The sequence below is a fragment of the Lepisma saccharinum genome, chromosome 25 (genome assembly GCF_977018435.1).
Source record: "Lepisma saccharinum chromosome 25, izLepSacc3.1, whole genome shotgun sequence".
NCBI classification, from domain to species: domain Eukaryota; kingdom Metazoa; phylum Arthropoda; class Insecta; order Zygentoma; family Lepismatidae; genus Lepisma; species Lepisma saccharinum.
In genome coordinates this window covers 53,287,580-53,359,668 of record NC_139253.1, presented here as the reverse complement: position 1 = coordinate 53,359,668, position 72,089 = coordinate 53,287,580, and the positions used below count along the sequence as shown (strand labels likewise).

At 39.7% G+C, this 72,089-nt stretch overlaps 2 protein-coding genes across 3 annotated transcripts; both read left to right on the top strand.

Annotated features, from left to right (window-relative positions):
* Window positions 1-21,680: 21,680 nt before the first annotated feature.
* Window positions 21,681-23,685, top strand: LOC145978786 (uncharacterized). Its single transcript, XM_083111604.1, has 2 exons — window positions 21,681-21,782; window positions 22,939-23,685. Exons 1-2 carry the CDS (start codon window positions 21,681-21,683, stop codon window positions 23,683-23,685), a joined length of 849 nt encoding a protein of 282 aa, XP_082967730.1.
* Window positions 23,686-30,322: 6,637 nt separating this feature from the next.
* Window positions 30,323-61,455, top strand: LOC145978641 (uncharacterized). Of its 2 annotated transcripts, none has more exons than XM_083111399.1 (5): window positions 30,323-30,414; window positions 36,352-37,400; window positions 38,754-39,410; window positions 46,179-46,239; window positions 60,254-61,455. In XM_083111399.1, the coding sequence occupies exons 2-5, from the start codon at window positions 36,468-36,470 to the stop codon at window positions 61,318-61,320; spliced, it is 2,718 nt and encodes a 905-aa protein (XP_082967525.1). In that variant the 5' UTR covers window positions 30,323-30,414; window positions 36,352-36,467; the 3' UTR covers window positions 61,321-61,455. The 2 variants fall into 2 exon arrangements, with proteins under 2 accessions (XP_082967525.1, XP_082967524.1); XM_083111398.1 differs by having other exon boundaries at window positions 30,337-30,564.
* Window positions 61,456-72,089: the final 10,634 nt, after the last annotated feature.

The window sequence follows — 72,089 nt, the reverse complement described above, 5'->3', positions numbered from 1 at the left end:
CAGCTTGCGCTGAACCTCGCCCGCTCAATAAAGATATATTATTATTATTATTTCTATTATTACTGTACTGTGGTAAGTATTTGAAATTTTCATTTCTTAATTCTTATATATTTATATTGTCGTGTCGTGTAAATAGCATGTAAATAGCCAGTAACATGTAGTTTCGTAAATTTATACAATCATATTTCCAACACCATGTAGCAATATCGTAAACATTGCTCTGTTCTAATTTACTTTGCACGTAATATATGACATTTATATGTTTTGTGTTCTGGGATAGAAAGTACAGTATTTAGAAACATTACGACTTTGCACCACAAAACCACAAATTATTATTATTATTTTGGCAGTTTTTAGTTTACATAGTTCTCGAATTATCACCATTGTACATCCAACATCTCTAGCGTTTGCATGCCCTCGATATCACTTTCCACTCTTTTTATATTAAAAAACAACATCCTGCAGTCGAAGCGTCAGTACCGTGAACGAGGATCACATACGAAAACGGTCGTGAATAGCCGATCAGAAGATAAACTCGTTTTGATGTTCCTAGATCGCGATCAAGTTTTGAACCGTCTTCGTGCAATGGAATTTTCCAGTGATCCTTTCCCGATCCGAGTTTAAAATTTGATCTTCGTGCACACGGCCATGAACCCAGCAATCCCCAGAACACAGGAATTGGACCGACTTGTTATTTCCTCTCAATTTCTCATCGCCTTTCGTTAGCAACCACGAAGTATATAGATATATTAATAAAACACGTAATAGCATTTAAAGTGAGAATCATAGAACTTAAGACCTTCTGTAAACAAAAGCACGTGTACCCTAACAGTGTTGCAAACTTATGAAAGATAAAATAATCCACATAGCCTACAAGGTGTAAAAACATTCCATTTGTCAACAGATGCGGAATAAGCAGTGTATCACTGAGTGATGACCTGTTGAAAGTTATTGAATGTATGTTAAAAAAAAGTTTTAAAAATGTACATCTTGCCTGGTGGTCGATTTTCAGACTCATCACCGAAGTTCCCTGGCTCGAATCCCGGCATGGGTGTTATTTGTGAGTGTCCCTTCATCAATTTCATCTGACGATCACTCAATCTCATCGTCGGGATTAGCCAAAAGTGGAAGAAAAGCAACGCTAAATTACAAAAATCAAATACAAAATGTACATCTTATCCCCCAGAAGTAAGACGGTTCCGTACCAAAGGATTAATTTTATCTCATATTTTACTAAAAAAACATTGCTAGAAGAATGTGACACATGAGATAAATTACGTTTTGAAACCGGGATTTCTTCATTAAATTTATTTGATGTTGGAAAGTGTTATGATTTATTATTATAGATAATGAAACTAAGCTAATACATATGATGTGATTGACTAAATTAATAATTATGCAGCAAAGACACCAAGGGAAACTAAAACGGCAACTTAGAGAACAGGGACGTCGTTAGAGGGGGGCACGCGGGGGCACTGGCCCCGGCAAACGTCTACGTGGCCCCGGGAAAGTGTTCTGTATTTGCTGGAAATTTTACTTTGATGACAAATATTGCAAAATAATTCTTCAGTAAATTTTGCTTGCAGTTTGAAACACTTCTTCAATTTTCAGTAGCACGAACCAAAGCAAGGCATTTCTTTCTTATTTCCCTATTTCTTGCTTCATGAACACGAACATATATATTGAGAGGGGATGCAGTTAATGGTTTTGTGGTCCGCCCCGGTTAGGGAAGTCTGAGACCTGTTGAAAATGCACTTTTCCTCCCTGCTGCACACCAGATCCAGGATCCCCCCCAAAACCCGCACTTAATCTTCATCTGGCCCTGCACTGGCTCCATGTGCGCCGAAAGGACGACACAAATAGGAAGATTTAGCTACGGGTGGCTAGAACTTTCTGCGCTAATTATTTTATGGTTCAGAAAAGATATCCCCATGCGTTTCAAATTCCAAGAACTGAATTCTATTGCTTGTCCCTTTTTCGGCGCGGGAATGAATGACATAGCGGTTCTTCTCACATCACCCTCCTGCTAATGACCTGCCCTGCGAGGAGGAAAGGCCACTTTCTGAAAATTCGGAGAAACATCGAAGCGGTCGGTTCATCTGTTGATTTGGTGGACAATTGATATCTGTCAGAATTTGAAGTAGGATTTGTTGTCCGAGCGGTGGTAAACTTCTATAAACTCAAGAAGATATCATCACGAAGTATTTGTTATCTCGTTTTCCTACATCGCGAGTAAAATGTCGAATGAGAAGCTGCCAGATTGTCTTCCTCTGGAAACAATGGATCAGGATCGACTGATCGACCAAATATCCAATATATTGCCTTTCTAAAAGAGATTCTGACTACCACACAAGATCCTGGGTTCGACTCCCAGAGTGGTTGATCTGATGTATAATGAAGAATGAACCACGTTTCAATTAAGGAAGGAAACTAGGTATGTAATAATTGTTTTTACAGCTCTCTGCATGCTCTATAAGTATTATGTTACAAAATTTGTATATATATTTCGGACTTTCTGTAATTTTTCTTCATTTAGCCTCTACCTGCAAATGTGGAAGCTGCTGCTGCTTAGGTTGCAAGGTTGGCTAGACATACAAATATAATTAAATCCTAGTCAAACAGCGAATAATACTTATAATATAATCATGAGTTATGGAGAAGCAAATAACTTATCAAGCATTTTCTGTTTCTATTTGTTATGCAGTGGTTAACAAAATGTACTACGATGCCAGGTGTCCTGGGTTCGAAACCCGAACTGCGCGTGTGTGTTCTTTATGATGGTCCTCTCATCAATTTCACATCACTCATTGTTATCTTCATCTTCACGATTAGTGAAGTGTCAGAAAATCGAAGTAAAATAAACCAAATCATTCATTTATATATTTCTATATTTCGCCGCTTTTCTACCTCTTGGGTTAAAATCGACGATGAGGATGAATGATGAGCCGAAGCAATGGTGATGGGACAGACATGATACAACCATACCTGTCCAAAGTCCGAACCTTGGACCTCTGGTTTCGTAGCGTGTTATACTCAGTGGAATTCTTAGGAAGAAAAACTGTAAAAGTGAAAAGGGTGAAAAGATGCAAAGTTGTACGATGCATAAAAGCCATGTTTAGTTCTTCTAAAAACCTTCCAATTATCGAGTTCGTGTTTTACGTCCACTGTATTCACAGTAAGGCTAATCGGGGATCCGAACCATTATGTACCTCCACCGGGTATCGAACTCGGGACCCCTTGAATGCAAGGCGGCGACGCTACCACTGCTTCATCGAGGAGGTCGAGAAAAACTTACAATTAGTCAGTAAAATTAATATTGAGAGATAAGGCCTGCGAAGAGTTCTTTCATTCGGTTGCGCGTGGTCATCACATCGAGTCCCATACTTTTGAGAGCAGAATTTGCTTCCATATCGCTTTCAAGTACTTCCCAAATTGTCCTCACGATGTTGGAACAGCACAGAAATTTTGGAACTAATACAAGCAGGCACATTCCCAGGGAAGGGGCTCGGGGGCTGCAGTCCTTTCCTGAAATCCTACAAATATCTGATTTTAATAATGTGTAGTAGTAATTAAATTTACTTTATTAACAGGATTAAACATCTTGTATATGGTAAGTTGCAAAATACCAAGAAATTCATCTTGAGCGCATTTACTCCTCCCCCAACCTTTTCGTCTTTAGATGGCGGCTGCCGATAAGGGATAAGTCCCTTCCGAAATCAAATTCTGGCTACCGGCCTGACCACCAGGGATCGAACCTTGAACCTTTCGATTGATTGATTAATTGAACTGGTGTTTTAAGTCCACTTTATGCACAGTAAGGCTAATCGGGACTGGACCTACAGTTTAAAGTGAGATCCGAACAACTATGTGCCTCCATCGGGAATCGAACATGGGCAGGTTGTTGAACCTGCCGAACCAAAGACGAGAGCGTAATCATTTGAGCGTGTGGGAACTTTGTTTTATCCAGTGCCATCATATATTCAGTTTTCCACACACAAATAAGATTAAATTAAAAAAATAGACGTGTGCATATAATTTATTATCGTCATCATTTCCGAAGTGAATAATCAGATACCATAGAAGACTCGAGCCAGCCCTTGAACTAAGAGATACCGGATTCGATTCCGGTATGAACTGTATGCATGAGATGCCTATCTTGAACTCATTACGCACACATTTCATATTTGCACTGTTGCCAATACTTGTAAACCTGGTTCCAGCACTTTATATCTAAAACCACGGAAAAGGGTTTTATCTACTTCTCAATGTTTTCCAGCAAATTTACAAATCTAAAGACTAATAACATTGTTCTTGGTCTATAAGACATTAAAGCTAATGAGTTCTTCTGCATTTAGTTTCCAGAATAATGGCTGGGTATTTCGCGAGAGTATATCCGTAGACTGTTGGGGGCTACAGAAGAAAATGATGTTCCTTTCCTGTTGATTTATTGAATTGGTGTTTTAAGTCCACTTTATACACAGTAAGGCTAATCGGGACTGGTTCTACAGTGTAAAGTGGGATCCGAACCACTATGAGCATCCACCAGGTATCGAACCCGGAACCCCTTGATTACAAGGCGACGATGCTACCATGCGCCACCGAGGAGGCCCTTGATTCTTTTCTTTCCAAGAATATATATATATATATATATATATATATATATATATACACATACAACCTTGGTGACAATGAAGTTCGACCAGAAAGAATACGTGATTAAATGCACAGAGGCATAGGCGGTGGAATGGGTGACCCGCAGAAGTGACGCATGTGTGTAAGAGGAGGCGTGTGAGCAGGTAAGAATCGTGATCCCAGCATGTTGCACCCAAGGTCACGTAAAGAACGAAAACGGGGAACTATACGCGTGACATTAAACTTCAACCAGGCACCAGACCCATACGGCAAATTCCAGATAGTGGCGCATTCGACGGAAGCATGACGTCACGGACACGATAAGGGAGTCCGCCGTATATAAGCGCGTGCTGTGCACCGAGGAACCGCAGTGCATCATCACCATGGCCAGGGGCAAACCTATTGACAACACCGCGAGGAGAAGAGTGGTGGAGTTGCAACGGGATGGACTCAGTGAACGGGAAATAGGGCGCCAACTGAACTTACCCAAGTCAACCGTCCACTGCATCATCAAACACCACAAAAATACGGGTACTACAGAACCAGGTAAGGCCCCCGGTCGAAAACGCGTGCTGAGCGTGCGTGACCTACGGATATTTAGGCGCTATATCCAGACCAACAATCATGTTTCTGTGGCCGAATTACGACTGTGGACTCGAGAACGCTTTCACATTGAAGTGTCAACCAGAACCATTCGCCGTTACCTACAGTGATGCGGTTACCGAGTGTACAAGGCGAAACGTAAACCCTTCCTTTCCAGGTTGAACAAAGGCAATCGACTACGGTGGGCACGAATGTACCGGGGATGGACATTTCGGCAGTGGAACAGGGTTTTGTGGACGGACGAATCCATTTTCAATGTTGTGTGTGGGAAAATACGGAAAACAGTCATTTGTCGGAAGGAGGAACAGAATGAAGCAAAATGTTATGCACGTCGGGTAACCTGCGTCGGTGATGGCATGGGGATGCATGACGGCATCTGGGGTTGGCCCACTACACGTCCGTGAGGGCATTGTGAATGCACACGCCTATACACGCATACTGGAGCGGCATCTTCCCACAGTGCGAAGGCACCTGTTCCACAGGCGGTGTCTCATCTTTCAACACGACAATGCCAGGCCTCATACAGCGCGGCTGACAAGAGAATGGTTGACTCGCCATCACGTGCGAACTCTGCCATGGCCACCATCGAGTCCCGACCTCTCGCCCATTGAGAATGTGTGGCGTGTTCTTAAGCGACGTGTGCAACAGAGGGGACCCACGACAGTGGCTGCTCTTATCGCCTGCCTGCAGGAGGAATGGCACCGCATCGATGTGGAATACCTTGAACGACTCGTCCGCAGCATGCCCCAACGCATTGCCACAGTTATTCGCCGACGGGGTGGCGTCACACCATGGTAAACAGGATCCCCTCTAACAGTGGTCGAACTTCAATGTCACGTGTAGATGGACGAAAATGTTTTATTTTGTGTGGACACCATACATTGCTGCGTTGCAGCGGAAATTTATATTTTCCTTTGTTCCATGTAGCCTGCTGAATAAAATATGTTCAGCATATGCATGTGTAAAATCCGAATCTGTAATAAAAAATAGGGGTTTCTATTTGAAATTTCAAAGTTGCCCCCCACCCCACCTACAAGAGGGGGAGGGGGTGTTCTTTTGTTGCACCACTAAACTTCCCCCTCCAAACTATCAACTTTTTATTTGAAACATTTTTTGTAGGATGATTTCTTTTCAAGATATTCAAATGATCCAGGTTAAAAAAATCACCCAGTATATATATATATATATACACACACACACACACACATATATATATAATGTATGTATACAGCATAGGCGTATATGGTGTATAAATAGTTTGTTAATTTATAATAGTTTGATAGAAAAAATCTTACGTTTGGGCCCCGCCAAACTGATCAACCTAGCTACGTCCCTGTTAGAGAAGCATACAATTAGGGAAAGAAAACTGTAGAATACAGAAATATTTTGAGGCAGTCACATTTTATTGTACGCTACATATAAAATAAAATGCATATTTGGGGATGAATTTTTAAATATTGTCACATTTTTCTTCTCTCTTGTTCTGAGGTGTTCATTTGAAATCAACCTCCCTCACCCTACGGCCTGCCCTCCTTCACCTGCAAAAGTATTCCGGAGTGTGAGGATGTCACCATCCGGATGGTGTATCATATGCCGACAATCGACATACCACTTCAGTTTCTGTACTTGACTTAGTGAGAAGTATTGTGGTTGGCAACAGCCTAATAACGGATTTCTTCCGCATCATGTAATCCGTTCTATGAAAGTACGCTAATGGAAGAAAAACGTGTAAATTACATTGGATTATACATTTTAAAATATATTTTCATTAAGGGTTTCTGTTTATAATAATAATACGTGATTATTGTATAAATTACAATCGATCACGTGAACAGCACGAAAATAGCGCCAGTTTCGAACATGGCGACTTCCATGCGTGGAGGAAGGTCTCCCGTGTTTTCAGAGTAGTCTTTCGGAAATACAGCCGTTTGAAAAGTGGCAAGAAGCAGGTTGTTCTTAACGTTTATGTGACGTTGTGTCGGTGCTATCCTGAGCAAGCAGTGAAGTTGGTTTCCAAGTGTAATTGTGTGTCTGCGTCTTTGTGTTTTTGGTGTGGTGAAAGAAAGGAAAACGACCGGTCAAGTTGTGAGTTCCGCGAAAAAAAAAGCACGTTGTTGCTCGTATAAACAAGTACACCGATTTTGAGATAAATGCAATACGACGCGAGGTGCTTTCGTATTCTTTCAATCAAAGAGCCGTCCTGTCCACTGTGGGGAAGATGTTGATAGTAGGGATGGCCAAACGAATCCGGATCCGAAAAATCCGGACCCGCTCGGATCCGGATCCGGATCCAAAAGTTACGGATCTGGATCCGGATCCGAAAATTCCGGCTCCGGATCCGGGTTTGAAAGTTTCGGATCTGGATCCGGATCCGAAAGTTCCGGATCTGGATCCGGATCCGAGAGTTCCGGATCCGGATCCGGGTCCGAAAATTCCGGACTTTTTGGATCCGAGAGTTTCGTATCTCAATCCCATTATAATATTAGCACATCTTAAAATGTATTATGATCTTCGATTACAAAGAAATTTTTCATTAGTTAGTCCTACAAGAATCTTTTTCAAGTGTTGTTCCTAAAATACTTCGCTACGCATCGGCTAACACACTCGTGCACAAAAATAATCTTACTTGTTTAACATAAAATGTCAGAGGTGATTTTGTAAATGCCATTGAAACGAATATGTATTCATTCGAATGTATTGGAAATGAAAACATACATAAATGTGAGACATTCAATTCTAGGATGAAACCTTTAACACATATAACAAGATAGAAACGTTATACAAAAATTATACAATTGTTCTACAGTTACAGTTTTACAAATTAAAATAAAACATTATAATATATGCAGTGTTATATAATTACAAAGTGTAAGACTAACAAGGGAGGTTATCTAAGTGTCCCCCTCCGATTTGCATGAAACTTGGCAGGCGAATAGTGGGACCCAAAGGAAGAAATACGTGTTTCTTTGTTTCAGCTAAAAAACGGTTTTAGGGAGCAAAACCCCCCTCAAATGTCAAGATGAGGACAAATTGAAGTGGGGATCTGACCCCTGTGTTCCCTTCCGATTTCCATGAAACGTGGTAGGTGTATAGAGGGGCCCAAAGGAAGAAATACGTGTTTTTTTTTTTTGTTTCAGCTAAAAACTGTTTTAGAGGGCAAAATCCCCTCAAATGAAAAGATTAGGACAAATTGAAGTAAGGATCTGACCCCTGTGTCCCACTTCGATTTTCATGAAACTTTGCAGGTGTATAGAGCGGCCCAAAGGAAGAAATACGTGTTTTTTTTGTTTCGGCTAAAAAACTATTTTAGGGGGCAAAACCCTCCTCAAATATCAAGATGAGTACAAATTGACGTGGGGATCATCTGACCCCTGTGTCCCCCTCCGATTTCCATGGAATTTGACAGGTGTATAGAGGGGCCCTATGCCCCCTGTTTCTTCCTATGCCATATTTACGTGGTTTCGGGGTCAGATCCCCACTTCAATTTCTCCTCATCTTGACATTTGAGGGGGGGGCCTCTATACACCTGGCAAGTTTCATGGGGATCGGAGGGGGAGACTTAGACCTCCCTTGTAAGTGTATTAATTAATTACAAATCGCGCACGCGGGTACACACACTATACAGGGTGATTCTAAAGGTATAGTACAAACGAAAACCACAGATACCTCCCTTGAAATAGAGACGAAAGTTCCCCTTCCACTTTGCCGAGAGATGCCTCCGTGAGGAGCTAGACAACGCCGAAAACGTGTGAAAATGAACTTCACACCTCTGTACAGCCAGTACCAGTGAAGATAGAAAGGCGGAACAAACGAAGTCAAAAGGAACACCAAAGTCGCCCATCCGAAAAACACTAGGCGGCAGCTGCGCAACGCATGCGCATGGGATTCCACAAAGGAAATAGGAGTGTCCCGCAAGACAAGTGAAGGGAAAGGGTAGCGATCGACAACGGTAGGGAGAAAAGAAGCTATGAAGCATGAATTAACAATTGCACAGCGGGAAACAAACACATGCAGCGCGTGGGGAGTCCCCAAACACAGTGGGGAGACACCGCAGCAAGAACAAAGCACGGTTCAACAAAAGAGAAAGAGGACCGGACGGGGAATGGTACCTGTAAAGGAGACAACAAATGCGGGACGAGGGATTCCCCGTAGCAGCACCGAGGGGATGTCACACAGAGGTCGTGCGCCAGCAGGACAAACACAGGAACTACGGGCACAGGAGGTTATTGCTAATGAAAGGTGCACTTACAGATAGGACCACGTACCCCGTACTGACGTTGTAACAAACGTCGTGATGGGTCCCAATCAGCCTCTTAGAAATGAAGCCGGAGCCACATCGCTGGGTGGGAGCGGGCGAAAGGCTGCTGGAGTGTCGTACGGATCCCACCACTCCGTACGGTGGACGACACTAATGGACGAGGTCGGAATATTTCCATCCCGATCACCAGGTCCACCGTTCCCAGACCTGACGCGGCTGCTTGCTTCCGAGCGCAACCCCAGCCGAACAACTCGAGTCCCTCCTCGGCCGCAGCCTTCCGCTCCTAAACCAAGCGTGGCCTCACACCACCGCAGCCGCACACTGCCGCGTGGGTGTGAGACTGGGCCGAGCAAGGCTGGACAGATAAACTGCGTGGGATAATCGTGTAATGAAGCTACGTGGGGGTATGCACGTCTGTTCAACTGCTGGGTTACCCCACATTGGTGTACACAAACACCACACGATCGTACGTAGTGCTCCCCGTCGGCTCGAGCAAGACGGACGAAGTACGTGTTGTGGGTGAATGGGGCAAGAATGAAGGACGCTACATGTGTTCCACGATGACAAGGTCCCAGAGTACAAGGCCCCACCTGACGACAGTGGTCAGGTAGTGAAGAGCACAGGCACGGGTGGCTCAGGAACGTCAGCTGATTGTACCACAGCGCCGTGCGGACGTGTGGGCTGATTGGAAGTGCAGCGTCAGGGAGCGTGTCAGTGAAAGAGCCGGTGCGGTGGTGGTGTGCTTGACGAACGACAATTGAGTACGTTGTTTCGAAGCCGTTGTGACCAGTGTGTGTGTGTGTGCCACCTGTGCACTGCAGTACAGTATTCCATAATTGGCACTATCCTCACCGTACCATGGAACGCTACACATTTGTAGAACTGAGGGACATGCATTTTGTCTACGGCCTTGCAGATGGCAATGGCCGAGCAGCTGCACGCCTTTATCGCGGACGGTATCCGGAGAGGCGACAACCCGACAGCAGGTTGTTTTCGAACGTGCACCGTACCCTTGGTGAATCGGGTGTGTTACGTGCAGGCCATCATGTCGGTCACCCAAGACATGTGCGCACCGCGGCGGTCGAGGAGGGCGTACTTGCTCGCGTGGACGACACACCGTCCACTAGCACCCGTAGCATTGCACGTGCAGTGGGAGTATCACAGTCGAAAGTGTGGCGTGTCCTTCATGATGATCTACTGTATCCCTATCATCCACAGCGAGTCCACGCGTTGCAGGCTGGGTATTACCCACGACGTGTGGAATTCTGTCAAATACTGTTGCAGTTTTGTACCTACGATCCCCGTTTTTTGCGCCATGTGCTTTTTACGGACGAGACAACATTCACCCGTGAGGGCATCTTCAATTGCCGAAACAGCCATGTGTGGGATTATGAAAATCCACATGCAGCAGTCGAGGTGCACCACAGACCCAGTTTGCAGTGAATATCTGGGCAGGTATCATCGATGAACAGATTATCGGTCCATACCTGCTGCCACCACGTTTAAATGGCCGCCTCTATCGCACATTTCTTGCATCAGTCCTTCCAGAGCTGCTAGAAGATGTACCCCTCAACGTGCGACATCGTATGTGATTTCAATTGGATGGAGCGCCTGCACATTTTGATGGCATAGTGCGAACCCTTATGCACCGTACCTACCCACAGCGCTGGATCGGCAGAGAGGGCCCCGTCCCCTGGCCCGCCCGTTCGCCTGACCTCACACCAATGGATTTCTTCTTGTGGGGCCATGTGAAAACACTCGTCTACGAGACCCCGGTGCCTGACAAGGAAACATTGGTAGCGCGGATACTTGCATCATCGGCCGAGGTGTGTACCATGCCAGGGATTTTTGATAGGGTTCGCCAGAATTTCCTGCGACGCTGCAATGCCTGCATTGAATGTGGTGGTCGTCAATTTGAGCAACTTTTGTAACAACGTCAGTCCGGGGTACGACTATGTACTACGTACTATTCCTATCTGTAAGTGCACCTTTGCGTGGCAATAAACCTCCTGTGCCCGTAGTTGCTGTGTTTGTCCTGCTGGCGCACGACCTCTGTGTGACATCCCCTCGGTGCTGCTACGGGGAATCCCTCGTCCCGCATTTGTTGTTTCCTTGACAGGTACCATTCCCCGTCCGGTCCTCTTTCTCTTTTGTTGAACCGTGCTTTGTTCTTGCTGCGGGGTCTCCCCACTGTGTTTGGGGACTCCCCACGCGCTGCATGTGTTTGTTTCCCGCTGTGCAATTGTTACTTCATGCTTCATAGCTTCTCTTCTCCCTACCGTTGTCGATCGCTACCCTTTCCCTTCACTTGTCTTGCGGGACACTCCTATTTCCTTTGTGGAACCCCATGCGCATGCGTTGCGCAGCTGCAGCCTAGTGTTTTTCGGATGGGCGACTTTGGTGTTCCTTTTGACTTCGTTTGTTCCGCCTTTCTATCTTCACTGGTACTGGCTGTACAGAGGTGTGAAGTTCATTTTCACACGTTTTCGGCGTTGTCTAGCTCCTCACGGAGGCATCTCTCGGCAAAGTGGAAAGGGAACTTTCGTCTCTATTTCAAGGGAGGTATCTGTGGTTTTCGTTTGTACTATACCTTTAGAATCACCCTGTATATATATGTGTGTATGTATGTATATTATATATATATGTATATTAGCAGGTAACAATATGTTATAAGCACATTCTTACTTTCCAAAGAAGCGCATGAGCTAGGGATGGCCAGATCCGGATTCTGGCGGATCCGAAATCCGGATCCGGTTGGTTCCGGATCCTAAGGATCCGGATTCTAAAATTTTTCGGATCCGGATCTGCGGATCCGGTACTTTCGGATCCGAAAGTTTTGGATCCGCATCCGAAAATTCTGGATCCGGATCCGAAAGTTCTGGATCCGGATCCAAAAGTACCCGATCCGGATCCGGATCTGAAAATTCCGGATCCGAAAAATTTTAGAATCCGGATCCGGATTTCGGATCCGGATCTGGCCATACCTAGTTGATAGTGATGATTGATGACGATCTCCCCAATTTTAGCAGTCGACGTTAAATCGCCTCTTGTGCCATGTTGAGTTCTTTTTGGGAAGCAAATTTGACAGACCGTACTGTGACAGGATGATGTCTAGCGCCGAAAATGCCTCAAGTTCAAAAAGGAAGTACTGAATCAAGGTAAGAAAATACATTACTTGCATGAGACGTGCGTAAATAATGTGCTTATTATCGTCTTCTTGTTTTCTAGTGCACGAGAAACCGACAGAAAGATAAACAATCTCTTTTTATTCCCCGGCTTATCTTTGTTTAGCTTCTGCTAAAACTGGCGGTATATTTGTTGCACAAAGGAGAAAACAATACTCCACATGTCAACAATGTTGGGCAATAATTTGGTGGAAGTAAAACCAAAAGGCTTGAATTACTGAAACGAATCTCTCTCTCTCTCTCTCTCTCTCTCTCTCTCTCTCTTGTATAACTTTGGCGCTGTCATACTGAGAGAGAAGGGGGGAAGGGGGATTTGTTAACCCAGTGTCATATAAATGGAACGTTTGGCGTAGAAAAATATGTTCATTCTTGAACGAGAACACGTATTTAACCACTTGTAGAAAATTTATTATACTTCAATGTGTATATTATCAGTTAAAATTAGAATATGTTTTTCCATGTTACGTAAAATTAAAGGTTGCGAGTGAGCAGCATATGATGGCCGCACCATTCACGAACAGCTGGCGCGGAGTGATACGTTACTCGAAGTGAGACGGTTGTTTACAGAAGGTCGGGGTCGGAAGGTTCGTGATTCTTACTTTATAGTCATTCGTCTCTATCCAGGGGGTGCTCGTTCGGCGGCGCAGATCGTATGCGCAGTTGTCCGTGGATGCATGACGTCATCGTCGAGAAGCTCGGCACGGAAAAGGCTGGTTCCTTATGCAAATATTGAGATATTTGACAACGAATATCTTCTAAAATATAGTAGCAGGGAAAAGTTACAATTTTTACTGTTAAGATTCATCCTTTCTAATCAATTTATCACAAAGTTGATTTAAATGTGTAAAATGGTTTTCAAGAAATCGTGTTACGAAGGAACCCCTGTTTTGTTCTCTCCAGGCTTCCAATGTAAGGGAGTTTTAACTTAAGCGCCTTGGATTTCTTTTTGCTGTATGTTTTGAAATAAGATTATTTTGTTCTTGTCAACTGAAATCATGCCTAAATGCTATGGAAAGCTGTAAAAACTATTATCAGAAAACTAACGGAAGAAATCTAAAATATCACAGCTTGATTGATATAAAAATGCGGGATTGCCCTTTCTTGTGAAAAGGCATTGTGCGAGATCTAAAAGCAGAACTTTTTAATATTGTATGTAAATGTAAGGGTGTAATAAACGTGACTGCTTCCCAGGCACGTATCCAAGAGGGGGCTTAGGGGGCTCGAGCCCCCCGAAAGTTTTCAGTGTCCAAGGTGGGAATCAGGGGGCTCAAGCCCCCCCTTCAGAAAATGTTCAGTTTACGCTAGATAAAATTAGGTTTTTAGGAAAGGAATAATTATCGAGACAAGACGGAGAATGTTCTATAACCCTATTATTGTTAATGGCACTTATCCAAGGTGGGGATCAGGGGTTCGAGCCCTCCTCCTCCTTTAGGAAATTGTTTTGTGTACACTAGATAGGAAAGGAATTCCTGGATACGTGCCTGCTGCTTCCCGTAAAATATCACTGCACTCTCCATTTTTCTCTTCTGTCTTTTCTTTGGCGACGTCAATAGTTTCAACACGTTGTGTTATATATATATATATATATATATATATATATATATATATATATATATTTGTCACATATTTGTTTTAATTAGTATTCTGCTCGTTCCGCCACCTTAACGCAGCAGCTAGGGCTCAAAGGGCAGTGCAGTTACACCGGAAGAAGGCTCGGAAATGGCAGGCTTCAGAAGTTAACTCATCCAAATTAAATTAAACAGGTATGTGTTCTCTCTAAATTTAAATCATATTTCACAAATAATTTGATTAAAAGTTTTAAAAGTATCTGTTTTATTTAATAGCGTATTAATTGGTGCATTCTTCTCCAGCATAGCTATAGGCAGTGAACACACTACAGAGGGGGGGGGGGAAGGAACGCCCCCTACTCTCGTTCGACAATTTCTCTCTCTCTCTCTTTCTCTCTCTTATCTGCCCCCAGTAAAACGACAAAAATAAATAAATGAATGAATGCTCTTTTAGCCAAAATATGCATTTTTGTGTCGTATGTAACGGAATAATAAACATGATTGCCCCGGGAAAATATGATTTACCCCTCCATCTTTACCATTGCGCCGTCACTAGCTACAACATATTTTGATTTCTATTATTCCCACATATTTATTTTAATTTTAGTATTGTGAATCATATTCCACTGTGTTACCTCACGCAGCCAGCCCCCCCCCCCCCCGCCACACACACACGTACGATTTCAGTTGTAAGTTTTAGACTAAGCTTGTCAAATGTCCACTTATATCTTTGTATTCTTGAGCCATTTAAAAAAAAATCATTTCGCCCCATCTTGTGGACGATGTTTTCCCACTTGAAGCCCTTTGCAGATCTAGATCCGGAGCTATAGGCTTCCCAAGCCACCGTCACCTCCAAATACTCTCTTGGCCTCATGAGAGAAAAATATATGTATTTATACGAAATATTAATTTGACTTGGAAGTTTCTTTTTTCGAACAGGAATAAGTTTTAAATTTTAATAGCTTATAAATTTACACTAGCAATTTTTAGTAAAGGTTTTGCGTAACCCTAAAAGTACATTTAGAGACTGCAAGGTCAACTCCCGATATTTCAGATATATTAATAATTTTCATCACAACGTCTAGTAATAATTATTTGTTACTTCAATAACCTCCTCGCAAATGTTTCTCGCATATTAAAACATAGATGCCATATGATTGCCATTTTCTGTTTATTTCCTGGTAATACTGACCTCTGTGGCGAAGTGGTTAGCACAACGCTTTACGATGCCAAGGGCCCCCAGGTTCGAATCCCCGCCCGGGCATGGGTCTACTTTCCTTTCACCAATTTCATCATATCATCACGCATCCTCATCTTTGCGATTAGCCATATGTAACAGATAAGCGAAGTGAAATAAACTAAGTCTATTAATCAATTATTTTTTAAAACTCTTTAATTCTTCTTTAGCATGCCACGTTTTTGTTAAAATTATATTACGATTTGTAAAATGACGAAATTCTAAAGGAGAACACGCAACTTTCTTTGTAGCGCATCGGTCAGAAAGTTTCAGGAATATGGATTTTCGAAATACATTTTTCACATGTACTTTGCCCCCTTTTAAAAGTAGCGCGTTTTCAATTATGTTACTAATCATTAAAAGGATGCCTCAATACCATCTTGGAGGATGACAATTAATATTTTCCCCCTCCTAAAAGTAATAATATACTTTCGCTCTCTGAATCTCCCATATAAATGCTAGGAGCCGTCTGCTTCAGACGAGCTCACTCAAGACCATCTTGAACTTCAGGCCACAGCGCTCAGTCAAGACGTCATCATCTGGAGGCGATCGTCTTAACGCTGTAAACCCCTTGTCGTAATTTTACCGTAGATAATTAAGGTATATTTCTTTCTTTTATGAAGTTAAATGTATAATATTGAATATTTACACCAAAATTTTCATTCAGGCCACCACAAAAATTCCTACCATAGTACAAAGAAAGAGTTGATAACCGTTAGAAACTTCCTTGCGGAAAAATTTAAACATTGTATATCTTTGAAAAATATTATCGGGAATATTTGTCAGCTACAGTAAAACTCGTAACTGCTTTTGTATGAACTTTTGTATGTAAAATCAATTGATTAAATAAAAAAAAGCCGTGTTAGGTTGACCGTAAACTTTCCAAGTTACCTAATTAATTAAATTGTCTTTAACTCTCCCCAAAATTAATCATCCAGATAAAGCAGATATTCTACTTAGCTATACAATCTCAATACAAAAGCTTAACTTCTATATCCTTGCAGCAAAAGCGAAACAAATTGGTACAAGGGCAATGTTACATTTCTGTGAATAAAGACTAAACCTAAATCATTTGTCATATTGTAATTTCGATCCTATTGACTTTATGGAACGAGAGATAATATACAAATTGAATCTTTTCATTGTCGTTAGTAAGATCTGTGACAATAACTTAAGAGTTTCATTGAAAAAAAGCAGATTAATATTTCGATCTTAGCGTTCACTTGGGATATAAACATTTTGAATATTTCCTTACACTGTTTTTACATTCTGTTAATAGCATCGTGAAGAATGTTAATAAATTATGAAACAATAAACATTATCACTGATTTAATAATCAAAGTTACGAACATTGAAGCTTCACAAAGACAAAAAATAAAAAGCAGTTCATATGAAACCGTATTATAAAATTTAATACATTTTTAGTTCATATTAACATAGCTAGGTAACAAAATGCTTTCTGTGTGAAAACATTTGTATTTGAAACATAAGTAATATATTCTTGGATAGTTTTTCACACGAATATCTCATCGAAGTTCTTGTTACACATCGCACCCTTGTATTTGAATATACAACATATCTTCCGATTGGCGTAAAGAACCATAAAGCGGGATAAAATAAGAATGTAAATGTACACATGTATCAACTTTACCCCATTGTATAGCTTTCTTTCATTAAAAACATTTTGAAACTGAAAATTTGTGTAAATAATATGAAAATTTTATCGAATGCTTGCATAAAATTTTCACTAACATATTGCTTTAGTAGACACGAACGTAATATTTTAAACGTTTGTAATTCAGGGTAAATTATTTGATATTTCTAATAACAACAAATGTTGACATGACCACATTTAAGAGTATATTAGATGCCTATTCCGTACACATGAAATGTTTACATCATGAACTATTACTCTTATTTATTTATGAGTATAAAACCTTTGTTACTTAACTTGTATCTTTTCGTAGGGACCGAATCACATGGAATTGCCCTAAACATTTCTCATTTTCAGCAACATCTTGAAGAAATGTGAAGTTACTTTTTCATCATAATTGCCTCTGTAATTGAGCACACAACACTTATACACCATACCTCTTGCACATATAAGCATATTTACAAGTCATGTAAACTCGATTACAGTTCCTAAATTTGCATTACAATTCCATATTCACTAAAAAGGTCCATCATTGATTCCGAAGAAGCAAATCAGACATGGCGCCTATTTCGCCTCCAGTTGATGACGATTAGTCACGTGACCGGAGCAAGCCATGAGGCTTTCAGATTGAGAAGGTAATGGCTCACTCCCTCTCTGGTGACGTCACGCGTTCGTGCAAGATCGGCAATCTTCGGATTCGGGGTGAAGTCGGTAGTGGGGCGAAGTCGGTAACGCGAAGCGTATGAAGAACTGCAACATCGCAGTGAATTGAGGGACTGAACGAACTCTTGTTTTGGCACCAGTTAGGGAGAATTCACACCGAAGAAACACGCAACATGCAACACGAAACACGTGTCGCTTTGAAGCCAACACTCAGTAATCAATGCCAGTAGCGTACGCAGGATTTCATCAAGGGGGGGGGGGTTATATCTAAAAATTTCTCAAAATTCACGTTACCATTGTTTTATTATACTTTAATTAAATAATAATACTCATAATTAATTAATAATACTTATAATTAATTAATTAGTTGAATTACTAATACCACTACTACTATTAAGTAGTAGAGATCTACATAAATATAGTATTTATGAAAGCAATAAAACGAAATTAATTTCTAGTAATTCGTTTTTTAACAAATTCTAGAGCATTTTTCTTTCTTACGAAATAATTGTCTACTCAACGAGATGAGACATTTTAAGTGTGAAGAAAATCCATAAAAACAAGAAAATATATTAAAATAATCAATGTACGGAACTCATCCAAGAAGCTGCAGGTGTCTGGTCAGTAGGGCATCTGACAACCATGCGGGAGATCCAGATTCGATTCCCGGAATTGATTGGAATTTTTTCCGGCTTTGTCGCCGCATAAATATCCCAGATAATTCACATCTGGATTGTCTCACTGTTGTTACCAACAAAACATTTTACAACAATTAAGCTTATTGTCGTTCGAAAAACGTGCCGCGGGAAGGCGAATGGGTGACTGAGTTATTCTTGTCGGCCTAACCTTTGTCTATACATTAACCGCTTTCAACGAACCAAGAACTTTCTTTAGTTCATGCTCATTGTTCACACAAAAAAATACATGATCATTGAACATTGTTGCAGCCGAGATACAAAACAACTTTTTTGCTCTTTAAAATCATATATATTATTTTCAAGAATTCGTGTTTATTTTCAAGGCATTCACTCTTAAAGGCGCGTGTTTGGAATGCTGTGCTTTTCTCCGTGCTGCATGGGAATAATAATTCAAATTATTATTATATTATTATTATTAGTAGTAGTAGTAGTAGTAGTAGTAGTAGTAGTAGTACTGTCGCAGGGGTAAGACTGCAGAATATGGGCTGCTTAGGAGGAACGCGGTTCATAAGTTTTTGGTAACGTTTTGTAGTTAGTAATCGGGAAAAGTAAGTTTTAAGGTGCGGAATTTTTTTTCTTTAAAAAAACCCAGAAAAACGTGTCCAGGTTGGGCGGTATTGAAATCGTAGCAACGAAGGAAAAGGCATATTCCTGCACAAATCTAGTGAAAGCAAAAAATGCCTATGTTGTTAGGTAGCTAGGTTTAGTTCTCTTAGCCTAAATAATAATTAGTCATTTTATTTATGCTAATGAAACCTAACCTAACAGGCCTAACCTAACCTTGTAAGCATTCCTCGTCTGAAATAATGAAAGAAACTGTGCGTCTGTGGGTGGAATCCGGAGTGAGAAATCAACTCGAATGCCATGAAACGAAGGGTCTCACTTATCGTACAACACTTGAGCGCGTAAACAATATGGACGTAATAGTAATTGTAAAAGGAACACCAGAAAATGGATGTAGGAGGTACGTACTTTCAGGGGATATAAATTTTGTTCGTCTATTTAGAGGAAAAAAAGCAGCCCATGTTCTGCAGTGAGACCGTCGCAGGTCCTTGACAGTGATAAATTGGTCATTTTTATTTTCTTCCACAGCATTTTTCATAATATTTCAAAAGCTCAAGGGGGGGGTTTAAACCCCATAACCCCCCCCTTGCGTACGCCACTGATCAATGCAACCTTTCGAACCGAAGAGACACGGCAAGATGCACGTGTCGCATGTCGCTTACGTGCCCCTCGGACTGTGCCGTTTTCTCAGTACCGTGCATCGTGTTGCTTCAGTTTCTTGTTCGCGCATGCGCAGCGAGTGCTTCATTCCAACGAGCTGTATTTAGACTCTAGAAGAGAGCCCAACCGGCATTATGTTTAATCCTCTAATTTGTTGATATAATAAAGTATCGATATGTACAATGTTTTAACAATGTTTTAAGATTTAAACACAACGTTCATTTCGCTTTATCAAGTTTTTTGATGCAGTTATCTATCGGCTTTAATTTGCCTTCAACATCGTGAAAAGAGGCCGTGTTCTGGCCATTTACCTGACTGCTTTTATTTGAAAAAGTCAGCTTATTGAGGCTCTTTAGTCCAAAATATATTAGTCAACATGGTAAAGTACTCTAGTGCATTGTTTTTCAACCACCGGGCCGCGACGGTATCAACTATACTGAGCTGTGAAATGTTCTGCTGAAACTGGTTGACAACTATTATAATCCCAATATCATATTTGAGTTGCGAGTTTTCGTTTTTTAAGTCCATTTTATGCACAAAAAGACTAATCAGAACTGGATCTGCCCGGTGCCTCCCCGGTTATCGAACCCGGGATCACTTAATTACAAGGAGACGACGTAATTGTCTTCCATATTTTTATATTTGTCAACAAATGTACACACGTAATCAAACTATTATTACTCTTATGATTATGCTAGAATTTATTTATCAATATTTAATTTCATAGGTACATGTTAATTCATGCATAAAATCTTCAATACTGTTAAGATTTACGACGAAAATTCTTCGGCTAAGGGCATTGACTTAAAAAGAATACCGTGACATGGTTTCAAGAAGGTTGAGAACCACTTCTCTAGTGTTTAGGTATTCGCTTTATTCAGACTGAAAAGTCTAGCGTATACAGTTTGATTTCAGTGCATATCATTTCTCAGTTTTCTCGTGCACAACATGCCTCTCCCAAGTTTCAATAACTTGCACAAAATTTACAACGCAGTTTACGTGTAACAATGTCTCTTGTTACGTTATTTTCGGGTGACTAATAAACTGACTAATGCAATTATATCGGTACCATCATGCAAACTGAAAAGAAACCAAGTGTCGCTTGCCGCGTGCATCTTGTCTCTTCGGTGTGAAACACTCGTGTCGCGTGTTGCATGTCGCATGTTGCATGTGGCATGTTGCGTGTTGCGTGTTTCTTTGGTGTGAATTCTCCCTTAGTCATACTCTGTCAGCCAGGGAGGAAACGAGGAAAGAAGAACACACAGCAAGCAAAGCACGAGGCTTTGTTGTTTTGAAGGTGAGTCAGTCGCGCTCTTTGTCATGTCACTTATACATTTCCAACTCGATAACCTTATGCGTAGAATGTGTTCGTTAACTATTCTGGTTTTCGTATTATTACAAAGGTTGATTCATTTATATTGAGCCAAATTCGAATGTGCCACCTACCTAGGAAATGCCGTGTTTCCACCACCGGTTGTGTTCGATCTGCAGGCCACCACTACTGACTATTGCCCGGCATCGGAGTTTCCATTGCAGGAGTCTGCGTTGCAGCTGGACCAAGGGTATTGCATCCCACTCCTCGTTACAGGCTTTCCACAGGCCGGAGACGGTGCAGACTCGACGATGGGACAGGCGCCGATTGAGGAGCCCGAAAGCACAATAGTCCATTGGGCTGGCATCTGGACTCTTGACAGGGATGTCAGAGAAGGGAATTGCAGAAATTCCAGTTTCCTGTTCCATACGGCAATAGAATTCCAGCAATGTTTTTACCGTGTGGCTGGATGCCTTGTCTTGGTGCAGTTCAACCTGGTTCACGTCTTGTCCATACAATGCTGGGATTTCATGCTGGTACATTTCAGTCAGGACGTGAGTCTGGTAGTACACAGCATTGATTTTTGACGTTTCGCTCCACCTTTCGGAGACGCAGTTTGCCCCTGTACGAAAAACCGGCCACAATCATGAACCCTTTTGGGAAGTTCTCTGCGCACTGGCAGAAGAACGTGCTTCGGCCCTTGGCGTCAACAGGTATGGATATAATGGCACGACCTTTACCACAGTCTGTGAGGTAAATCCACGCCTCATCAAGGGTCACAACAAACTTCCACCGATCACCCGCTAGATGACGTTCATACAGCCTCCTGCAGTTCCTTTTTCGCTCAGCCACATGACACTGTTCCAGGGCGTGCACACTGCTCTTGCGAACGACCTTGAGGTGTAAATCCCTGTGAATGGCGCAGTTGATTGTCGCCTGCGATGTGCAGCATTTTGCTGGCCATCACATGCTGTGTGAGGGGATTTTCGGCAGTCGCCATACGTCGAACAACACGCAATAGCGGTGGAGTCCTCTTCACGGGGAGCCGGTTTCTAGCTGCTCGCGTCGGTGTGGTGGGCCCAGGACTCTGTGCCGTATATTTCCGTATAATACGAATCACAGTGGCATGACCTACACGAAAATTATGCACTTTACACATTTCTACTATGCACGATGCCGTGAACTTACCGTCGGAAAGGGCAACAATGTACCCCTCCCAGAATCTGTTCAGTTTCGGCAGCATCAGACTATGCTCGACCACACTGCTCTACTGCGTGACTAAAGAGATACTGTTGCTTGCCTCGGGGCAATCTCATGGCAAAGCGTTGCGCATGCGCAGTACAGTCGCACATTGAATTTGGCTCAATATAAATGAATCAACCTCTGTACAAATGGTAAGTTAAGGTCTGTGTGTATAGTGTAGAAAGTAAGTACCTTGTTGCTTGCTAAACTGATAGTAAGTTGGTACAAAACGAAGAACTACACTATATGGGGTGAAGCAGGCACTATTGTGTGGGGGTGAAGTCGGTACTTCCTTGTCGCACATGGAAAATATAGAGTTGTAATGAAACTTTGATTTAATGTTTATTGGAGCTGTATTTGAACTAACTTATCCTGAAGACGAACTGCATAATCAAGCACAGTGGCGTGACCAGTAAAGAGACCAGGGAGCGCCAGACCTCTTCTATCTGAATTGTTAAAATAAAATTAATCATGGTTTAATAAATTAGTATCCATGTTAGGTCCGTAACATTTGGCCCTGAATGTCTATATTTATTTCTATATTTAAAAAAAAAACACGAAACTGTAGTAACAATAGTCACTGAAACATTCAATTAGCTTAGGTTGAGAATATTAGCATAGACCTATTCGTCTCTGTGACGACTTTCTATTTTTTCTTTCAGATGCCACGAACTTACAAGAAGAAGACCAACTCGAAGAGACCTATCATGAAATGGAATGTGGAAACCATGCAAGCAGCAGCGGAGGCAGTGAAATCTGGATACTCAGTTTTGAGGGCCAGGAAGACTTTTGGAGTTCCCCGCGAAACACTGGGCGAACACGTAATCCAAAGTAAGGCAGGGTCTACAGCTAACATTGATATTGGTGGACAGCCCGTGTTCAGTGTTGATCAAGAGAACGCTATCACCTACCGGTTACAAACATTGGCACAGAGGGGATTCCCGCTAACACCACGTGACGTTCGTAGGGCAGCATTTCGTTATGCAGAATGGCTGGAAATAGAGCACCCGTTTAACAAAGCGCGCCTTGAAGCAGGATATGATTGGTTCCAAAGTTTCATGCGTCGACACCCAGAGCTTTCCGTAAGAACACCTGTTGGAATATCGCGAGCTCGTGTTTCTGGTTTAACACGGGAGTCTCTGGAAGTATTTTACAATATGGTGGAAAGTGTAATAGTTGATCTTAATCTGCAAGATAAGGGTGAAAGAATCTTCAATGTTGATGAAACTGGATTGCCTCTAAACAAAGAGCCACCAGGCGCGGTCGTCGCTAGAAAGGGACAACGTGATGTAGTGTCAATTACGTGCAAAGAAAGGGGGGAAAACGTGACAGTCATTGCCTGCTGTAGTGCCACGGGTATGTTTATTCCACCGTTTGTGCTTTTTAAAGGGAAACGATTAAAGAATTAATTTCGTGATGGCTTACCACCAGGCTCACAGGTTCTAATGACCGATTCTGGTTACGTCAACGACGTTGCATTTGTAGAGTGGTTGAAACACTTCGCCAACCACAAGCCACAAGGATCTTGCTTACTTTTAATGGATGGCCATGCAGCGCACACAAAGTCACTTGAAGTACTTGAATATTGCATTCAACACGAAATCACAGTCATGTGCCTTCCGAGTCACACGACTCATGCTTTGCAGCCATTAGACAAAGCTTTCTTCCGTCCTCTTAGTTTATTCTTCAAACAATCTTGCAACCAGTGGGTATTCTCACATCCAGGAAGACCACTAACAAAGGTACAGTTCGATCACTTACTGAATCAGGAATGGGGAAAAGCTGCCACAGTTGCAAATGGTGTTGCCGGTTTTGCAGCTACTGGTATATTTCCACTGAACAGGCTGGCCATAAGCGATGACAAAATTATTGACGTCTCTTTAACTGATGCGCGTAATGAAGAAACAAGGAGAACGGACTCTGAACAGGCAAGACAGGATTCGGAGGTCACGACTGGAGTGAGGGAGATTCTACCTTCACCCGCAAAGAGAGCGTCCCAGCAGAAAGTAACAAGAACCAGACAGGGAACTGAAATACTGACCTCGCCCGATCACATTTCCAAGCTGTCAGGGCGAAGAGGCAGGTCTAAGCCTACACGTACAGCTACGTCTCTTCAGTGTGCGTGACCTCCCCGATGGCGCAGTGGTAGCGTCGTCGCCTTGTAATCAAGGGGTCCCGGGTTCGATACCCGGTGGAGGCACATAGTGGTTCGGATCCCACTTTAAACCGTAGGTCCAGTCCCGATTAGCCTTACTGTGCATAAAGTGGACTTAAAACAACAATTCAAACCATTCAAACCATTCTTCAGTGTGCATCGGCAAGTACTGACGACAGGTCGGCAAACACTGTAGATTCAGCTGATAAAGGAAATATTTGCGGTTTTTGTGGACGGTCATACAGCAACGAGACGTGCAGCAAATTCTTGGAGTGGATACAATGTCAACGTTGTGCAACATGGTATCATGAATACTGTGTCGGTGCTTTTCATAAATTGCAGTTTGTGTGCGGAAAGTGTTGAACAGAAAATGTGTTGTGAAAATATTGAGCAGTTATGACGTAGCTGATGCATATGATGATGTGATGATAGAGATGCATAATGATAATGTAGGCCTAGTGATAGGGTCAATAGTAGTTTTTAAAAATGTGGTGATAGGATCTATACAGGGTAGAATATATTATAACTATTAATAGAAGTGCACTTGGTTCACCCATGTACTTTGTGTGTGGAAAATGTTGAGAAGTTATGATGGAATGACTTGTGATGATGTGGTGGTGATGATATATTAGATGCCTGATGATGTTGTGATGGTGTTGCCTGAAGAATATGTGATGGTACACATGATTATTAATAAACATGTACTAGGTTCAACCCATGTACCTACCGACTTCACCCCGTCTACCTACCGGCTTCACCCCGTTTGCTGGGGTGAAGCCGGTAATGCATCTACTTTTTTATATTTTTCTCCTCCCATTTTATTATTTTACACATACACATAAATTTATATTGCGTTTGCTGCAGAAGGTTCAAAGTTTGTACCATGAATTTTCATTTTCAAATAATTATCTATATAAACCAATACTACTGCATTTTGTGCTTAATATGCCGACTTCACCCCCAATGACTCTATATGTGAATTTTATACAGGAAACTATTATCTTCTTAATATCTCTTCATTTTTATCCCTCCTCCCTTATGCAAATCATTGTTCATCAATTTGCAATTACATTTTGAATGAAAGACAGTGGATATAATATATTGTATATTTTATAATATAATTTGATTACTTAATAATTGACACACATTTAATGACATCTAATCTATATATAAAAATGGATGTATGTGTGTGTGTGTGTGTGTGTATGTTTGCTCCGGCATAACTCTCGAACGCCTTGAGCGATTTTAACCAAACTTGGTACGCGTGTCGCTTGCAACCTGGAAAGAAATACTGTGGGGGTAAGACACCCCTGGAACCCCCGGGGGGTGGGGGTTGTAAGGGAGTGACATGTAAAAATAATCGAAAACGACCGATATTAGTGTCTAATCCATAGTTTTCTGGGTCGGTAAGATGAATGGTGACACTCCCAATACCGTTTAACTCCGAGACACCCCTGGCACCCCTGAGGGTGAGGGTGAGGGTGGGAAGGGGTGAAATGTAAAAATAATTGAAAACGACCGATATTAGTGTGGAATCCATAGTTTTTGGGTTCAATAAGAGGAATAGTGATACTCTCAATACCGTTCAACCACAAGGCATCCCTGGCACCCCTAGGGGTGGGGTGGAAAGAGGGTGACATGTAAAAATAATCGAAAACGACCGATATTAGTGTGGAATCAATAGTTTTCGGGGTGGCTAAGATGAATAGTGATAGTCCCAATGCCTTTCAACCACAAGGCACCCCTTGCATACCTAGAGGAGGGTAAAGAAAGGGGGTGACATGTAAAAATGATCGAAAACGACCGATATTAGTGTGGAATCCATAGTTTTCGGGGTCGATAAGATAAATAAGGAGACTCCCAATGCTGCTCAACTCCAAGACACCCCTGTAACCCCTAGGGTTTGGGGTGGGAAGGGGGTGACATGTAAAACGACCGATATTAGTGTGGAATCCATAGTTTTCGGGGTCGCTAAGATGAATAGTGACACTCCCATTGCCGTTCAACTCCAAGACACATCTGGCACTCCTAGAGTTGGGGGTGGGAAGGGGTGACATGTAAAACGACATATTAGTGTGGAATCCATAGTTTTTGGGGTCGCTAAGATGAATAGTAACACTCCCATTGCCGTTCAACTCCAAAACACGTCTGGGACCCCTAGGAGTTGGGGTGGGAAGGGATTACATGTAAAACGAGCGATATTAATGTGGAATCAATAATTTTTGGGGTCGCTCAGATGGATAGTGACACTCCCAATGCCGTTCAACTCCAAGACACCCCTGGCGTGGCACCCCTGAGGGTGAGGGTGGGAAGAGGGTGACATGTAAAACGACCAATATTGGTGTGGAATCCATAATTTTCGGAATCGCTAAGATAAATAGTGACACTCCCAATGCCGTTCAATTTATTTATTCTTGCTCTTGGAGGTGAAACTAAAAATGTTGTTCATAAATTGTTGTTAAATTTATATTACAGTGAATTTTTAAAAGATATTACTTCATAATTTGTATATTGTACTTATACTTTTAAATACCTGTAAATAAAATTAGTTACATTTTACGCTATAGTTAGAATTCATCAAAGACCCGGGCAACGTGTGTGTTTCAGTTTGTCTGTCTGCTCCTCCCCCCACCAATCTGCAGTGATTTCGCACCCTGTTCCAAACTAAAGAAAAAGTAGCGATTACAGCCAGAAGTGTTTACTCAATTTTTTACCCAGTGTTTTAACGCATATTCACAGAAATCTGCAATGTTGCCAATTCTCGTCTGGTAGGAATAGAACACAATTTGGCAACTCACCTCAGTCTCCCCTACTTATTGATTGATTTGATTTTGATTTCCTTATTGTTTTTCGCTTTTTGTAGGTCCAGTCCCGATTAACCTACATGTGTACAGTGGACTTACTCAAACTCAATCAACAGTCATGCTGGGGCTATGGCTGCCAGAGTGTTCTTCTCATTCGCTGATGCGTGGTCAGCTCATCGAGTCCCATCGCCGCTGTTTTCTGTGTTATATTATTAATAATAGAAAGCAATAGTTAAATAAAATCTAACTCTTGTTAAAAACATTTAACCTATCATTTGATTTCTTGACATTTTAAACCAGTTGCTAAATAAATTATTTTACTGATTTACATGTATAAATGTACGAAATTCATTTCTTTATAAATATTTAATGATATTATTTAATTATTTAATAATTGATATATTACATGACTATATAATATACATAGTTTCGGGCTAGACGCACGTCCTAAAAATTCCTGGATACGGGCCTGACGTATGTAACCCAAAACCAACCATATAAGGGAGGCATTTAGCGTTCTACCCGCACCGTAAGGTCTGGCCCCTTTTCGCCACCACTGAGCAGAAGGACAAAAAGACTTTGATTTATTTCTCCAACATCGGGCTTTTCTGCAACTGATGTAGATCCAGCCAGTCAAAGTCTTAGGGTTAATGAATATAATGCAAACAGGAGAATCCACTTCACAGCAGAATCGTTGCTAGGTTTCTGCCAAGAAATTGCCTGAAGTACTTTCAACAGATACTGTTATTTGTCGAAAACATTCAAGAAATTAAGTGTAATATGATTTAAGAGATTCTGTCAATCGGAATATAGTTTACTGCTACTTTTCTATTTATACTTGTCTTGAACATAAATACACACGGGGTGCGACCGTACAACAGTGACAACTTTCACAGTGTGTAGAGGACATCAAAGTCAAAAAATTCTGAAAATGGCATTTTCTATCCCACATGCATGAAACCCCATTCAATAGCTTCTTGGTTGCCACTGCCTTTATTATTACTGTAGAATTAGATTCTAAAAGCGAAAATACACCATAGAAACAATATTATGCCAAGACACACTGCCAGATAATGCATTTACAGAGGTCGCACTGGCCTGAAAATCCTGGACAACTGGATAAGTCAGGAAAACAAGGCTAGGAATGAGATGGTCATTGGATACGATACACATAAAATTTATTATAAGCGTTCGAAACCTGGTCTCGGGGCTAATAAATTATTTTTATTGTCATATTTGGTAACCGAAAACACATTTTGTTTTATCTTCCAAACAATCTTCATTTAAAGGTAATATTGCTTACAAAAGCCTTATTTTATTTATTTATTATTTTATTTTTTGTTTATTTTGAAAAATGTTCAGCAAACTTGATTCGTTTGAGTAACTTGGAAAATAGAAGCATAACTCTTAAGTTAAATCATTGTAGGGTAGCCTGGAAAAGTCAGGATCATTTTTCCCTCGCGAAATGGGTGTGAACCCTCATCTATCACCGCACATACATATGTTGGTTATTGTAGGCTATTTGACATGTTTGCATTAAAAGAAAATCGCAAGTTTTTAAATAGATATTCACGGTCCACAGAATTCCTGTAGTCTATCCCTATCATACTAGGCTACATGTTTTCGCTCTCTGACAGATGCCAGTGTCAGCTTAAAGGTTAGAAAATATTGTTATGTACATACATAGTGATTAATAGAGCCCGGAAGTTCAGGCATTTATTTTCGTTAAAATAGGCAGGCAAAAAGGCATTTATAATGTGGTAAATAGGCACTAAAAATGAAAAAAGGCAAAATAAACCGAAAAAAGGCACATTTAGAAGTCGCTTACTTTTATCTATAATTTCTGGCAAAATGTTAAAATCTAAATTGGGAAGAGCATTTCAATTTTCTCCGTCTTGATTGCACATAACTACAAGGTGCTTTTTAAGTTCTCAACATTCATTGATAGTCGTCTGTCAGAGAGAATGTTTTTCATAATAGAAAATGATCTTTCTACTTCTACAGAAGTTATTGGAGCATACATATAAGCTAATGTAGCTGGACTCATTTTGGTAACAGCATTTTCACCTTTTAGAATATCACAAATTGTTTTCAATTGTTTCAAGTCCTCATTTGCACTCACTACCCGTTAGCACTTTTCCGCAACAGCTCACCCCTTTTCTCCTGGCACTTCCATCATCTGCTGCATAGATTCCTCGAAGATTTTCATGGATGTTATAATTGTAATTGTCTCTGGCAATGCACCATAATGTGAAAGTAAACTTGAATAGCACAGAAGTTTTTTCACTTCACGAATTGAAGCCGCTTCATTTTCTGGAAGAGCATCGATCACCTCACTGATTTTTTGAAGGTTCTTAGCATAATATATAGCTGCTGATATCCCGGTTCCCTATCTCGTCAAGACTCGTTGCTGGGGTAAACTAAGCTCAATCGCAACTTCCTGAAAGAAATTTTCGGGTTCGAGAGGGAGATTTCAGAAATATCTTGTTTGTGTTCGAAATCAACCTGTCCACTTCATCAGTCAATCATGCACAAGAAAATGTTAACCGAAAGGAAATATCCTAACTCAGCATGAAATACTTTTTTCTCACACTTTTCTCCTTCAGCAATGTTGAAACATGCGTGAGTTCAATATTACTTTAATAAGGCGAAAATTATTCACATAATAAACGGAAGAAAAATAAATGTCAACAACGTCTTTTTGGAGAAAAATAATTTATATACACATTTTTTTTAAATGTCAAATTTCATTGAAAAAGGCAAAAAAATGCATTATAATTAAAAATAGGCAGTGGGGTCCCAAATAGGCAATATGAAAAGGCTTCCAAAACATTCGAAACAACATAAGAAACGTATATCCGGAAAAAATTTATCAATAGGTATATGCAGTAGATAAAAAGAGGCATTTTGCCAAACTTCCGGGCTCTAGTGATTAATATATTTACAACATTAATATACATAATGTCCTTCTCTAGAGAAAATTTTTAAGTTCCACCTATGGGTCTGCCCCCTCCCTCCAGGAAATCCTGGGTACGGACCTGACGGGAATTTTTTTGGTAATTTCGCTAGGTTGTGTAGTGGGAACATTTGGACCTGGCTACCATTTGTACACATATTACATGGAGATCAGAGAAAAGAAACGTTAACAAATTATGACGAAATGCACGTAAATAATTAAGGTGATAAAATTCATATTTAATAGTGATTGCTAATGTTTAATTTCGGTATATTTATCCTATAACCGTGAAATGTTTAAATGAAGTTTTTATTTTTTACGTTGTTGGCAATTGTATATGCATAAGGACCTGACTGGAATTCTATATGATTGGGTAAGTTCTAATTCTTGAAGCTTCTCCTCATATGCATAGATATGTGGCTTTATTTGTTGCCGGAAAAATCATGAGTGACGAAAAGTGTAAAGATTTCGTCGATACTTTATGGTATATTTCCCCTCTGCATGTGTAAAGAGGGAATTTAAAAATCAAACTTTTGCCCTCATATTTAATTGTATTTATTCTCCACTAAACGGACAGGACAAACATGAAAATTGAGACAACTCTCCCAAGAGCCAGGATATTAAAAGCAGTTTTGCGAACTTTACATGTAAAATTGTTCTACATACAGACCTGGGTATTTTTGAAACTGTTTAATATATCAACCGGCCCAAATTCCTTTTGTTTTATTGCGATTTCATCATGCTACGAATGCATTTTTAACGTGGTTCGTAACACTAAAGTTACATACATACCTTGAAAATATGAATTTCCCACAAGCGAACCATTGACGCTAGCCCCACGAACCATTGATGTGTGGTTAGGTTAGGCAAACATAGTTAAAATTTCATGTCGTGGTAGTATCTGGATCTAGAAATTGCAAAATAATTGCGAACCATTGATGCTAGCCCCACGAACCTTTGGCGAAATTACGGTACTACTTTACTATACCGGAGACACCTATCAATGATTTATTTCACAATTTTTTACATTGCTAATGTACGGACAGATTTCTTCATTTCTACAGAAGAAACTACTTACTGTAATAAGTTCCTGTAGTATTGTCTAACGTCGGGAAGGTGTTTTTGTGTGAAATTCAGGTAAGTTTTCCGTATCCTGGTAACTGATTTCTTCAAATTTAAAAGTTTGGGGTCAGGTGACTCCGGCCAATTTCTAACATGCCTTTAACAGGGAGTCTATAGATAAAGCCGGGAAGCCGGAGCGGAGGCGGGGCCGCGTTAGCGGTTGTGGGCGGTAAGTCAATTACCCCAGGGGCGGAGTCCGGAATCGGTGGGAAATTTGAGTCAAAAATTTCAAACGAAAATAATTTTTTTGTTTAAATTTCGCACCGATTCCGGGATGGATAGCCCCAAAAACCATTCACTGAATGTTCCGCGAAGCAGATAGGTAAGTACGAATGTCAAAATTGACGAAACTCAGAAGTTATAGATGTCCGACGGATAGTAAACTTTTACCATGTACGATTCTGCACTGCGAAACATTTCTTTAGATGAAATAATGAATTTCTAACGAAAGTAATGTATATTTCTTACATTAACGAGTACTTACTGTTGTTCCTTTTCCATTGACATTAGCCCAAAAAATCACGATAGCCCCACGAACCATCACGGGGACGAGGTATGCCTACTAGGTTAGGTTAGGCCTGTTAGGTTAGGTTCCATTAGCACTCCTTTCGTTCAATATAGCATATACGGACAATACGAGAGCGTATTGTGCTCTCGAGCAGACAGCAAAAGCGCGTCGGAAGTAGATTTTCGTAGAAAACCACATGCATTTGCATTAAAATGGATCAAAACTACATTCCCGAACATCAACAACGCTACAGAAAATGATTTGCGTAAGTACTTTCTCCTGTAAATTTGAAGAAATCTGTCTCCGGTATAGTAAAGTGTTACCGAATGCAGTTTCTTTAGACTTGTGGGATTGAATTATTAGAATGTTTAAATCACAATGACTTAGGTGGGCAGGCCATGTGCTACAAATGGGAGAGGAAAGAAGAGTTTATGTGATTCTTGTGGGGAAACCCGATAGTAAGAGACCAGTGTAGGAAGGCCGAGACAAAGATGGAGGGATAATGTTGAGATGGGCCTAAAGAAAAGCAGGGTAAAAATCTGATATTCCCAGGACACCTATAACTTCTTCGTTTTGTCAATTATTTTACAATTTGTACTTACCTATCTGCTTCGCGGAACATTCTTTAACATGTATACACTTTTTTTGTAAAAGTAATTGCAATTTTTTTTAAAAGAAAACGTGTTTTTGTAACTGAAGAACGTATGTTTCCGCAAATGGTTTGTGGGACTATGTGTCAATGGTTCGTGGGGCTATGTGTCAATGGCTTGTGGGGCTATGCGAGAATGTTGTGTGGGGCTTCGCATATTTTTTTCGAAACCAATTTTTAACTATTGTAACCTATACGTGACCCTATCTAACCTAACCTAACCGGAAATGGTTCGTGGGGCTATGCGTTAATGGTTGAATTTCCGCTATGAAACATTCCACATCACACAAAACACTTTCCAGATGTTAGACAATGCTACAGGAACTAACATGGGTACCTGGGGGAAACCCTGGGGGGTAAAGGCGGTCAGGGGCATGATGCTGATCACATCACCCCCACTCACGACCGGATCAAGAAAGTGTGGGGCGTTACCCTCACACTCCCTATACACCTTCATGGCATGGTGATATGCACAGGGGAGCACTTTTACCTTTTTTACTTATTACCGTAAGTAGTTTCTTCTGTAAAAATGAAGAAATCTGTTTGGGGAATATCAGATTAGTACCAAAAGGGGTAAGGATGGAAAAGATTGGATTGATCTCCCAGGAGAGGGACAGATAGAAACTTTGTGCTTATGCTGCAGACATAAACCTTCAGGTTTGAGAAGCCTAGAGAGTTAGAGTTAGCTCCAAAAAATGAAAAGTTTGAGTAAATTTTAAATTATTTCTGCACCAATCCAAATCCAATTTAATAAAAGGTAAAGTTATCCCCTGTGCATTACACTGCCATTAAAGCACATAGGGGGTGTAAAGATAGGGTTCTACACATTCTTGATCTTTGCCATAGTGGAGGTTATGTGATCAGCACCATGCTCCAGCTGGCCTTATCCCCACCCCATTGCAGGAGTGTAGTACATTCATGCAACCTTCGTAGCTCCATCAATTTTTTTTGTAAGGCTAACAAGATGTGCGGATTCAAATAAAAAATGCCTGAAGATTTGTGTGTTTTTCTCATTGTTGCAAAGACTGATTTTACATAAACAAAACATGTTCCTTATCGCAAAAACTGTCAAATTTTAGCCAGAGACGGTCCTTTGAACTTGTCTACATTTATGTTTCACTAGAATGTTCTCACATCATGAAAAAAATAGTTGTGGGTTTTCGATGGCTTATGTATAAAATTTATACTAATTTATGAAACACTGATATTGCACATAACCAAGACTTTTCTTCATTTATTTTAACTGTCAACAGTGAGTGAAAATGATCATATTTCTGACTATTACAGAAAACTAATTTCATGAATATTTAGAATATTTACGTACATTTGTATACGGGGGGGGGGGGGGGGCAATAGTTTGGAACTATCCTTTTAAAAGACAGATGAGATAGAAGCAAATTCAATGTCGCCAAAACATGATGTGGATCAGGGTAAAGCCATCCATGTCATGCTACCAAGGTAGCCACCATCTTGGGAGTCAACATAGTTTTCTTAGATGGAAAAGTGGTCCTGTAACATATCAATATGAGCTAGGATTTGATGAGAAACACGGTGGTGAGCTCAGTTGTATCATAACTTCAATCATTCTCACGTGATTGGTCTTTTTTTTGTCTTGGATCAATAGTTTGGAACCACCCCTATAAAAGACAGACCAATCGAATGTCGCAAAACATGATGTAGCACTAGGTGAGAGATAACACCACCCAGGCCATGCTGCCAAGATGGCTGACATCTTAAAGCGACCATCTTGGCACCATCTTTTTTTTTTTAATTGAAAATTAATGGTTGCCTTCAAACATATAGGAGTATATGGAAGGCAAAAATCATTCTCCAGAAAGCACACAGTAAGTAATCACTATACCAAATAAATGTAAACAGACATAAATAACAAACGAAACATGTAAGTCATTACATGTACCGTCATTTGTACCTGTACCTAGGCCATTCTTTTGCTAAGAATACATTTTTCTTGCAGAATGTTTTGAATGTCAGTTAACCCTTCTGAGGCAGATGACGAAATATTCGTCATGCATGGAAATTCTCCAAGGACGGGGCTCATTTTAAGCAAAATGTAACATGTTGGAAAATGTTTTTTTAAAAAAGTTGTAATAACACGATAAGTGCCAATGAGGGCTCGTTTTATTCAGAATTTCCAAGGCTTTTGTTCGGCAAGGTAAACATGTCGATGTGTACCCATTTTTGGAAGCAACAGACAATTTTTTTTTTCTTTCCAAAGTTTGCTCCCATCCGGTAGCACTCATCGATCTGGGCAAACCACCAGTTGTCGCTGATTGCCCCAAGTTATGTAATGGCGAATACATAGTATCAAAATGATAATACAAATAGTATTTTTTTTAAAAAAAAGAAGAAGAAAACTCAAGGTCAAGGAGAATGTTTATCACAACTGACCGGAAACTCTATCAGAAAATTGCCCATCGATCTGGACAAATCGCCACTAGTCGCTGATTACACCCAAGTTATATAATAAAGGCGATCTGGACTCTGTGGCTGAGTGGTTAGCAAATAGCGCTGCAACTCAAGGAATCCCGGGTTCGAATCCTGCTATGGCATGGTTGTTTGTGAATGCCCATTCATCAATTTTATCATTTCATCACTTATCCCCATTTTCGCAAATTAGCGAAGTGGCACAAACCATGAAGTGAAATAATATCAATCATCTTCTGAACCACCCTGTATATCTTCCAACTTCTGTTTCATCCCCCGTGTCAAACCCCTCCTCCAACAAGTCACGTATTTCTCCTGGCCGAAGAGATGCCATCACAAAAGACTCTTTTTTTTCTCACGACAAGGTTTCAAAAGCACTCACGTTCATAGCCCGATAACAAGAGAATGATTTGTGCAGCCAAACTCCTTGCTTGCAAGTGCGTATTACATTTCACCCATGCCTCTCCCCTCCCCCGAAGACCATAGCAACCTGTGCGGCACAGATGCCGTGAAAAGCACTCTCGAATAACGCTATACAGAAAGGTTTCCTCCCCTCCTCCTTATTCTCTCCCTCCCACTTCCCCACCTGTTGCTAAGTGGAAAACAGGACAAACAAAGCTCTAATCCCTTTCTTCCTTCCAGAGCCAAATTTACTGCGTAGAAATGACGCTTGTTTAGAACTTGAAAGAAGGAGCCCTTTAACTTATAAAGCTTTGAAAAACACATGGACTTTTGTTGTCTTTTTTAACAATCTGCCTGGCGACACGACAATGATGTCAGAGTCTACCGGCGATGATGGCAGATGTGAGGTGGATGCTTGGAGATTAAAGCCAAAAAGATTCCTTGTTTGTTTTGTTTTTTTATTTGGTTTCCTGTTTATTGAACATTTATTAAGAAGATATGTGTTTGCCGAAATAATCCTCAACTGTGCTTCAGTTCAGAAGACTCCGCTTCGAAAGGGTTAAAACAGGGAACTCCAACCTATAGTATAATAGCGACAAGTGATATAATTGCAGTGACTGACATTTTTTGTGAACTCTGGTCTGAAGTTAACAAACATTTTGATAATCGATACTAATATAAGGCATGTTAACTTATTGGTGGTAAGGCAGTGTGTGTGTATTTGTTATATTTGCAGGAAGATTGTTTTTTACCCTTGTTCTGAACGAGTACTATAGATGGTAACACACACTAAAATTTATCTTTTTTTTCTTAGGAGTACATTTCTGACCTATTTGGCTAATTACAACTGATGATAGATTAAATTGATGAAGGGATTCTCGTAAAGAACACCCATGTCCAGGCCAGGAATCAAAACTGTGAATTTCAATACTGATATTGAAAGTCGACCTATAATGTGCTCGACCACCGAGCTGACTTTATGAATGTGTTGTAAGTAACTTAGTTTAACTCTAGTTACTTTTTTCTCATTTCAGGCACAGAAAGTGAGACATTTAAATGGGGGAAGAAAATGGACAGGTGGATGCTGATAGATGTATTTATTGATGATAATTTAAAGATTTGAAGTTTTGAAAGGGTACATGTTAATAACATGGACATTAGTGAATTTCATGTGTTAGATGCGTGGGGTGATGTGGAAGAAGTTGGCAATAAGAATAGAAAGAAAACTATAGCCAGGAGCAGTAAAACCCACAGTTCAGACTCTGATAGAAGAAGAAAGCACAGCCCAGAATCTGACAGAAGAAGAAATAGGAGTAGAGATAGCAATACACCAACTCGCGATGAGCATATTAGAAAAAGCAGCCCCTTGACATCAAACTCCAGAAAGTACAGCTCTTGGAATAGGAGCATACCGAGTAAATCAAATGATTCACATAATAGGAATTATAGTCCAGGTTCGCACCATACACAAAGGGGTGGAAGGGAGAGGGGCCCAACGTTAGACCAAAAAAGATATTCATCACACAGAGACCATCGGAGTGTGTCGCCAGTTCGGAAAGTTAGTCCATTGTGCATTAAACATCTCGATTCAGGGTCACGATATAGGGGGTCCTCTTATAGGAAAGGTACATATGATTCTAGACAGAGAACTTACTCGACTACACGGAACAGTGAAAGTGTGTCAACAATTAAAAAAGAGACTGATAATAGTGAGAAGGAGATAAGTAGTAGAAGACATTCATTAGATTCTTCTCCTTGTGACAAAGCAAGTTTAAGTTCATTATCTTTATCACCATTATTATCATCACCTGAAAGAGACAGGATATGTGACGACAACGTGTCAGTTACTTCTTCTCCAGCTAGACCTATAAATTGGTCTCCTATTAGGTCAAGAAAACGCCACAGGTCACGCAGTTCATCTAAATCTTTGTCCTTGTCACCAGATAATAATCAGCGCAAGAGAAGTCCACTTCCTAGATCATTTGATCATGTAGGCAGACATCAGAGAAGAGAATTTGTTGACTACCATGAACCTGTTGAAAATACATCGTGGCTCACTGGATCACGTTCTGGAAGTGATTGGGTAAGTAGATTTCAAATAACTATAACAGTGAGTGGGTACATTGTTTGTATGTTAGGTTATTTTATTGGAGATGGTTTAACTAGTTTGCAGATTTCCAAAAGTCTGAACACATATATTTTTACTTGTGATTGATAGTTTCAAGTAGTATTTCATCTGATGCAGATATATTTGTTCTGCATGCTTGCATCAAGGGTTAACCTTAGATTGATCCATTATTACATAAGGAAGACAAGTTTCTGTCTAAATGTAACCGAACACTCTGAAACAATTACAATACATATTAGTAGGGAGACAAATTTATGGTAAATAAAAACTGAAGAGAGTGGTAAATAAAATGTTAGATCAGCGGTATATACCAGCGGTGGAAAAAATGTGGTACATTCCTACAAAGATACAAAATTGAAAATAGGCTGATACTTCTTTCTTTGGGGGTGGGGGGGACAATGACAAAAGACAATTCTTTGAGGATAAGTAATTCCCATCCTCCATTTTTTTAAAAAAAGGAAATATGCAAAATTTTAGAAAACTAATTTTTGCGTCATTTTAAAAATTGGACATTTACTTCTGGACCCCTAATTGTCACAGGTTGTGAACAAGTTATTTTGTTTTCATTAATCTCTTTGCCTCCCCAATCTGAGAGAAAACCATCACAATAAATATAGTTGTGTATTGCACACCCCCTGTCCCTAAAAAAGGACAGTGGCACAGGTGGAGGTTCTTTCCTTGCTCCCTTGAGCACTTTTTGAGAGTCTCAAAAGATTTGGTTCAGTCCCTTTCTTTTTTCACATTCATGTCTTCATTCCTTCCTTGCATACATGCAGCTGGTTGATGCATTGACCATACCCAGACGAGAAAGAAGAAAAGATGTGGCAATGCTTTCGACTGTCATCTGTGGCACGCATTGTGGTTTTTGGCAAGAAAAGGAATGGGCTATACCGTGGCGAAGTCTGTATTACATGTAAAAGTAAAATATATCATCAAAGAGCAGTGGTTGAAGAGTAATAGCTAATTTATAAATTCTATCCCATAATGTTGGTATGGAAATAAATGGGCATTGGTTATATTGTTTTGTCATTCCAATATGTAATACCTTCATATGTATATAAATGGACAAAATGACAAAACTGAATTATCATCTGTAATTTTTGAAAAATTATGTGTTAATTGCTGCTTTTGTTCGAAAGCATACATCTGGAAGCACATAATTTCGGCTATGAAACCAGCCACCTTCTAAAGGTTAATATTGTCCTCTCTTACTAACCCATGCACAGGTTAATTTGTAGTATTTTGTATTTTTACAAAGTAATTCTTTTAATATTTTTGCATTTCAAAATAATTTATATTTTATTTCAGGAAGAACAGCATATTCGTTCAGATAGTCCACCTAAGATATTCTACCGTGATCGTTCAGATAGTCCACCTAAGAAATTCTACCATGATCGTTCAGATAGTCCATTTAACAAATTCTACCATGATCGTTTAAATAGTCCATCTAAGAATTTCTACCATGACCATTCAGACAGTCCCCCTAAGAAATTCTACCAAGATCAGTATAAATCACCACATGCATCAGACTCCAATGCATACCACCAGAAAGAAACTGCATTAGTTCCGATACAGCAACTGCCTCATCCTTCAGAAAGACCCCCACAAAATTTATATCGTAACCAGTATCAAGTTTCACGAGCACCCAGGGCATACAATTATCCTCAGCATAATGTTCCCAGCTCAAGGGTGCTTGTTGAGATACCTAAAGTAGAGGTGGTTCCCTGCAAACCACCGAAACAGAAAAGTGTGCCAAATGTTCCTCCCAGAGTTCTTGCTGAGATACCTAAAGCGGAAACCACCCCATGTAAACCTCCGAAACAGAAAAGTGTGTCAAACGTTCCTCCCAGAGTTCTTGCTGAGATACCCAAAGCGGAAGCCAGCTCATGTGATCCACCGAAGCAGGAGAGTGAGGCAAAGATTGAACCGGTTCAAGTGTCTTCAGCAGCGTCAACTGCAAATAAGGTAAGTTCAAAGATTTGTTAATGCATAAAAAAATTGACAAGTTTTTTTTTTCTATTCCATTGGGTCTGATGATGCACACAATAAGTTTTAGAAATGTGTCTACCTATAAAATAATCAATGTACTGCTCGAAGTATATAGTTAATAATAGGGATGTGCCGAAACCGATTACAGATGTATGAAAATCGGCAGAAATTGACACAGTGGCATTGGTATTGGCATTGGCAAAAATCCGATATTTAAACCGGTTCAGATTATACTAGTTCTTTTACCTTCAAATAAGTTTTATATTCTAGTTTTGTAAGATTTATTGAAAATTAGGTTATGATTCGTCATTATTGTAGAGTTTTTGTAATAAAATTATTGCAAACTCTCATTCAGATGATCAACCTAACTATAAATCGGAAATAAAACAGTACATTGCTGAACCAGTATCTGCTGTTGTATTGGAAATTCAAAAATGAATATTCAAACCTGAAGCAAGTGCTGAGAAAATACTTGGGCATACCTGCTGCATCAGTATTCAATGAACTAGTGTTCAATGTTGCTGAACAGATTTGCCGTAAGAGAAGAAGTAGGTTACTTCCTGAAATGCTTCCAAGTCTCGTGTTTCTGAAGTTGAATCTGGCAGAACAGGAATTCATTTTGCATTTCAAAGAACTGCTTGTGTACTAAAATTAAATCTCTTGAGAATCCATGTTCTTCTTAAAGGTTCACATAACATTTTGTAGATGCAAATGTACATTCACATCTCTTGAGAATATATATGTATATACATATGATATGCAATAGAAATGTACATAGCAAATTTATTTTTGTCATGCTGAAAATAACATCCCATTTCTGTTTCATAATCTTATGTATTGGAATCGGTTAAATATCGTCATCGGTATCGGTTCCAAAAATTATCGGTGAGTACATCGGCATCGGTAAATTTTCAGCTTCGTCACATCCCTAGTTAATAATAGTGATAATTTTGAACATACATGAACAGTCCCAATAGCAGAGTGGTTAGTTTGAATTGTGGTATGGCATTGTATTATGTTTAGGTCTGAGCCGATATCAGTGCCAATGTATCGGTACAAATCTGTGAGAGCATCGGTATAGGTTCAGCCCTAGTTTTGTTCCTTTGTCTCTTTCATCAATTCGTCCTTATTGTTGCGATTAATTTAGAGATGTAAAACTGATAACAAGTAAGAAAATATAGAGAGTTCACTATTGAAAGTGATTTATTTTTGCAGGTTCTAATTATTACGCAGGTCTGCAAAGATTTTGCGGCACGAAATATATTATGTGATACGATCCAAATCAAGTGCCCTGATGTCAGATATAGTTAGAGGCACATATTTTTGCTAAATAAAAAAACAAATTTCGGTACACAAACAGAGCCAGTTTTGGGTTCAAAAGCTGTAAATAAAATAAAATTTCGGTGTTATAGCAGTGAAGAATTGAATCAAAAGTGGTATATAAAATAACATTTTGGTTTTAAAATTGTGAAAATAGTTCTACATTTGATTTAAAAACTGCACTTATTACGCAAAATAAACATATCCCCTCAAATAATTAACAGAGTATTAAGTTTTTTTTATCTATATAGGGGTCAATTTTTGCTTCTCAAATATTTACAACAGAATTATTTTTCCGTGAATTGCATAACTCTCAGGATAATTCAAACTTCAGAAAGTGTCGCGTTGGTAAATGAACTATAAATTTCGTGTTTAGGAGTGTTATTTACATTTTGCAGTTCATTTCGCATCATTTCGTGACAAAATAGGGTAGGAAAATGCACCGAACACCTTTCAGAAACATGAAGAATTAACATTGCAATGTGTTGTTTCACATTTCGTGTTTTCGTCAAAAACAAAATATACATGCCTCTAGATATAGTATTAGTTTCGGCAAATCACCTACAGATTTTGTACAATTCCACATTTTATTAATAATGATGACGTAGCTCTAATAGTATTAGCAGCACTGCTTGTAACATTAGTAGAATGATATCACCGATCGACATGGGCTTAGATTTCTCACAGATGACTGTTGTGTCTGAATAATTTAAGCATATTGATTCCAAAAATAAAATCCATTTTTACCCATCACATCTAGTTTTTTCAGAAAACAGCAACATATTAACTGCCTTAATTTCACAGTAAAAATGTGTAGTTACATCATTTCCCCAATGGATGGATGGCTCTGCTTAGATGGTGGTAAAATAATGGTTTTCTACAATATAAATCCTCCAATTTTGAACTACATATGCACATAGAATAGTAAGCGTTTAATCTATCTTCTACCTTCACAAGACACATTGAATTGAAAATTGTATGGATTTTAAGTAAGTTTCATTTTTGAAATCCTTCATAAAAGTTTCCTTCACAAAATGTCCAAAACTCAATGCGTTGATTGATTTTACTGATGTGGAGAAAAATCCTGACCTAGGGAAAAATCCTCGTGATGTTTATGTTATTTCCATGATCAGCATTCAAAACAACTGAATTTTGCCTTGTTTAAATTTATTTTGTTGCGTTCTGTAACAGGCCTAATGGAATGGTGAATATGGGAATTTTGATTGTGAAAAATGCTCACATGATGGGGACAAATGGACATCATTTCTGTGTTCAGCATTGAAAATACTTACAGAATCACCTAAACACCCGAAATTTCATTTCTATAAAATTATTTTGTTGGGTTCTGTAATAGGTGCAATAAAATGGCGAATATGAGAATTTTGATTGTGAAATTGTGAAAAATCCTGACGTGATGGGGTAAAATGGATGTCATCTACATGATCAGCATTCACAAACTTCCAGAATCACCTTTTGGTTTGTAAACAGCCAAAGGCGAAACCACAAATTTTTGTCGGGGGGGGGGGGGGGAGGCAAGTACCAGGATAAATAATGTACCAATAATAATAATGGCATTATTATTGTTATTACTAGTAGTAGTGTCAAAGACTTTATTATCCTCATAAATTACGCAAGAAGGGTGTAGAAGTCTGGGCTAAAGCATTTGTTTGGAACGAACAATTTGAAATATTTTTTCATCACCGTCAATTTCACATTAGCTAATAATGGAAAACGAGCAAACAAACTGTATTTTTGATTGGCAGAAAATGAATGGTAAATGCATTCCGAAGATAATTATTTTTGTGCACATAATATGTATCTTTCATGTACAACATATGTTTTACACATATGCAACATGGTAAAAAAAAAAAAAAAGGTAAAGTGTTCCCCTGTGCATAGCACCACGCCATGAAGGCGTATAGGGGGTGTGGGGGTAATGCCCCACACTTTCTTGATCTGGTCGTGAGTGGGGGTGATGTGATCAGCATCACACCCCTGACCGCCTTTACCCCCCAGGGTTTCCCCCAGGTACCCATGTTATTCGACACTGGGTGGGCGCCGGGGCCGCTTCCACCGTTAGAGAAGTTCCCGGATTTGACCCGGCTGGGGATCGAACCCGGCACCTTTAGCATGGTAGTCAGACGCGTTACCGACACAAAATAAGGACATACATATCCAACATGCTAACACTAAATTGTGTACGTATTCAAAGTATTCAATAAATATACACATATTATTTAAATAGATTGCATTACAGAAAACGATTACATTGCGAGTAAAGCGAACAAGACAATTTTTAGATCCAATTTTTGCAATTGAAAATAATGTTGATTTAATAGGACACAAATAATTTCACTGGATGTCATGGCATTCTTTCTTTTACAACTTTTTTCATTTAGATTGTTCGGAGTCCAGGGCCGACTCCCGCCGCTGCCCCCTAGCTACAGCTATGAACTTGAGAAGACTGAGAAAATAGGTTCTGCAAGCGAAGCGAACAAAAAAAAAATATATGAAATGTACTTTTATTTTAATTTGCATAAAATTAGAAATCGAATGGGCAATTGCTTCTCTGTGCCCCCCATGTAGGTGCTCTTGGCAGTCGATGTTTGTCCCCTAGGGTGCAACCAATATCATGGAGACCCAAGGCATTCTCTCTTTTACAACTTTTTTTTTCATTTAGATCATCTAACGCTCATGTCCGACTCCTGCTGCCCTCTAGCTATGGCCCTGAACTTGACGAACCAAAACTGTAAACAGCCAAAATTTCCCTTCCATAAATCAATTTTGTTGATGCTGAGTATTAATTAAAAATCAATAAGTTAATAAATATTTCATGTCATTATTGTAAAAAATTCTTATATGGGTAAACAGTATGTAGATTTGAATTCAGAGCACCAAAATTAGGTTAAGAACACCTATTTACCCTTATGCCGCAAGACAGAAATTTTATTTCGCAGGCCTGTCTTATTATTGTAAGCAATATAATACAAAAACTAGGGATTTATTTCAACTCTGTCATTCATAAGAAGAATTGAACCAAGATGTACAGCCACTTATTACCTAGTTTAGTCTTCTTTGTAATTTTATTATTAATGTTATTTTTTTATATTTAAGTCTGGCTGATCCATATGCATTTACTCTACAGGCATGCATCAAGGGTTTTGTAAACTTTTTACAACCATTTGATACACTTTACAATGTTTCATTATTACATAGAGAAGACGAGTTTCTGAATATAAGAGTGGCTTCAGACCAAAGTGACAAGCAACATGGGGTTTCACACAAAGTGACACAAGACGAGTTCATCTTCCAGTTTGTAGAAAACCATTCACTGTGCATGGGCTACAAACAGACCAAGATGAAGCAGTGCATGATATTGAGAAAATGGCAAAGTCCAAGTTACACGTGCAGTTTGTAGCGTTGCTTTGGTCTGAAATCTCCCTAATATTCATATTCTATTTTGTTATTTTTATTTAATTGATTTCTAAGGAATGTTTTGGATCTCAGGGATGGCTAAAGAACTATTTGTAGAAGAATGATAGAAGGGGAAAAATCTATGGGTAGATTACCAATTAGATGGATGGATCAGATTAAACATATACAGATAAACCTGTGCAGATTTCCCTGAGAGATGCAAAAGACTGCCATAAGTGGAGAAGTACAGTGGAACCTCGATTTTTACATTTTTCAGGGAACCAAGCTGAAAAAACTTAAAACGTGGGAAAATGTAAAATTGAGGAAAATTTTATAACATTTTTGCTATGTTGGGACCATTACGATTGAATGTATAATGTGGCTAAATGTAAAATCGTGGTTCCACTGTATAATGAAAGGATGCATTAATCACAATTCCTCAGCAATAAGGAGAATTAATTGAATCATTCGAGAGCGAGTTTTTCATAAGTTATTGAGATTGTAACATTATCAAACATATAGTGTTGATTTGACAGGGTTGCTACACATCTGGAAAACAGGGAAATGTCAGGGAATTTGGCTTGTCAGGGAAAAATCAGGGATTTTTGCAGAGCGTCTGGAATTTACGTGCATTTTGAAGTCTGCAAGAGAAAAAGTTGTAAAATGAACAAGCAGTTCACTTCCACTTCTGGATTTGGTTCTTGCGATTTCACTCCCAAGATTCAGTTTAGAAACTTGTTTCTTTCATTCTTATGATTCTCAGTCTTGTGCAAAATTATGGTTCCTTCGAATTTCTGTAATAAAATTTTACTTTTATAATACTAGATATGAGATAGAATATCAAAGTAGAACTTGCAGTCCAGATATCTGATTAATAACCAAAGTACATAGACAATATGATCATAATTATTGGAAAGGTTGGTAAAGATGAGGTTATCGTCTATTATTTTATAGATCTTAGTCTTGTTGGCATGTCCTATAGAATTCATAATTGTAAGCAAAAGAGCAGTACTTTCAGGACACTATAAATCCATCTGAAAATGAAAAATTGTGTATGGTTTATGAACTCTTTCTGTTGTTTGTATATTGTGGAGATCTGTTATGGTGAAATAATGTACCTCTTTTTACCTTAGTCTGAAGGTTAAATGCACGTGATTGTAGCACCCAATACATTTGATGCTGATTTAAATTTTACATTTTACTCTTCGAATTTTCACTGTTCTTGTGTGTGTAGAATGAAATTTGCTAAAAAAAAAAAAAAATAGGTTGTGAATGTTAATAATTAACAGACCTGTATATTTAATTGAAAAACACCAGGTTCAAAAGCAAAAATGATAATGTTAAACATGTCTGGAAAAAAATCATTTTTGTTCTAGAAAACCTGCAAATATCAGGGAATTTCGTAATAAAAAAATCGTGGCGACCCTGATTTGAAAACTTGCTGCTGGGCCTCCCCAAAAAGGATTTTTTTTAGTAAATAATCCTTTTCTTTTTCTAATTGTATCTGTAATGAGATGGAATTTCAACATGTATTTTCTGTGAAAGCCCTAGCCATTCCATCCAAAGTAAAACCAACTTGAACTGTTTACAATGAGTAGTTCTCATTCTGTAAATTTTTAAAAACATTTCTGTGCATTTGAAAAACCCGCACATAAAAAGTAGTGTAAAAATAAAAAAGAATGCTTTGACAAACCTTCAATACTCATATATGTCGAAATTTGACTATCATCTCAGATTTCTGATGAATGGTGTGTTCAATGCTGCCATGTGGAGCTGAGACAGGTGCATTCCCAGCCATCCTCAAGTATTACCTGCATAGGGATCATTGTACTAAGAGCTGTCTGCTAAAGGTTAATTGAGACTTGCTTGCCATATGAGTAATCACCCCAGGTGACAGGTTCCCCAATATGTATAAACATTTCTCATTAATAGAGAACATCCTTTTATCGTAAATGAAAATTAGTGCACTGTATGGTAAATAAGAAGTGTGTATGTCTCCTCTTGTTGCAGCCTTCAGAAGTTGAGAATCCACCACAGAAAAAACAACCAGAAAAGACAGCGACTTGTGATGGTAAGTTTGTTGCATGTTAACTTAGCTTAATTTTCTTGCATTAGGAAATTTGAGCTTTCTTTCTTTCAAGACCGTACATTTGTTTTTGTTCTTTTTGCATATCTTCTTAATTTTTTCTTTTTTCTTTGCAACTTTTTTCTTTGGCTTATATACACGAGTTAACATGTATAAACTTGGTTAGGTGGAAGACAGCCACACTGACTGGCTGAACCTCGGACTTCAATAAATAAAATTTTAATTTTTAACCAAAAATTTCAAAGTTTTTGTATAATGAAATATTTGTTTGTTTGTTGATTACAGTGGGAGTCAAACAATTGACAATGATAATTGAGAAAGTAACCTGTCGGTAACAAAAAAATTGAAAATATATTGGTTAAATGCAAGGTGGCTTGATTGAAATCAGGTTGATTTAAATAGCACGATTTTTTAAAAACAATCTGATTTAAGTCACTTGAAAGAAATAATTTATGGAATAATGTACAAAAGTAATTTGTACATATCAGAATCACTTTTAGTGAAAGTACATTAATCTCGTAATCATTCATAGATTAGGCTCTTATGTACTCTTTACCAGTTTCAAAAGAAAAGCGTGGGAACAAAATGTATGTACTGATTGGAAGAAGCTCATTCGAAAGGAATATGTAATATGTAAACTGTGAACTCACTAAATTTCTGTTACTTAACCTTTAGCTGCTTGACAGTCGAAATTTCGAGCGCCACATGCAGTGCTCGAAAAATTTTCTTCAAAGCTAGGTGCCAGCTCTGAAAATCAGGCGCCAGGAAACTACCTGCTAGCAATTGTGCATACTACAGAGTGTTTCAAAAGTCGTGCAACCCAAACTTTGACAATGTATATTATGAAAACCGTTAGAGGTATTTACACCAGGATTTCTGCATTAATCATGTACGCTATCACTGGGTTAATAAATTTATGTTAACATGTATCCAAATAAAATAATTACATTATTTTAAAAAAATATTGTTAATTTGCTGAAAACATCTGAGAATTCATTTTCAACAACATTTACCAACAGAAATTTTCAGCGAAAAATGCAGGTTCGACCAGGACTCGAACACAGGTCTCTGATATACCGTGCCATTGCTCTAACCACTGAGCTACCTAGCCGGCCTGGCCTCGCCTGATTTTTCGCTGTCGCTGTTTTGCCTGCATGGAATCTTCTCTGTCAGTGCTACCGCAACGGGATCTGTTGCCTTTGAAATACAGTAGACTTCGACGTTGCCTGGTTCCTCCTAGCGTAGAAATGTTAATTATTGAAGATCAGGCACATAGATGAAATGTACTACGTAGAAATTTTCAGCGAAAATTGCATTACCATCTCTACGCTGGGAGGAACCAGGCAATGTCGGAGTCTACTGTGTTTCAAAGGCAACAGATCCAGTTGCAGTAGCACTGGCAGAGATGATTCCACACAGCGATAGTGAAAAATCAGGCGAAGCCAGGCTGGCTCAGTAGCTCAGTGGTTAGAGCAATGGCACGGTATATCAGAGACCCGTGTTCGAGTCCTGGTCGAACCTGCATTTTTCGCTGAAAATTTCTACGTAGTACATCTTCTGTGTGTGCCTAATCTTCAATAATAATACCAACTCTTAACAATTTGTGGGATCATTTGTTGGTGTTTGACTAGTCGTAAAACAGTTGCTTTGTGAGGTACAGCAGAAGCAGGGGATTTTTCTTGGAAAACCTCTTGCACATGAGTGTAAGAATGAGTAGTAAAATAATCCACATGCGCTGCTCCAGAGAATGCACCATGCTGAATCAATTAAAAGAACAGCCATAGTAGAGTCGAAAGTGAGCGAAGAGAATTCAGTGTAACCAGAGGCAAACTAGGATTCTCTCAAGAGTAAAAGTTCGGCACAAAATCTTGGGTTATGATTTTTCATGTAAATGTATAGCCAATACTTAGGCACATGTGGTGTGCGTCTGTTGACCTGTTAACATTGCCATATATGTCCCAAAAATGGCACTTTTTCACTCAACCCATAAAATCCATCAAATGTTGCACATGAGGAATATTGGTCGCAAATGACAGATTGACATGGCATCAGTCATCAGACCTCTAATTATGACCCTTCGATAATTTCTTATGTATTCTCATTCAAAAGTGCATTTCTGGAAAAATTTTAACGCTGCCTTCTGGCAGTTATTAATTTATCTAAATTTTCTGTATGGAGAAAACTGATAATTTTAAGCATTTGAAAAATATCTCAATGGATGAGACTTTATAGTGCAGAAAACCCAGTGTAAATATCTCTTACTGTTTTCCTGATTACATTTTCAAAGTTTGGATTGTGCAACTTTTGAAACACTCTGTATAAGAAGTTGAGCATCACAATATTCAAAACATCGCTAAATGTGATGATAAGGGGCTGGACCCCGTATAGTGTGATGGGTGCAAAACAGCCTAAGTGCTGAAGCAACCAAAATTTTTTAAATTTAAAAAAAAAAAATTCCTTTGTTACTACTATTAAGAAGCAAAATTTGAAAAGGCCCTTTGTTTCCATCATATTATTATGGAATAGATTTCTAAAAGGAAGCTGGAGTTTATTGTTTTTTTCTTTCAGGTTATGTTTAAAAATATATATTTTAAAAATGAAATACATTTTTCACCTAGTAGTAATGTATCGTAACATCCAATTTGTATTGCTTTATACCCTGTCTCAACTATCTCTGGAGCAAGCAAATGAAAACAAGGCTCTGCGGAAGTAGTAATGTGAGATGGCTCCACCAATGAACACCGGAGAGAGAAATGGATTGTATGGAGGGGGTAAGCGACTGCAATTACCAGCCTTCACAGCAGCGTGTACTGCTTCGCTCTGCCCACTATTTCCTCCCCTTTGATGCTATGCGCACCTTTGCTCCAGAGATAACTGTGACAGGGAATAGTTGACTGAATCGAAAGCTATTTAACATTTCTGTTAACATATTCTGTCTTAAAATATTTGCCTAACAGTTTGATTCTACTCATCCTGGAGGGTGTAATAGTTAATACTGTTGCTTTGTGATCAGTTTCCAGGGTTGCATTCCCTGAGGAGGCACATACTTTGGTGTATCCAACAATCAGACTACCGGGGGGAGTGGGAGGGGTACAAAATATGTTATAGCCAGTGCTTATTTTTCTGGCAGTCAACAACTGTACTCCATACTGGCACGTTATTGTATTGTATTGTATTGTAGGTGAGGACTAATAACATGTTATTTTAACGAGAAATGCCTACAATGCCAGAGGTCCTGGGTTCAAATCCCAGCCTGGGCATGGGTATTCTTTTTATGTCCCTTCATTAATATCATCACTCATTCTAATCTTCACGATTAACCAAATGTCGCAGAAAAGAGAAGTAAAATAAACCCATTCAATCAATGAAACAAACAAGAGAAATGCATATTTGTGTATTTATACTTGGATGGATCATCGTTTATGAACATAACACTTAACACCCTTCCTAAAACACACACTGTATTACTTACTCCTTGGCTGCTACAGCCCCTAAAGTGCCTTGGCCTCTCTCACAATGATAGCCCATTCTCTTCTGTCTTCTGCTTGACTTCTCCACCGTCTTACTCCCATCCTCCTAAGGTCCTCCTCAACGTCCTCCAACCATCTTTTCCTTGGCCTTCCTCTTAATCTTCTCCCTCCTGGTGTCCCTTTATAGACCTTTTTAACCGCTCTGTCTTCAGGCATTCTTTCCACATGTCCTAGCCACCTCAGTCTCATGCTTCTTATATCGGAAACTATATCTGGTTTTTTATAGAGTTCTCTAATTTCATAGTTTTTCCTTATTCGCCACTGTCCATTCTCAGTTACTGGACCGTATATTGTTCGCAAAAGTTCTTCATCTGTTTGTGCCAAAGTCCATGTCTCTGCTCCATATGTCACCACTTGCTTTACCACTACCTGATATACTTTGATTTTTAAATTTCTACTCAGGCTGCGAGATTTGAAAACTCTTAACAGTGAAAAATAACTTCTATTACCAGCTGCAATTCTTGCTTTTATTTCCTCAATATTATTATCCATGGTAACTAATTTTCCAAGATATTTAAAACTTTTGCATTTTTCATAGGTGCCTCCATTAAGTTGTATATTTATAACTCCATTAAGCCTTGTTTCCATGATTATGAAAAACTAAATATGCTGACCAAGGCAGTAATCTATTTTATTATAAAACATAAACTAACGTAACGTTTCAACCTTCTAGCAAGGTCTTCTTCAGACTCTGTATCAAGTACTTTTGTCAGCATATTTAGTTTTTCAAGTTGTATATGTTGGCCTTCCCTGAATTCCATATTTCACGCTGAGAACATGTATTTAGTCTTGGTTTGATTTATTTGGAGCCCCATCTCACTAGCTGTGTTCTCCAATCTTTCCAGTCCTTCCTCCAGTTCTTGCAATCTTCGTGCCATCATATCAATGTCATCAGCATATGCTAGATTTTGGCTCACTCTGTTGAAGATAATCCCTCCTGGGTTACTCCCTTGAGCCACTCTTCTCATGATCTTTTCTAAAGCTATATTGAACAATATTGTAGATAGCACATCTCCTTGTCTCAAACCTTGGTTCACTGCAAATTCCCTTGTGAGCTCTCCTTCAATCTTCACCTTGCATTTAGTACCCCTTAGCGTCATTCTGGTTAATCTTATTAGCTTGTTTGAGATCCCTAGCTCCTTCATTGCCTCATACAATTTTCCTCATATGATACTGTCACATGCCTGCTTAAAGTCTATAAATAACTGATGAATATTAATGTTATATTCATAACATTTCTCCATTATCTGCCTAACCATGAAGATTTGATCTGTAGTGGATCTGTTTGGTCTAAAACCACACTGATAATCCTCTATTATTTCTTCAGTGAGTGGTGACAATCTTCCCGCTAGGATCTTTGCAAGCACTTTGTATATTACGCTCAGTAGGGCTATACCTCTATAGTTCTCACAGCAGGTTTTATCGTTCTTTTTATGCATAGGGCAGATTATTACCATACTCCATTGATCGGGCATCTGTTCATGTTCCCATATATCAGATAACAATTTGTGTATATACTTTATTAGTTGGTTTCCTCCGTTCTTAACCATTTAAACAGTGATATTATCAATCCCTGGGGCTCTGTTATTCTTAAGAGACTTAATAGCTGTTCTAACTTCTTCTGTGTTGGAGATGCTCCGCTTTCGTCATCATAGTCCTCCTCTGGGTACTCCTCTCCATCACTCAATTCTAGATCTTCGGACCCATCTTTCACATTAAGTAGTTTACTGAAGTATTCTGCCCATCTCTCTAAGCTCTCATTTTTTCCCCTATTAGGTTTCCTACTTGATCTTTACAGAAAGCTGTCTTCGGTTGGAAGCCTTTCCTTATATCTTTCACCCTCATATACATTTTCCTTACTTGCTGATTACTATTATATTCTTCAAGTTCCTCAATCCAGTCTTTCTCAAAGTACCGTTTCTTTCTCCTGCACACTCTGTCTGCTTCCTTTCTGTTTAGTCTGTATTGTTCTGTGTTATACCTGGTTTTCCTATTAAGCATTCTTTTTCGTGCCTTATTTCTTTCATTTATTACTGTACTACAGTCCTCATCAAACCATTCAACTCTTCGGATCTTCATCTTCTCTCCCAGCACTTCCTGTGCTGTTTCATGTAGTATCTCCTTTATTATACTCCATTTCCCTTCAATACTTTTGCTTTCCCACCTTTGACTTCTTTGTTCCAGTTGGTTGCCTACCATTAAGCAAAATTGGTTGGCAATTGCTTCATGTCTTTTTAACTTCTCATCATCATACCTTGATGTCACCTTCCCTTTTCTTCCATTCCTATATGTAGCTATTTGCTGTATGTATTTTATGCGAACTAAATAATGGTCCAAATCACTGCTCTTCGACAACTATCTACTTGTAATATATCAGAGGCATGCCTTCTGTCTATCAGCACATGGTCAATTTGGTTTTGTGTTACACCATCGGGTGAGCACCATGTCTTTTTCCTCACATTCTTCCTTTGATGCCAGGTGCTTCTAATTACCATTAAGTTACACATAGCCATATCTATCAGTCTCAAACCATTATCCTTTGAAAATTCATGCAAACTTTCCTTTCCTATAGTGTTTTGGAATGCTTCTTCAAGTCCAATTTTGGCATTAAAGTCTCTCATTATTATGTTAATGTCATGTTTTGGTATACGATCGATTACCTGATCCAGCTGCTGGTAGAATCCATCCTTTTCATCTTCTGCCTCTTCCGTTGGGGCATATACACATACTAAGGTAATGTTGAAGAAGAACTTGGCTTTCATTCTCAATGTACATAGCCTCTCATTTATTGGTGTGAAGTTCTTCACTACAGTTTTATATTTATTGTTTAGTAGGAATCCTGTGCCACCACTTGTACTTCCACTGCTTCCACTATTTATTAATGTATAATCCCCAGTAGATAACATTCCATTTCCTTGCCACTTGATCTCCTGCAATGCCTCTACTATTATTCTGTATTTCTTCATTTCCTCCTTTAGGTTTTGCAGTGTATTACAGAGTTTTTATTAAACACTTAAAACTCAAGTGATGCCCTAACATTGCTGAGACTTGTGTTTCTTAAAGTACGAAAATATAACCTAGTCAAATATGAGCATAATTTAAGGTTCTCGCAAGACATGTTAAACCAGTCTGTCGTCTACTACTATCTTTAAGCATGATGACTAATTTCTCTCAAATACAATGTGAGACCAATCCTTCAAGTTATCTTGCAACTCAAAATCTTTGCATTTATGGCAGTTGTCATAAATACAACGTTTGTGATTTTCCCACCACTCCTCTCCTAAGCTATGAAATATTATTTTAAAGTTTTACTGCAAAATTGCGGACCAATGAAATCTCTAAAATAACTGTTTAATTCCTTATACTCTGAAAATGTATTCTAGACCATTTTGAAAGAAAGAAAAAGCAAAAAAAAAACATTGTAGAGCATAGCATAGAGCCTCCAACATGGGGAAAGTCAGTTTTTCATCCACCATCTTGAAACAAATTGTCCAATTTTGCTCGCAAGTTTTGTAGCTGCAGAAATAATTTTACCTAAATGATTCTAAATTTACAGCAGTTATCATGGTCATTAAATGGATGACTTATCCCTCTCTGCCCATCCACCTTAACTCCATCTCCTCCTAAATCATGCACCAAATTTTGATAATTTTATTGTCAAATTATAGTGCAAGTACATAATGCTCCTGTAAGTTTTGTGCACAAAGCTGAAATTGTGGTACATTATGAAGGTGTATGGGTATGGAGCTCCTAACTAGAGATAAATAACATTTATCCTCCATAGGCAAGCAGCCCACTAGGATGCGAAAAATATTTTAAAGATTGTTCCGATTTAATTATGCCACAATTAATTATATTTTAATAAAATGTACTCAATTCTCCATTGTAATGCTTAAACATGCAAAAATTTATTGTATCAATTGATCATCACAGTTGAAACTATGATTTGCCACTATGGTTACCCCACATAAGGAAGCGACTGATAACCAAAGTGCTCCCACATTTCAAAATTATAAGCTTTTTTCAAGTATGCTACATCAATCTGTGCAAAAGATTTATCTAAAAGTTTATGATACTTTTTCTTTTTTGTTTCTTGGATAGATATAATGTTTTTATTTGTGTTAAAAGTCTATTTCTAGCATGATTTGAGGAAAATAACCTGAAAACCCACTATGACGTGTACCACATTCATTATTTTTAGTATTATAAGCTCTGGTGAGCCTTTTCTTTAGAAGTTTTCCAAAAAATTTTGACAATTGTAGAACCTCACAAGAATTAGAACAATAATTTACAACATTTTCGGGGGGGGGGGGGGACACTTTGTGATGGTTTTTTGGTGAGTTTTTCTGAAAAAAAAAGTGGGGAAATGGCTGGGCCCACCTGGGCCAACCCTATCTAAAAGCTACTCCATCTTTTTGAAGAAAATTAATTCTAGAAGCAAGAATGAGTAAAAAGCAACATTTTAAGCAAAGTCCGACAATTAAGGATTATGGGGGGGATGCAAGTACAAAGGCCCGGTTGTCGAAATTTGCCCCGAAAAGTGTTAGCACAGGGCAGCAATTAGCGCATCATTTCTTGAAAACTATACCCTGTATTCTGTTCTGTCTGTTTTGTTCAATAGTTTACATCTAAAGGTATTATATACTGTAATGACAAAACAATATATGCATTGTTATTATTATTAACAAGTGGAGTTTGAAAAAGCCTTTCGTTTCTCTTTTGTTACTATTGGATAAATTGAAGATAAAAGGTTATAACTGCTGAACTACTGCATCTTTTTGAACAATTTAAATTCTAAATGTAAGAATGAGTAAAAAATAACATTTTAAGTAACATCCGGAAATTAAGGGTCCAGGGGAGGAAGTGGGGGGAAAAGGCCCAAATTTTGAAATTTTCCGTAATTACGCAAAATTTCCGAAACCCGTAATTTCCATTTTTTTTTCAAAGTTGGGGCACATGCATTACATATCCACATAGAGTGGTCTTTTGTTGTGCTTCCCTCCAAATTTGGTCCATCCAGCATCCATGGGCTGATTCTGGAAGCAAAATTCCAGATATTGTTCCGAAGCTGGCAACACTGCTGCATTATATAAGGTTATTATTTTTTTACTCAAGAAGTATCAGTCTGATTTCAACGAAACTGCACGGTTGTAGGATTGTACCACCTCTACATACTATATTTTTTTCTTTCACTTCAGTGTTAATAAGAAGATAATCCACAACCCAGCCTCCCGCAGCGACATTCAACCCTTTCTCAAGAACTCCAGAATCAGCCCAGCATGATTATAATGCTAGTTTTTAAAACATCCACGTTCTTACCCCATGAGTTTGAGAGCAAGAATTGGAAATGAATTATCTCTTTTATTTCTACATAGCATTGACCACGAGGCAGTTACATGCCTTCAATATCACGTTTTGGAGCAGCACTTTAGTCCTGCGTTTGATCTTGTCATCTGCTTCCCAGGAGTGTACATCACTTCTCAGAATTTCTGGGCGGGACCCAACGAAAGGGTAAACGAACTTTTGGAACTTTTGAAAAGGACAACTCTTGACAAATGAGATGCTTCTCTTGGTCGCTCTTCTTGCCACTCAGAATCCTTGGTATCGGATGGTATCATCAAAGAAAATTCAACCGATGTGGATGTATCGGTATTGGCTCAGTCCTGAATATATATACAGGGTGGTGCAAAATTCCGTTTACAACGCGGAGGAGGTGAATCACCAAGTAAAAACAAGGAAAAAATGCCATGTGAAAAAATGTCGAAATCTGCACAGTTTGCGAGTGACAGGCATGCGAAAATCGCCTCACACCATGTGTAAAGTACAGTAACTCAAGAAGGAAGAAAGATATCTATGTTGGATTAAAAGAATACAAAGAAAGTCGTGCCTGACGAATACAATGATGCAGCAATTGAGGCCCAGTGTAAATTGCGCAAGGGGACTCTCAAAGTGGGGAATCCCCTGATGGAAAATATAGGAAATTTACTACTATTTTCTACATAATGTTGAGATCGGAATGTAGGCAGTAAAAAATGACGACGTATGTCCACATGTCCCACACTCGAGAAATAGGAAATTCACCCGAAAATGACGCTATGCCATCAGATTATGCTAATTGATACAGAAAGACCCACTAGAGGCACTGGGAGTGTAGATCACCTGTTACGTATTAGTGTTGGTGGATACTACGTAGAGAGTAGTCGACCGTTGTTCTTCCTGTCTGTTCTGCATGTCGCAGCATGGAGTTTAGTCTGGCGTGTGTGTGTGGTTGAATTGCGCCAAGGAATATTGTACGTAGAGTACGTATTCCCATGTTCTTTCTCGGTTTACAAGAACTGCGTGGACACCTGTGTGACATTATGTGGGTGCTAATCATGGTAGTTGTGATCCGTCACTTGGAGGGAAAGTGCCCCTGTTGCTGGGCAGTTCTCGAACAGGACAATGGTGGAGTACTCTACCCACAAGGTTGCTGATATGCATCTCGTTTATGGAGAGGCAAACCGAAACAGCCGCGAAGCACGGCGTTCGTGAGGCGGTTACCAGCACATGCACTCTTTCAAAGACTTGATGCTCGACTGCGTGAAACTGGATCTCTACCACCCCGTAGGTGGGATTGTGGAAGACCCTGCTCTGTGCAATTTGAAGAGGACGTGTTGGACGCGATACGAGACCATCCTGACACCAGCACATGTGTCAATGCTCGTACGCAACAAACCCACCATAGCAATGTGTTCCGCATTTCAGGAGGAGGGATTGCACCCATACCAATTGCATAAGGTGCATCACAAACTGCCCACGGATTTTCCCCTACGCATGAATTTCTGCCAATGGTACGTGCAACAAACTCTTGCCATTCCAGATTTCCCAACAAGAGTTTCATGGACCGATGACGCAATGTTCACCAGGGACGGCACGTTCAATAGCCACAACAGCCACGTCTGGGATATGGACAATCTGCATGCAATCATTGTGTGCCATCATCAACATAGGTTCGCAGTGAATGTGTGGTGTGGCGTAGTAGGTGACCACTTGATAGGCCCATACATTTTGCCCTCTACTTTGTGTGGTGGGAATTATCGAGTGTTTCTACATGACCTATTACCTGAACTTTTGGAAAACGTGCCACTGGCAGGTAGACAACGTATCTGGTTTCAACACGACGGCACCCCCGCACAATTCGACCGGGTAGCCAGGGCCTTACTCAACGATATTTTCGGCGATCGTTGGATTGGCAGGGGTGGACCTTTACCGTGGCCACCTTGTTCCCCCGACCTCACACCACTGGATTTCTTTGTGTGGGGAGAAATGAAAAGGCTCATGTATGAAACCCCTGTGGAAAGTGCTGAGGATCTCGTTGCTTGTGTTAGTGCCGCTGCTGGGACAATTGTTGACATGCCAGAGGTATTTGCGCGTACCAGACAATCAGTGCTTTGCTGATGCCATCTTTGTCTTGAAGTCAATGGCGGAAATTTTCAACAAAGTCTCTGAGTATACCGGTGTTTGTGAGCCCCTATCAGCACCACATAGTGTCCTTTAGTGAAAGGTGCAAGTGAAGATGCTGGAGATCGCTGTACTTCATAACATCGATCTGCATGTGCGGAGGTTGTGCGTTTCTCATTGGAATCCCTCAAGATGTGCTGTGCCTGAAAATGTTGCATGCCATTGTGTGCGTTTTCTCGCCATTCTCCGTCTTCATTCCTTCGAGGATTACCCACTTTCTTTGGGGAGCTTTCTTGTAGTATGTACAGCCTGACGACATGTGGCCATTGTTTAACTTTTGTTTTTCATACTGCAAAGTAGTGTGTCAACATTAAGGGATTGAAAGGGCCTCCTCGATGGCGCAGTGGTAGCGTCGTCGCCTTGCAATCAAGGGGTCCCAGGTTCGATACCCAGTGGAGGTTCATAGTGGTTCGGATCCCACTTTAAACTGTAGGTCTAGTCCCGATTAGCCTTACTGTGCATAAAGTGGACTTAAAACACCAAATCAACCAACCATTAAGGGATTGAAAACGTTTTTTATGATTTTCCCGTATTTTTTTCCATTTGGGATGGTGTCCCAGCAGTAGTGGGACATGCGACAAATTGGTTTCTTTTTTCTTTGTACCGCAATGTGAACCGTGTACAACAGGAGATTTGCAGTTATTTTCCTATTTCCCGGGTGTGGGACGGTGTCCTAGCAGTAGTGGGACATGTGGACATACTTCGCCATTTTTTACTGCCTACATTCCAATCTCAACATTATGTAGAAGATAGTAGTAAAATTCTTGTATTTTCAATCCGGGCATTCCCCACTTTCTTTGAGAGTCCCCTTGCGCAATTTATGCTGGGCCTAAATTGCTGCACCATTGTATTCGTCAGGTATGATTTTGTTTGTATTATTTTATTCCGACATTGATATCTTTCTTCCTTCTTGAGTTATTGTGCTTTACACATGGTGTGAGGCGATTTTCGCACGCCTGTCACTCGAAAACTGTGCCGATTTCGACATTTTTTCACATGGCATTTTTTCTTTGTTTTTAGTTGTCGAATCACCTCCCAAGCATTGTAAACGGAATTTTGCACCACCCTGTATATACACATGGTACTGTGCTGAAAAACATACAAGCATATATATACACGTATGTGTATTTTAAAAAGTCAAACTCTGATTTAAATTTAAAAATCCGATTTAAATAAAAAGAATCATCAAATATGTTTTTTTTTATAAAAAATAATGTGTTTTGAACCCTGTTAAAATCTTTAAAGAAGTTTCTATATAAATGTTTTTTAATTATTTTGAAAAATTATGGTTGCAATTTGTTAAAAAATAAAGATGTATCATTAATCTGATGAAAATTACTAATTGGCAAGTCAGTCTTGTAGACATGGCAGTACCCCTTTTGCTGCATACATAGACCTAGAATTTCATGTGTTCAGTAATTTCCATGTGGTCAGGTTGGAGGCAACCGAGCCAGTATGTCATGCCAAGATGTAGCCATCCCGCTTTTGTGGGGGGGACAATGTAGCCAGTCATGCTGAATGAGAAAATTTTTGCAACACATTCCATCTTCACCGCTCCTTGTATATATACACTGTACCTTGTAGTGGAAGGTGGTCCTGATGGTCCATCCACAAAAGATTGAGGTTGACACCATATACCTGCTGAATTGGTTGAACTATGTCGGGTGGTCATTTTCATGCGGCAGCATGCTAATGCATGTAGTCAACCTCAGTAAGTAAATGCAAACACTCAGGCAAGTGGTTATTGGACAAGCCAGAATGCGAAAGCCAGTTCTGCAATGACATTCACCACTGACTAGTTTATTCCTGGAGCAGCACACACTGTGAGGCGCTTATGCCATTATTTTGAGTGCCTCTTATTGTACTAGCTCACAACTTCCAACTAACTGATGGTATAGATTTCAGTGGTGCATCGCAAGACACTGTTTGAATGCTCATTCTCCAATCAAACTGACTGCAACAAAGCTTATTATGTACTTGTTTAGTAACGCAGGGACATGAAGAGCCAAGTTTTCATTGGTTCCTGCTCATTCCAAATTGCAGGGGCTTTGCTGGTTGAAGGTTAGACCACCTGAAGAATATCTGGCGCACCCATTCTGGGATGTGTTAATCATTTTGAGAAATGGATTTCTATTTTCAAAGAAAGCGATCTGCCTTTTGTTGAGAGTAACAAGGGACCGCATTTTGGGACAGTTGGGAGGCAGCTATCTGCTTCTTTCCCATGAGAAGTGAATTTCCACCAAACGGAAATGTAGGAGCAGCAACTTAACAGATACTTTTGAATACATTTTTATACATGTACTTTAAAAAAATTACTTGCATGTTGTATGGTTACATGGCTTTCACAGATTTGCACAAAGTTGCAATTCTAGATTGTTTTTTTCCTACAATTAGGTTTTGTAAGGAAAATTCAATGTGTATTTACTCATATTTGAGAATTTAATGAGAGAATTAATATTATAATAGTCTTAAATACGGAGAAACTAGTACTCGCTTTTATCCGCGAAGCTGTTTCTTCTTCTTTTTCGATTAATTTCAGTGACCACTGCCACCATCCTCATTGGAACTTGCTGTACTGTTGCTTGGCATGCATGTTTTGTTCGTAGTTCTCTGGCTGCCGCTAGGTGCTCTGTTGTTAACTGTGCATCTGGGTTTGTGTTGTCTGCTATTAATTTTTATAGGCAAAAAATAGTTAATATTTTATATTGAATAATATACAAAATAGTAATCACAGAAACGTACAACAACTGGGAATTCGTCATGCTGACCACACTTTATCTCTCGTAATTGGTTGGATGCCCACCTCTGCTGAGGCATGTGGGAGTGAGGCCAGCAGTTTGTAGGCCCTGGCCCTCGCGTGCTGTTGCACCATGGATTATTAATGTTATTATGTGATGAAAAATATAATACATTATTATTTCATGTTTGATATGAACTCATAAATCTAATTCTATATTCTACTGTTTCAGCTCCTTATACAACTATGGTTCCAAACCCTGTTGTCTTGAAGAATTGTGAAGATGCACTGGAAGCTTTGGATGATGGACGCCACCCATTATTTGCCATTTCGAAGGGTTTTGTCTTGCATCTGGTTGCAGCTGAAAATTCTAAGCCAGCTGAAACATCTGGAACAATCACAAGTTCAGCTCCTGTAAACCAGCTGCCTCCAGTAGCAACACAGCAACCACCATCAAAGCCACCATTGAAGTCAATACTGAAGAAGTCTAGAAATAGTTCACCTCTTCAGTCAATATTAAGAAAGGCTGTGAACAATCCACAGCAGATTACACTGGGTGGATTGCAATTGAAGCAACAGAATACAATATTCAATGCATATGCACCTAGCGTGACTATTAAAAGTACTGTGCTGGCACCAAGTGCAGTTACCAAAGAGTGTCCATCGTGTATATCTCAGAATCAAATCGTGAAACATGTTGAAACGCAAGTGGAATCGTTGAAGGATGTTGCATCTATTCAAGTGTACATGACGCAAGGCAGTCTAACAGACATAAAACCGTTAACTGTGCCCCAAGGAAGTAAACAGTGTGAGCTAGAGAATCGTGCAGTGAAAGATTTAGATTCTCGCTTGACCGAGAAAGCAAGCTTTTCACATCCTAAGACTAATGAACCGGCTCCACCCTCCAATCCGCATTCAGTGTTACATGGACCTCCCGTGAGGTATCCGACAAATACACCTTTAAATTCTTACCCAGCAAATCCACCAACGAGTTATGGATATGTTTCGTATCCAAATACTTCATTGTACAGTTCTCGTCCAAGAGGTGGTGTGGCGACGACGGGATCTCGTATGCCTCATCAAATAATTCCACCAAGAGAGTCTTCGTTCCGTTATCCAGCCCAGTCACCATATTCGCACACTGCAAACTTCTCACCTCCAGTAAGAGAACCAGTTCGTGCTCAACACAATACAATGTCCCCAGTTCAATACCCCACACCCATAGGTATGAGATCTCAAGCTCCAAGAATGCAGTATGGTTATCCAAATAGGGGACAGTTTCATGGAAGGTTTGCATAAGAGGTTGTTATATTAAAATAATGTTAATAAATTTGTTTTGCACAAACCAACATATGTGTATATAAAGTTGAAAGTAATCATGTAACCAATGAAGTTGTGCATTTCAATAAATTCTAATGAACTATTGAAATTAAATGCTATGTAGTAATTTTAAATACACAATGTGAATGTAATATACTGTTGATTTTTTTTCATTAACTCACAATGAACATTTGTATTGAACTACAAATGTGATGATAGAATGAAATCTTTGAGATGAATGCAGTTGTAAAATTCATTTGTTTCTTTCAGACTGGTTATACAGTGGAACCCCAATTTTACGTTCCTGGATTTTACATTTTCCCGCATTATACATTCAATCTTGATGGTCGTAACATAGCCAAATGTCATAAAATTTCCCCTGATTTGACATTTTCCTGCATTTTAAGTTTCTTCAGCTTGGTCCCCTGAAAAACGTAAAATCAAGGTTTCACTGTATTGAGATGCCAAAGTACACTAGAAACTGACTTTCTTCCCTTCTTTTGTGATGTAGCAATTTCTTATTTTCTTTAGGGGGTAACAAATGCTGAAAAAGTCACACTTATGCAACAGTTGCTTCTATCTGTGCCAGCTCTATCTCAGAAACTACCAGCTTTGCAAAGATGGAATTTGATGATCTGACATCCACCAAACAATGGGATACATTTACTCAATTAAATTATTTTCCAATGTCTCAGAAATGAATAAATATGAGGGGTTCGCAGCACAAGTGGCATAAGTCCACTTTTCGTAGAATGAAGTTACATGTTTAACAGAACTGTGAAGTATTAACATTTGAGTGCTAGAACTGAGTATATCCTAAGTTTCAAATTCTTGATCATAGAGACTCCTTTATGTGCTCCATAGTACTAAGTTATTTAAATGTGCCTTTTTCTCAAAACATGAGTTACGCCACTTGCAGTTACGCCACTTGTACTCTGAACCCATCATATTATGAAATTGAATATGTGACAAACATTAATTTAACATGTTGTAAATCACATAACCCATGGTGCAACAGCCCTTGAGGGCCAGGGCTACCTACCAATTGCCAGCCTCACTTCCACATATCTCAGCAGAGGTGGGCGATCATCCAGCCAGTTAGAGGGTGCTGTGTGGTCAGCATGATGAGCCCCAGTCATTGTTGTAGTTTTCCATGACAGAGTTACACTACTGATTCGTACACTTCCTCAAGGAGACTCAAACCAGTGTGTAGCCAGAGCCCAAAGCCTGGCACCTTAGACCACTGACCATGGTGCGGAACATGATATAAATGAATACGCCAAAATATTAGGGGCAGCAGTATATGGTATGTCTGCCTGATGAAGAGACTGGGAAGATGTGCATGTGTGGCACAAGAGTTAGGTGTGTGCATTGCCTGGTTGTAGTTGTAGAACAAGACCGCAGGAAATTTTCACTGATGATTACCACCCAAAAATGAGGAATATATCACATTACATTTCATGTTTATGCTGACCCTGGTGGCAGAGTGGTTAGCACACCACGCTACGATGCCAGGGGTCCTGGGTTGAAATCCTGGCATGGATGTTTGTGAGTGTCCATTCATCAATTTCATCGTATCGTCACTCATCCCCATCTTCGCAAAATAGTCAAAGGTGGCACAAAAGGCGAAGTAAAATAAAGCAAATCAATCAATCATTTCATGTTTATGGGTCTAGATACACAAGCATTGAATTGAGATGATTTAACCAATTTTTTTTTGTTAGGTGCTTACCATGCTTGTCAGTTGTAGATGGTCTTGTTCCGGCAACATAGGCTTCCTTTCAGCTGTTTCTGATGTTAACAAGATCAAAATGTCAGGATCTCAACTGTTCTACAACAACAAAATATGCAACTGTTTATTTGTATTAAGAGGGCTATATATATTTTAGTATTTTCATTACATATCCAGACTCATTGATTTGGGCAATAAGAAAAATTGTACTCGTGAGTGGTTCCGGTTCCAAAATTTCTATCAACATTTGCCCCAATTTACAGGATCTTCCTTCAGAGGAAGATATTTTAAAGTAATTCAAAGAATGTCAAGATAATTATTTTTTTTTCTTATTTTGGAATGAGGAAAATCATTCACAAAAGTGTTAGGGGCGACAAATATGAACACTTAAAATGTTTCACTCGATTTCATCTAATTATTATCAACTGTGACTTTTTTTATTCCCTAACCATGAATGAAATGTTTAATTAACTGTTCAAGATTATATTCTTAAAATGTCTGCATCTTTTTTTGTTTAATGTTCTACAAGCCTACCAATTTGTTAGTTTACTAGTTGTCACACCTTATCAATCCTAAAATTTTGCCAAATACAAAATAAATTTTAAGGTGTTCCAATAAAAAGTTGCAATCATCAAGATTGGATTTTGTCATGCAGAGACCTTATATTGCACATTTGTGATAATGCTGATAAGCGACAATCATTTTCCAGGAATTAACTCTCGCCCTTCATCTAGTCTTTGCTGCTCTTCCTTTCTTAATGTTTCATCCTTTCTTAATATTTCATCTACTTCTTTCTCTTTCCATTTCATTTTGTTACGATTTAAGTCTTCTGTAGATATGTGGGTTGGAAATTTAATAGTGGCAACTATTTATTCTAAAATGATACCTGTGAAACTTTTACAACCATTCAATGTAGTCACCAGCATTGTGTACAACCGTTGCCAGCGATATGGAAGTCGTGGTATTTCTGTAACAGTGCCTGTTCTGTTGATGGTTTGAATGGAGCAGTCTATTGGCCGAAGAATCTCTGGAACAGTTTTGAAGCTTCATCTTACAGATCAAATCAGCTACAGGTTGCGCATCCTGCACCCAAGCATTGTCCTGCAAAATTCTGGGAGGATTCAGCAGTGTGTGTCCCCCTCTTCTTTTGCAACACAGGTCTCAGGTTATGTTCCAAAAATGAACAGTAATACTGCACATTGACAGACTGTCCTGGAGGTATAGTGAGAATCACCAATACTTTCACATTAGTGGGGTTCCAACTACACAACTTTGGATCACCAACTATGTTCTTCTCATCACTGTGCATGCACCTAGTATTGCAAGGAAGAGTCTTTACTGAGAGGTAGCTTAGGTATCAAACTAACATGTGGTATAAGTGAGAAGCACTGGTTCCGTTTCATACCTTATATACAGCAGTGTTGCCGCCATTTAATTTCCAACCGACGTATATTCAATTTGGCATACGTCATTAACTAACTCTCTAGCCTTCTTAAACCTGAAGGTTCATGGCTGCAGCAACACAGGCCTTCCATCTTTCCCTATCTTGAGCAAGTTCTATATACTCTTTTCCATCTCTACCGATTTCCCTTAGGTCCATCTCAACGTTGTCCCTCCATCTTCGTCTTAGCCTTCCTACAGGTCTCTTACCATCAGGTTTCCCAACAAGAATCCTGTAAACTCCTCTTTCCTCTCCCATTCGTTCCACATGGCCTGCCCACCTAAGTCTTCTTGATTTAATTATTCTAATAATATCTGGACATGAATACAAATTATGTAGTTCTAAATTATGTAACCTTCTCCACTCACCTGTCTCCTCATCCCTTTTAGGTCCAAATATTTTCCTAAGGTTCTTATTTTCAAATACTCTCAATTTATGTTCCTCTTTCAATGTAAGGGACCAAGTTTCACATCCATATAATACTACAGGCAAAATTACTGTTTTGTATATTTTAACTTTTAGTTTCTTAGATATTAAACGAGAAGACAAAAGTTTATGAAGAGAGAAGTAACATGCATTTCCTGAATTAAGCCTACTTTTTATTTCCTCTTTAATATAATTTTCATTTGTTAATATTACTCCTAAGTATTTGAATTTGGAAACTGGTTCAAACGAGTTGTTATCAATAATTAGATTTTGATTATTACCTAACACTTGGTTTCGTCCTGTAAGCATATATTTAGTTTTCTCTTTGTTAACTTCCAAACCTCTCTCTTTAGCAGTTTTGAAAAATATTTTAGCATTATTCTTAATTGTATTCACATCATCCCCCAGTAAGTCTACATCATCTGCATATGCTAACAACTGAGTCACACCATTTAATTTTAGTCCTTCTTTAGTTTCTTTTACCTTCCTAACATCATATTCTAAGGCAAAATTAAAGAGCAATGGAGATAATGCATCTCCTTGTTTTAACCCATCATGAATTGTAAATTTGTCAGACATATTAATACCCACACGAATTTTACTTTCTGTTTCACTGGTGCATATTTTTATCATACTAACAAGCTTCTTAGGTATTCCAAACTCTACTAATATATTATATAATTTATCTCTTTTGACCGAATCATATGCTTTTTTGAAATCAATGAATAGCTGATGGACATTTTGATTATATTCCCACTTTTTTTCAAGTGTCTGTCTGATGTGAAAAATTTGATCTGTAGTTGATCTGTTACGTTTAAATCCACATTGATAATCACCTATAATTTCATTAGCATATGGTGTTAGTCTTGTTAAAAGAATGTTAGATAATATTTTATATGTTGTTGAGAGTAGAGAAATTCCACGGTAATTATTGCAGTTCATTTTATCACCTTTTTTAAACACAGGAACAATTATGGATTCTTTCCACTGTTGAGGGATTTCTTCTTTATTCCATATTAAACAAATTAATTTATGAATTTGACATATTAACGAATTTCCACCATATTTAATTAACTCAGCTGGTATTAAATCAATGCCAGGTTCTTTGTTATTCTTTAGCCTTTTAATAGCATCTTTAACTTCAGTCAAGTTAGGTTCTGGAACTAAAGGTTCTGCTGTGTGGACTTCATTTACTTCTGATTTATCTCCTACATGGACATTTAAAAGGTCATTAAAGTAGTTCTTCCATCTATTTAGAATATCACTTGGGTCAGCTAGAAAATCACCATCTTTATCTTTTATCAAGTTTACTTTAGGTTGCCACCCCTTTCTAAACTCATTTACACCTTTATATAAATCTCTGATATTTTTATTTTTGCTGTTTGTTTCAATTTCGTTAATTTTGCTTTTCAAGTAATCTCTTTTTTTACTTCTAAACGTGCAGTTAACTTCTCGCTTTATTCTATTATAATTGTTTAGATTTGTATCATCAGAGTTTTTTAACCACCTAAGTCTAGCCTGATTTCTTATTTCTATTAGATTATGACATTCATTATCAAACCATGGCTTATTTTTTCTCGGGTTTATGGTATCCTATACTTTCTTTAGCTGCTGATTCTATTGCATTACGTATGTGCTCCCAATTCTTATTTACGTCTGTTTCATTTATATTTTCATCATCATTTAAATCCTGCAAAATATCAAATCTATTTGACAGTTTAATTTGGTAATCTCTCTTAATTCTTTCATCAGTAATCTTTCCTGTATCAAATTTTAGAACTTTTAGATTTTGTTGCTTATGATTTATCACTGAGAGTCTTTCTCTTAATTTAGCAATTACTAAATAATGGTCACTGGCACAGTCAGCACCTCTATGTGTACAAACGTCAATTATACTAGTATGCCTTCTCTTATCAATGAGAATATGATCTATCTGATTATGAGTTTTACCATCTGGAGAAGACCAGGTATATTTATGGATATCTTTATGTTTAAAAGTGGTACTTTTCACAATTAAATTCTTTGAGGTTGCAAAAGTAATCAATCTTATACCATTATCATTACTTAATTCATGAAGACTTTCTTTACCAATCGTGGGTTTAAATGTCTCTTCTTTGTCAATCTGTGCATTACAGTCACCTAACAGAATTTTCATATCATACTGAGAAAATTTATCAAAGACCTGTTCTAACTCTATATAAAAATCATCTTTAGTATTATCATCTTTATCTTCTGTTGGTGCATGTATGTTTATTAAAATAATTTTACACCACCTACCCTGTAAAACTGCATATGATATCCTATCATTAATAAATTCTACTGTTTTAAGAGCCGAGATAATTCTATTATTTATGAAAAAGCCTGTTCCAAAATTATGATTTTCAATACCACCATAGAAAAAAGTATAATTTTTAGTTTTACAATTCCCTTCTCCTGGCCACCTAACTTCCTGGACAGCTACTACATCTAATTTATACTTAACTATCTCATTAACTGTACACTGAAATGCCCCAGGCCGGTAAAGGCTCAGAACATTCCACGTGCCTAATTTAATATCCTTATTCCTCATACGTCATTCCATATGAAATCAACACAGCACACTACCTGACCATCTCCGATTTCCATGAAATTTGGGGAGTAGAAACTATGCATGGAATGTAACTAACTAAAACTCTAGCCTTCTTAAACCCGAAGGTTCAAGGCTGCAGCAACACAGGCCTTCCATCTGTCCCTATCTTGAGCAAGATCTATATACTCTTTTCCATCCCTACCGATTTCCTTTAGGTCCATCTCAACGTTGTCCCTCCATCTTTATCTTGGCCTCCCTATAGGTCTCTTACCATCAGGTTTCCCAACAAGAATCCTGTGGACTCCTCTTTCCTCTCCCATTCGTGCCACATGGCCTGCCCACCTAAGTCTTCTTGATTTCATTATTCTAATGATATCTGGACATGAATACAAATTATGTAGTTCTAAATTATGTAACCTTCTCCACTCACCTGTCTCCTCATCCCTTTTAGGTCCAAATATTTTCCTAAGGATCTTATTTTCAAATACTCTCAATTTACAGAGCGTTCCCTTCAAATCTCCCTAATTTCAATTAATTACTGTGAACAAAGTACAATGAATTGTGAAATAACTGTAACACCAAATGAAAGGCCAGATCTTCAAGTTTTGTTTTCATGACTTGAAGTTGTCCGTTTGCTCACTACGCAGCACCACGGTCGCATAAATAGAAATGGTGACTGTTCAACAATGTGCAGGCAGTGCTGTGGTATGCTGAGACAAAATCTGTGATTCCAACGCAACGAAATTTCAGATGAGTGTACGGAGGAGTTGCACCTGATGCTAAATCAATTAGGCTGTGGTTTAGTAATAACCGGCAATGTCCTAAAACAATCTGGTGGAGCTTGCCGTCGTGTGTCGGAGGAAAAGGTGGAAGAAATTCGACCTGACCTCAATCTACTGCACTTCCTCTGGGGTTACATCAAGGATCGTGTGTTTGCGACTCCAGTGAATAATATCCCAGAGTTACGAACCAGCATACGTGATACGATTACAACAGTAACAGGGGACATGTTGGAGAGAGCATGGCAAGAAGTATATACAGGGTGATTCTAAAGGTATAGTACAAACGAAAACCACAGATACCTCCCATGAAATAGAGACGAAAGTTCCCCTTCCACTTTGCCGAGAGATGCCTCCGTGAGGAGCTAGACAACGCCGAAAACGTGTGAAAATGAACTTCACACCTCTGTACAGCCAGTACCAGTGAAGATAGAAAGGTGGAACAAACGAAGTCAAAAGGAACACCAAAGTCGCCCATCCGAAAAACACTAGGCGGCAGCTGCGCAACGCATGCGCATGGGGTTCCACAAAGGAAATAGGAATGTCCCGCAAGACAAGTGAAGGGAAAGGGTAGCGATCGACAACGGTAGGGACAAAAGAAGCTATGAAGCATGAAGTAACAATTGCACAGCGGGAAACAAACACCATGACTGAAGCAGTGCAGTCGAAAAAAGTAGTGCGGGGTTGCAGAACCACGGGAGGACGACGTAGGATGTAAAAACACACCGAGAATGCAAGCAAAGTGGTCCGTGACACTCGACAGGCAACAGACGCGTACATGGTTCGGGGCAGAAATGGCGGTGCTGGCGGTGCAGTGCAAGGGGAGTCCCCAAAACACAGTGGGGAGACACCGCAGCAAGAACAAAGCATGGTGCAACAAAAGAGAAAGAGGACCGGACGGGGAATGGTACCTGCCAAGGAGACAACAAATGCGGGATGAGGGATTCCCCGTAGCAGCACCGAGGGGATGTCACACAGAGGTCGTGCGCCAGCAGGACAAACACAGCAACTACGGGCACAAGAGGTTATTGCTAATGAAAGGTGCACGTACAGATAGGACCACGTACCCCGTACTGACGTTGTAACAAACGTCGTGATGGGGCCCAATCAGCCTCTTAGAAATGAAGCCGGAGGCACATCGCTGGGTGGGAGCGGGCGAAAGGCTGCTGGAGTGTCGTACGGACCCCACCACTCCGTACGGTGGACGACACTAATGGACGAGGTCGGAATGTTTCCATCCCGATCACCAGGTCCACCGTTCCCAGACCTGACGCGGCTGCTTGCTTCCGAGCGCAACCCCATCCGAACAACTCGAGTCCCTCCTCGGCCGCAGCCTTCCTCTCCTAAACCAAGCGTGGCCTCACACCACCGCAGCCGCACACTGCCACGTGGGTGTGAGACCGGGCCGAGCAAGGCTGGACAGATAAACTGCGTTGGACAATCGTGTAATGAAGCTACGTGGGGGTAAGCACGTCTGTTCAACTACTGGGTTACCCCACATTGGTGTACACAAACACCACACGATCGTACGTAGTGCTCCCCGTCGGCTTGAGCAAGATGGACGAAGTACGTGTTGTGGGTGAATGGGGCAAGAATGAAGGACACTACATGTGTTCCACGATGACAAGGCCCCAGAGTACATGGCCCCACCTGACGGCAGTGGTCAGGTAGTGAAGAGCACAGGAACGGGTGGCTCAGGAACGTCAGCTGATTGTACCACAGCGCCGTGCGGACGTGTGGGCTGATTGGAAGTGCAGCGTCAGGGAGCGTGTCAGTGAAAGAGCCGGTGCGGTGGTGGTGTGCTTGATGCACAACAATTGAGTACGTTGTTTCGAAGCCGTTGTGACCAGTGTGTGTGTGTGTGTCACCTGTGCACTGCAGTACAGTATTCCATAATTGGCACTATCCTCAGCGTACCATGGAACGCTACACATTTGTAGAACTGAGGGACATGCATTTTGTCTACGGCCTTGCAGATGGCAATGGCCGAGCAGCTGCATGCCTTTATCGCGGACGGTATCCGGAGAGGCGACAACCCGACAGCAGGTTGTTTTCGAACGTGCACCGTACCCTTGGTGAATCAGGTGTGTTACGTGCAGGCCATCATGTCGGTCACCCAAGACATGTGCGCACCGCGGCGGTCGAGGAGGACGTACTTGCTCGCGTGGACGACACACCGTCCACTAGCACCCGTAGCATTGCACGTGCAGTGGGAGTATCACAGTCGACAGTGTGGCGTGTCCTTCATGATGATCTGCTGTATCCCTATCATCCACAGCGAGTCCACGCGTTGCAGGCTGGGTATTACCCACGACGTGTGGAATTCTGTCAACGACTGTTGCAGTTTTGTACCGACGATCCCCGTTTTTTGCGCCATGTGGTTTTCACGGACGAGGCAACATTCACCCGTGAGGGCATCTTCAATTGCCGAAACAGCCATGTGTGGGATTATGAAAATCCACATGCAGCAGTCGAGGTGCACCATCAGACCCAGTTTGCAGTGAATATCTCGGCAGGTATCATCGATGAACAGATTATCGGTCCATACCTGCTGCCACCACGTTTAAATGGCCGCCTCTATCGCACCTTTCTTGCATCAGTCCTTCCAGAGCTGCTAGAAGATGTACCCCTCAACGTGCGACATCGTATGTGGTTTCAATTGGATGGAGCGCCTGCACATTTTGATGGCACAGTGCGAACCCTTTTGCACCGTACCTACCCGCAGCGCTGGATCGGCAGAGAGGGCCCCGTCCCCTGGCCCGCCTGACCTCACACCAATGGATTTCTTCTTGTGGGTCCATGTGAAAACACTCGTCTACGAGACCCCGGTGCCTGACAAGGAAACATTGGTAGCGCGGATACTTGCAGCATCGGCCGAGGTGTGTACCATGCCAGGGATTTTTGATAGGGTTCGCCAGAATTTTCTGCGACGCTGCAATGCCTGCATTGAATGTGGTGGTCGTCAATTTGAGCAACTTTTGTAACAACGTCAGTCCAGGGTACGACTATGTACTACGTACAATTCCTATCTGTAAGTGCACCTTTGCGTGGCTATAAACCTCCTGTGCCCGTTATTGCTGTGTTTGTCCTGCTGGCGCACGACCTCTGTGTGACATCCCCTCGGTGCCCCTCGTCCCGCATTTGTTGTCTCCTTGACAGGTACCATTCCCAGCCCGGTCCTCTTTCTCTTTTGTTGAACCGTGCTTTGTTCTTGCTGCGGTGTCTCCCCACTGTGTTTGGGGACTCCCCACGCGCTGCATGTGTTTGTTTCCCGCTGTGCAATTGTTACTTCATGCTTCATTGCTTATTTTGTCCCTACCGTTGTCGATCGCTACCCTTTCCCTTCACTTGTCTTGCGGGACATTCCTATTTCCTTTGTGGAACCCCATGCGCATGCGTTGCGCAGCTGCCACCTAGTGTTTTTCGGATGGGCGACTTTGGTGTTCCTTTTGACTTCGTTTGTTCCGCCTTTCTATCTTCACTGGTACTAACTGTACAGAGGTGTGAAGTTCATTTTCACACGTTTTTGGCGTTGTCTAGCTCCTCACGGAGGCATCTCTCAGCAAAGTGGAAGGGGAACTTTCGTCTCTATTTCATGGGAGGTATCTGTTGTTTTCGTTTGTACTATTCCTTTAGAATCACCCTGTATAAGACTGGATATTGTTCTACCAATGGGCACATGTGGAGGTGTATTAGTGTGTGGAAAATAAAATTTATGAGTTTTTCTTCAATTCTCTGAATTTTTTATTGCTCTATCATTCGTACTTTCTTTTCTACGATTAATTGAAATTAGGGAGATTT

What these genes read in the sequence shown, in the direction of transcription:
- LOC145978786 (XM_083111604.1), top strand. Translation starts at nt 21,681, where the DNA reads ATGAACCCTTTTGGGAAGTTCTCTGCGCACTGGCAGAAGAACGTGCTT. An exon ending in CACGACCTTTACCACAGTCT is followed by an intron (nt 21,783 to 22,938) that starts GTGAGGTAAATC and finishes TTTTTCTTTCAG; the next exon opens with ATGCCACGAACTTACAAGAA.
- LOC145978641 (XM_083111399.1), top strand. Translation starts at nt 36,468, where the DNA reads ATGGACATTAGTGAATTTCATGTGTTAGATGCGTGGGGTGATGTGGAA. An exon ending in CACGTTCTGGAAGTGATTGG is followed by an intron (nt 37,401 to 38,753) that starts GTAAGTAGATTT and finishes ATTTTATTTCAG; the next exon opens with GAAGAACAGCATATTCGTTC. An exon ending in AAAGACAGCGACTTGTGATG is followed by an intron (nt 46,240 to 60,253) that starts GTAAGTTTGTTG and finishes CTACTGTTTCAG; the next exon opens with CTCCTTATACAACTATGGTT.